The 62,412-nt window shown below is 41.8% G+C and overlaps 2 protein-coding genes and 1 non-coding gene across 4 annotated transcripts in view; all 3 read right to left on the bottom strand.

Annotated features, from left to right (window-relative positions):
* Nucleotides 1-2,979, bottom strand: part of 9130401M01Rik (RIKEN cDNA 9130401M01 gene) — a 12,025-nt gene extending 9,046 nt beyond the window's left edge. Inside the window, exons 1-2 of the mRNA NM_029418.4 lie at nt 2,769-2,979; nt 669-764 (exon numbers count right to left, since the gene is read on the bottom strand). Coding sequence (NP_083694.1) covers nt 669-764; nt 2,769-2,885 — 213 coding nt within the window. The 5' untranslated portion in view covers nt 2,886-2,979. The remainder of the gene's footprint in view (nt 1-668; nt 765-2,768) is intronic.
* Nucleotides 2,980-10,200: 7,221 nt separating this feature from the next.
* On the bottom strand, nt 10,201-10,336 carry Gm22299. The gene has a single exon (XR_003951677.1). It is a non-coding gene; the product is annotated as a small nucleolar RNA SNORA2/SNORA34 family (small nucleolar RNA).
* A 5,351-nt stretch (nt 10,337-15,687) lies between these two features.
* Nucleotides 15,688-45,193, bottom strand: Zhx1 (zinc fingers and homeoboxes 1). Of its 2 annotated transcripts, NM_001042438.2 has the most exons (5): nt 44,842-45,193; nt 38,004-38,114; nt 32,740-32,865; nt 20,909-23,767; nt 15,688-17,470 (listed from the first exon to the last, which is right to left on the bottom strand). In NM_001042438.2, exon 4 carries the CDS (start codon nt 23,531-23,533, stop codon nt 20,912-20,914), a length of 2,622 nt encoding a protein of 873 aa, NP_001035903.1. In that variant the 5' UTR covers nt 23,534-23,767; nt 32,740-32,865; nt 38,004-38,114; nt 44,842-45,193; the 3' UTR covers nt 15,688-17,470; nt 20,909-20,911. The 2 variants fall into 2 exon arrangements, with proteins under 2 accessions (NP_001035903.1, NP_033598.2); NM_009572.4 differs by lacking the exon at nt 32,740-32,865.
* Between the last annotated feature and the right edge of the window lie 17,219 nt (nt 45,194-62,412).

Genomic DNA, 62,412 nt, shown 5'->3' on the forward strand with positions numbered 1-62,412 from the left:
TATCACAGTATTAGAGAGAGAACATTCTAGAAGCAAAAAGAATAGGCTTTGAGTCCTGGTTTTACTGGGACTTTGAGGTGTGTGTGTGTGTGTGTGTGTGTGTGTGCTGGGAGCGAGAGCGAGAGAGAGAGAGAGACAGACAGACAGACAGACACCTGAATTTGCTACCTAGATTAATTAGGATGGTCTTGAACTCACAGATATCCACCTACCTCTGCCTCCACCTCCCAAGTGTTGGGATTAAAGGTATATGGCACCAGACCCAGCTATATACCTTATTAATATTTGCCCAAAGATGAAATGAGACTTGTATGTGAAACAATCTGGCATCTAACTGTTCATCCCTTCCTTCTCTTGCATGTTGTGGGGTATTTTGTTCCTGTGACACGTTGGAGATTCACAGGCGAGTGGATATAAATGGGAAAGCAGACCTACAGGGATCCTCAAAGTAGTCTTTGTCTGGAATTATGAAAAAACAAAACATAATATGGACCCTGTAGAAAAGGCGTAGACTGAAGAGTCTAAGATTATCTATAGGCCCCACCAAAGACTAAATCCATCCACAAAGCACACTGCTAACCTGGCACACACTGCTCTCTGCATGTGCTACTGATGATAAAACCAGAGCCCAGCTGAAATGCCAAAGTCCCACTCGTGTTGACCCCCACCTCGTATTCCTGTCGTCTGTAGGCCAGGTCCCCTCTGAATTTCTTGAGAGTGAGAACTTCAATATCGTCACTACATTCTGTCTCTTCATAAAACCACTAGGAACCAAGAAGATAAAGTTTACGATGGCGGCTGAAGTATGCTTTTCCACTTCACAGTCAAAAGCACTTTCCCATGACACAACCATCTAAACGTCAAGGCCACACTTCTTCAGGATGACACAAGGCAAAGCAATGGACAAGGGATGGCTATATTCTGCTTTTTAAAACAGCATCTCATCGTACGCCCTCCAAGTGCTGAGATTACAGACCCGGATGACCACATCAGACTAAATGATACGTTTACATGCGCAGTAAATGTGTGCATCCCCATGTGGTGTGCGGGCCAGAGATCAACATTAGTTGTCTCAATCAGTCTCAATCTTGTTACCTCAAGACAGGGTCTCTCACTGGACCAGTCAGCTAGATCGGCTGCCAGCAAGCCCCAAGGTACTCCTGTCTCCGCCTTCCTGTGCTGGTTGGCACGCCCAGTTTATGTGAGTGCTAGGAATCATGAATCCTCATGCTAGACGCCAAACACGTCACTCACTGAGCCACCAATGACAATCTTCATGATGGCCCAGATTTTAAAAAAAATATTTTTAATACATGTTATACGTATGTGGGCCCATCCACGCTACTGAGCACATACGGAAGTCAGAGCATAACTGCTGGTTGGTTCTCTCCTTCTACTCTTCCAGCTCTGGTGATAGAACACAGTTCATCAAACTCGGCTGCAGGTGACTTTACCTGCTGAGCCATCTCTCTGACAGCCCAATTTTTATTAAAATGATAAGACGGCCTGTGAGATGCCTCGGCGGGTAAAGGCACTTGTCACTAGGTCGGACAACCTGATTTGATCTATGGGCCCCATGTGGTGGAAGGAAAGAATCAACAACTGCAGTTTGTCCCCTGACCGCCACACAGTGCCATGGCTCTCTCACCCACACACAAATAAATGAACGTGGTTTTAAAAAATAAAAGTTGTAATGATCACATGTCTATACATGTCAATGACAGATTTAAAAAATAAATAAAAGCACACGGTTTCAACCACAGTGAAGTTATTGGAAATGACATCACCAAGTGCAGTCCAGTGACTCTTAAAGTGCTATCTGCTTTCTTTTAGAGCAATTGAGAGTGAATAGGGACTGACAAAATTGTGCACAAGACGTAGGAAACTGTGATTATGGCGATGGTCCTATTATAAAAATGCTACAAAGGCACACAGAGCACAGGAAATTTTAACTGGAGTCAGGTTTCTGTGCATCCCAGACAAAGATTTGGAGGATCTGAGGACACATCTGTAAGACGACCTCTTCTGATGTAAACCCACTGGACATAAGGTGAGATCCAGATGTAACTACCAAGAAAGAATTAAAAAAAAAGGATGAAAAGCATTCTGCATGCCCAATTTTCCAGCCCCAAAGAAGCATCTCCTATTCTCTTTTACAATAAAACCTGCTGAGGCTGAAGAAAGTCTCTAAATTCTGTTGACTCAGTACAGTTAACATTGTAATAGCTTGGTTGTATTCTGAGAAATACACTTCACTGAGTATCAAGGCTCATCATAAGCGTGCTAAATTAGTGCCTCTCCTTCTACTGGGCCATCACAGTAAGAAAAACTTTGTTCTATTCTTTAAACACTGGGTCACTCGAGACGAGGTATTTGAGCCACCGTTAGGTTCGGCACTCTGCAACCATTTAGTCACATAGCTAGCCATCCCAACTCAACAATAACATATCCAAGTCTCAATACATTACTAGGAAATGATGAAACATAATTAGCTTGGAACTATTTTATTCTTCTAGGCAGCCAGCAGGCCTGCAAGGATGCTACGGCGGAGCACCTGGGCGGGGCTGGAGGCAGGAAGGGGGCGTGTGATGCTAGCCCGGGCCCGCCTGCAGGACACGTGGGTTGAGGGTGGGGGACGGAGACAGACAACCCGAGGGTACAAGAGTGAAGTCGCCGTGCTTGGTTGCAGGGCGGGTGGACAGTGACGGTGGTGGGCCTCGCCGCAGGCCGGCTCCAGAGCGGAGCGGCAAGAGGGGCAGCCGTCTCACCTGCGGCTCGCAGAGCTTGGCGCGGTAGGGGGAGGGCGGCTCGGGCCGGCGCTCCGGCCTCTGCTCGAACACCGAGTCCTCAAATTCGCCGCCCAGCACCCAGCATCCGGTCTCCATCGCGCGGAAGTGCAACTGGACCTCGAAACGAGGCGACACCTAGAGCGACGCCCATCACCCAGCCTCCAAAGCGCGCGACAGCAGCCGCGCCAAGGCTGCCGAGGCAAGGTAGAGTGTAGAGCGGCACCGGCGCGCCGCCCACACGGAAGCGGTGGGTTGTCGGCCGGAGCGTTGCATTCTGGGAGTGGTAGTCTTTCAGCGGCTGGGGATTTCCGTGGTGGAGCAGAAATTCTTGCCTGACTCCAGGGCCTCCTAAACCACCCAACAAAGGTTTTGACCTCTTTGTGTCTAGAGCTGGATAGAGTGAGTTCCTCCTGAGTACCTCGAATAGTCGTGGTCTCTGGAGAGCCAGTTAACTTGGTAAGTATCAGCTTTAAACCACTGACAGTATTCTCCCCATTTTATTTTGCATTTTATTTCTAAAATTTCTTTCCCAATAACTGTGAGAAGAGCCCGGTTATTCTTATCTTGTAAAAGGAGATACTGGGCTTGAAGAAGTCAGGTAACTTGTTCAAAAGCCCAGGGTCTCTGAAGAAGAGACCAGAACTCTTCACGCATTTACTAAAAAAACTAGACATCACAATTTAAAGACTTGGATCAAGGCTAGCAGAATTTTGAGACTTTCAAGAAACGTTTTGACTCTAGAATGTAAAGGTCGTGGACAAAACACTGGCTTGTGTTATAGAGCACTAATGTGGAGCTAGTAATAAAGCTTTTCTATTTGCCCTCACACTTGCTCCTCTTCCACCAGTTGCTTCCAGGGTTTTTCCTTCAGCCCTATTTTCTACTCTACAGACTCGTACAGGGCAACCCAAACCACCTCCCCGGATTTCAAAATTCATCTGCCCTTGGCTCACCAAATGTGGAACTCAGTGCATATTCAATAGCCTCATTGGAAGAGTCCACGCAGGGAGCCTCCAGGCAGTAGCTACTGTGGGATCCATCCAGAGAAGTTCTTTTTTAATACCTGGGGTTTTTGTTTTGTTTTCTCATCAGAAATGCAATACTTCTTATTAAGAAAAATTCAGATATTATAGAGAATTATAAGAAAAGTTCCTAATATCACCAGGAAAAAAATAATGTCCTAAAAAGGGCTATACTTGCCCTAATCCCAGTATGCCCTGTCTATGCCCAGAACTGTGTCAGCACAGTACTGAAGGACTGCAAGAGCCACGTGTGTGTGGCTCTGTTGCCTTGGCTCGCTAGCTGTGTGACCCAGTCTATAAAATGGGTATTGATTAAAATAAGGCACACAAAGCTTTAGAGGTGAAAGGGGTGTCATGGGTGTATTCAAGATCTCTGCTCCAGGAGCGGAGGAAGAGCAGAGCAAAGGCGGGCAAGGAGGAGTTCTTCCAGCTTTTTCTTTATGAAAGATATTTGATCTCAGAATGTCTTCCCTCCTGCTCAGGCCTGCTAGCTCTAGCCTCCTGCCCAACAACTGAACCAGAGCGTGTGCTAAAATGGCAGCAGTTGTTTAAGGGCTGCACGTGGGGAAGTGATAGCTCTTTGCCCTTTGCACTCAAGATTCCTGGGCTCAGTAGTTTCCAACCTTTTGCTAAAAGAACCTCCTTGCTTACTCTACTCCCACAGTCATGGCAGATTTGTCTACAAAAAGAAAGCTATGTCTATTGACTAGTAATTGTTTACCTTTCATTTGAAAATGTGAACCCAAATTTTTTTTTAAGATTTATTTATTTATTTATTATATGTAAGTACACTGTAGCTGTCCTCAGACACCCCAGAAGAGAGAGTCAGATCTCGTTATGGATGGTTGTGAGCCACCATGTGGTTGCTGGGATTTGAACTCCTGGCCTTCAGAAGAGCAGTCGGGTGCTCTTACCCACCGAGCCATCTCTCCAGCCCCCCCAAATCTTATATAACAGCCAAGGCAGGCTTCTCCCAGCTTGAGTCTACCAGCATTGCCTCCTATGATAGAATCCCAGTTGAGAGTGAGAATGTAGCCATTAGGGCCCTGGGAAACCTTATGGATACTGTAATGGCTACTCCTGGTTGTCAGCTTGACTGTATCTGGAATGAACTACAATCCAGAATTGGTAGGCTCACCTGTGATTCTAATCTGGAATCTGGGAGATACAAGTTTCTGACCTGGATCTTGGCAGGGAGATCTTGAAGCATAGTGGCTATGAATCCCAGAAGTGGTGGCACACACCTTTAATCTGGGCTACACCTTCTGCTGGAGACATACATAAGGACAATGGAAGAAGGAAGATTCACTCTCTTCTTCACCTGCTTGCCTTGTGGGACTGAGCAACTGCTAGATCCTTGGACTTCCATTCACAGCTGCTGCTGACCATTGTTGGGAGTTGGACTACTGTAAGTCATCAACAAATCCTTACTATATAGAGACTACCCATGAGTTCTGTGCCTCTAGAGACCACTGACTAATAGATTCCAAACTGTAGTTAGAATTAGGACTTTTAAAAATCCCCTACTACAGTTGAAGAGCCAGGGCTTGGAATCGGAGTTGCAAAACATGGCCTCACAGCCGGGCATGGTGGTGCACGCCTTTAATCCCAGCACTCGGGAGGCAGAGGCAGGTGGATCTCTGAGTTCGAGGGCAGCCTGGTCTACAAAGTGAGTTCCAGGACAGCCAGGGCTATACAAAGAAACCCTGTCTCGAAAAACCAAAAAAACAAAAAAACAAAAAACAAAACAAAAAAAAAACATGGCCTCACCTAATAAGCCTCAAGACAGTAAACCAATGAAATGAGAGGGCTTTAGACACTGTAACAGTTAAATCTACCCTGTAAGCTTAGAAATTGCAGGTGTCCTAGGCAGTGGTGGCACATGTCATTAATCCCAGCACTGGGGAGGCAGAGGCGGGCAGATTTCTGAGTTCGAGGCCAGCCTGGTCTACAGAGTGAGTTCCAGGATAGGCAGGGCTATACAAAGAAACCCTGTCTCAAAAAAAAAGAAAAGAAAAGAGAAAAAGAAAAGAAATTGCAGGTGTTAGGTTAGTGTTTCTCTGTTTCTCAACCTGTCTGATGCTGCAGCCCTTTAATACAGTTCTTCATGTTGTGGTGACCCCCCCCCAGCCATAATATGATTTTGTTACTGTTATGAACTGTAACATAAATAGTTTTGGAGATACAGATTTGCCAAAGGGGTTGTTACAGATCGAGAACCACTGTGTTAGAGTAAAGGCGATTTTGGCAGCTATCAAACTGAGTGGTTGCGATTTTTAAAAATGTTTCTATAGTTCAATAGCTATAAAAATCTTATTTTTTATTGAGGTGCCTGTTTGAGTTGCCCATCACAAGGCAGTGGCCACCTTTTCAGGCAACACTCCTTGCTAATCTGTTCCCCCACTGTGGCATTCCCACACACTGTAGACAGTGGTAAGGAGGTTAGAGACTGTTTTTTCAGGCTTGTAAACCTATCTCCCAGATAGGCTTTGGCCAGAGTAGCATAATCAATGCCTGTTCAATGGATGGGTGATTGTAAAGAACGGCACCAAGGAAGGCAGGTAGGCAGAGTACTTCTCAACCGTGGTTCACATGTTGCTGTCCTGCTGGTGATCTGGGGAGGGTAGAGCCAATGTTTCCCTGTGGAAGTGTCTCCCCAGTCTAGACCATGAATCTACCCTTCCTTCCTGCAGCCAGGACCTTAGATGAAGCCTGCTCTCCAGCCAGCTGTTCTCAGCAAGCCTATCACAGTCTGCCCTCAGTCTCTCCCTCCTCTTGTAATCCTCCTTGTCCTGACCAAGTACCAACTCACCATTTCCTTTATCAGGAAGCGACTCCACTCCCAGTGTCTTTTATCTATCTGACTGGTTCCCAGAATCCTTTGCTGACCTCCTCTCCCCTTAACCTGGTTCCCATGGCTCTTGTCCACCATGTCCAGAGCACTTTGCATTTCCAGAGGCTGGGGATGAGGCTATTTCTTAGGGATGCCTAATACTCCTTTGTCAGTCACAGTAGACCATGGGCTCATTTAAACCTGGACTGGGTCACTCACCTCTATGTGAACAGTGTCTGGCACCCAGTCATCCCTTACTCCTGTTGAATGGATTAATCTAAACTAGGCTTGCCAGTCTGTATTCATGCATGTATTTTCTGAATCATTCTGTATGTCTGTCTGAGGGCCTATGTGCGTGTAGCTCCATGCTCATGTAGAGAGCATACTAACGTGGGGAAAACAGATGATAAACATGGACACCATCAGGTTACTTAGTTACATATTTGATACTGTGTTGCTGTCAAGGTTTGAAGGTAAGATGTATCCCACAGCCCATGCTGTAAATGCTCAGTCCTCAGCTTGTCTGAAAGGCTGCAGAGCCTTTAGGAAGTGGGGGCTGACTGGAGCAAGCAGTCCAACTGAGGCAGGTCTCTGAACAATGGATCTGGTTTTGGTCCCTGCCCAAGCTCTGCCTACTGATCTGTCAAGGTGTGTGTGAAAAGCACACTCCATCCCAAGCCTCAGATGCATCTGCTATAATGCTGCCCTTGCCACACAAACTGAAATCCTTCTGAGACCACGAACCCAAATAATCCGTTCCTCCCTTATTTCTGCCACAGTGACCAGAAAGTAACTAGCAAGCTGGAATGGACAACTGCTAGAGTTACTGATCTAAAAGTGCCCTCTGTGATGAACCAAGCAACTTTCCTCTGAGCTCTCTAGAGATGTGTAAATATTTTTCCACTTTTCAATCTTTTTTCTTTAGAATTAAAAAACATACATTTATCTATTTATTTGAGTGGGGAGCAAATTCCACACAGCACATATGGTAGTCAGAAGACAACTTCTGTGAGTTAGTTCCTTCTACTGCATGGCTTCCAGCAATCTTCCTTCTACTGCATGGCTTCCAGCAATCAGACTCAGGTCATCTGGCTTAGTTGCCAATGCCTTAATCCAATGAGCCATCTTGCTGGCCTATCTCTGTACTTCTTTTGCTAAAATCTGTCCCTTCTATTTCGAGCATGAGTGTTATCCCACTAATTCTCACGAATAATTTAGCAACATACAGTTCTCATACTCTGCAGGGTTTTTAAAGTTCATTGATTCAACTAAAATCTGTTTATTTACTGTAAGGAAAGTCCTGTTGTCAGAATGAAGCATACAGTGGTAAATTAGTTAAGATCCCAGAGAGATGGTTCTTGGAGAGGACCAGAGTTCAGTCCCAGTACCCACTTCAGGCAGCTCACAGCCACTTGTAACTCCAGCTCCACGGTGTCTGGTGCCCTTTTCTGGCCTCTTCTGTACCTGCACACAAAGTGTGTACACTGACAAACACAAAAATGAAAAGTATCTATATTTTTAAAAGATCCTTGCTATCATGAAAGTTCTATTTTAAGGAGAGACAAAGAATATCTAGTCCATGTTCTCAGTGTACCTCCTAGACTGAGAAAATGCAAAGAAGCCTTCAAATCCTTAGGTATGTTTCTTCTAACCTACCCCAGGAGGGCTGGAAGACTTATAAAAATATCAATTTACTTTGTATAACCTGGAAGTTTCACTAAAAGGCAGTGAGCATTGTTTGAAATCATTGCAGAATAAAACAAAAACAAACAAACAAGCCGATCTAAACCGGGCGTGGTGGGACACGCCTTTAATCCCAGCACTTGAGAGGCAGAGGCAGGCAGATTTCTGAGTTCGAGGCCAGCCTGGTCTACAAAGTGAGTTCCAAGACAGCCAGGGCTATACAGGGAAACCCTGTCTCAAAAAAACAAAAACAAAACAAACAAACAAAAAACCAATACAAAAAAAAACAAACCCAATCTACCAATTTTCAAAGTCTTGGGTCAAAACAAGTGAAAGACAAAGTCAAGATAAGAACAGATCACAAAGGCTTAAGAGAAAAGAATAAGAGAATTAGAAAGTTCTTGTGCTGTTGGGAGAATTACAGAAAGCTATGCATATTCTCAGAGCAAGACGTGTGTGCAGAAAAGACATAGGAAGATACTTGGCTGTTAGGCAGGATTGTTCCTGGTTTAGTCCAACCTAACTGTCAGAGTGCTTCCACATGCTCAAAGTCAGAAATATTTTTGGCCTTTTATTTTCCCCCTTCATTTCTTCTTTTTTTAACTTTAAAATAAAATTTATTTTAAATATTATTATATTTTAAAAATTGCCAAAAACGTCCCCTTTCTGTTTTTTTCTCCCCTTGTTTTTTTCTCACAAGAAAGCTGGTAGATCTGATAATAAACTGGGCGAAGTTGCAACTTACCACATCATCAAACAAAAAAAAGACTTGTTTTTATACATCAGCAATGGCCAATTCAAAGAGGAAAATAATTCCAGGGGCTGGAGAGATGACTTACCAATCAGAATCCTGTACTGCTCCTGAAGAAGATCCAAGTTTAGTTACCAGCACCCATACTGAGCAGGCACCAGACTACACACACACACACACACACACACACACACACACACACACACACACACAAGTAAAAATTAAAAAAGTGAAAGGCTTGCACACTGAAACATTCCTGAAAGAACTTAAGTAAGACCAAATATACAGAATGACAAATACCCTGTTTGTAGACAAGAAGCCAACATCATTAACATGTTACTGCTACCAAAGAAATCTACAGAATCAACATACTCTCTATCAAATGTTCAACCATCTGTTTTAAAATGGAAAAGCCAATCCTCAAATTCACATGGAATTGGAAAGGGTGCTAAACAGAACCACAACCAGCAAGAAAAAAATAAATAAATGTTTTTGTGGGGGGCAGCAGGGGTCATATACAGAGATCAAAGAACAACAACAAAGAGAGTTGGTTCTCTCTTTACAACATGTGAGTCTGGACTGGCAGTAAGTTCCTTTATCCACTGAACCATCTCACAAGTCCCCAAAGACAATCTTTAAAAACAGTTGTAAGACTCATAGTCTTGATATCAAAACTCATTACAAATCTACAAAACTCTAAGTTATACAGGGCTAGCTTAAGGACTGAAATATATACCAGTAGGATAGAATTAAGAGTACAGAAAATAAGCCTTCAAGAATATAACCAGGGCTGCTGAGATGGCTCAGCGGGTAAGAGCACTGACTGCTCTTCTGAAAGTCCTGAGTTCAAATCCAAGCAACCACATGGTGGCTCACAACTACCCATAATGAGATCTGACGCCCTCTTCTGGTGCGTCTGAAGACAGCTACAGTGTACTTATTTTTTTCTTTTTCCAGATGTTTCTTTCTAATGAATTGTCCATTACATTTTTTTTTTTTTTTGGTTTTTTGAGACAGGGTTTCTCTGTGTAGCCCAGGCTGTCCTGGAACTCACTTTGTAGACCAGGCTGGCCTCAAACTCAGAAATCCGCTTGCCTCTGCCTACCAAGTGCTAAGATTAAAGGTATGTGCCACCACACCCAATGACCATTACATTTTTAAATTTCTGAAATGGCCAACAGACCTAGAAAGACATTTATTTAGTTGCCTGCTTGAAACCAACAGCTTCAGCAAACTGCTGGCCTTGATTAAGGGTCAAAGTGTACTTACTTATAATAATAAATAAAATCTTTGGGCCAGAGCAAGCAGGGACTGAGCAAGTGGGGCCAACCAGAGCGAGAAGCAAGGCCGACCAGAGTGAGTGGGGTTGACCGGAGCGAGCAGAGGTCCTAAATTCAATTCCCAACAAGTAAATGAAGGCTCACAACTATCTGTACAGCTACAGTGTGTACTCATATACATAAAATAAATAAATGTTTTAAATATATCTCCAATTGCAGGGCAGTGGTGGTGCATGCCTTTAATCCCAGCATTTGGAAAGCAGAGGCAGGAGAATCTCTGTGAGTTCCAGGCTAGAATAGTCTATGGAGTAAATTCTAGGACAGTCAGGGCTACACCGAGAAACCCATCTCAAAAATAAATTTAATTTTTGACAAGAGTACAAAGTTTGTTCAATGGGGGAAAATAGTTGCTTTAATAAGTGGTTCTGAAACAACCAGATTATCATCTACAAAAGAAAAAAATTATAAATAGCCAGGAAAACTAGATATCCACATGTACAAGAATTCAATTAGATTCTTATCTGTCACCCTGCAGGCATGCACATGCACACACAAAGACAGACAGACACACACACACTCACAAATTCTGATGTATCAAGGGTCTTAATGTGGGGCAGGGGAGATGGCTCCATTGGTAGAATGCTTCCAAAGCATTAGTACCTAAGTTGACCTCTAGCACTAGGACCTACATGGTGGAAGGAGAGAATAGATGCAAGCAAGCTGTCCTTTGGCCTCATGTACTTGATAGCTTATGCATGTGTGCACTCACAAATTAAATATGTGGGAATTTTTTGAAAAAATTAAACATGGGAGAGTGAGTGATTGAGGAAGATGCCTTCACACACAAACACATACAACACATAAAAAATGCACACATACACACACAGAGAAGATATAGTAAAACTCTGAGACTGTAGAAATAACTTCAAGATGGATGAATAGACACAAACTTTCTGAAAAGAACTCCAATAGCAGCTGAGTGTGGCGGCACATGCCTGTAATCCCAGCACTCCGGACATAAGAGCCAGGTAGATCTCTGTGAGTTCAAGGCCAGCCTGGTCTACAAATCGAGTTCTAAGACCATCAGGGTTATAGAGAGAAAACCTGTCTCAAACAAACAACTCCAGTAGCTAAGACATAATTTCAAGAACTGACAGATGGGCTGCATGGAAAAAGCTCCTGTATAACACAAGCCATTAGCAGAATTCGAAACAGACCACAGAATGGGAGAGTCTTTACCAACCATACATCTGACAGAGTCAGTACCTAGAATCTATAGATTCTAAAAATGAAACATACAACATCCTTACTCATCCAATAAATATAAGCACTGAGATTCCATCTCATCTTTGCTGAAAAGGCTATTACCACTAAAACAAGTGTTTAGTTGAGTGGTTAGGAGCACTGGCTATCACAAAGAACCTGGGTTTGATTCCCAGCACCCATATGACAGCAGACAACTGTCTATAATTCCAGTTCCAGGATATTAGCCTCTAGGGACACCAGTGCATTTACACAGATACAGGTAAAACACACCCATACTTATTAACTTTGTTTTGTTTTTCATGACCGGGCTTCTCTGAAACTCACATTATAAGCCAGGCTGGCCTCCAACTCAGATCTGCCTGCCTCTGCCTCCTGAGTGCTAGGATTATATGTGTGTACCACCAAGCCCAGTTCACCCATACATTTAAAGGGGGGGGGGGAGAGCAATTGAGGAAGATGCCTGCAGTGTACACATACACAGATAATTTTTCAAAAGGAAAACAACACATGCTTGTGAGCATGCTGGGGGAACGGACCTTTGTGTCCTGCTGGTGGGAATATGAATCAGTGCAGGCGCTCTGGAAGTCATTAGGGAAATCCTGAACTGTACAGTCGGCTGGATGGTTAGTGGGTACAAGTGCTTACTGTACACAGGGGTGACAACCCAAATATGTTCCCTGGAGTCAACAAAAGTGGCAGGAAAGAACCAACTCCTATGAGTTGTCCTTTGACCTCCACATATAACATACCATGGCAAATGCATGCCTGCACTCATACATGCACAGCAAATGCACACACACACACACACACATACAGGAAAGGAGAGAGGGGTTGACTTAAAAAAAATATAGTAAGTACCATAAATCACTCCTAGATATAAACCTAGAGAAATCTAAGTCAACATACCACAGAACAATGCTTACTGATGCTCTGTTCACAAGAGCCAAGTCATCCAACCAGCCTAGATGGCCATCAACAGATGAACCATTAAAAATGTGGCAGAGGGCTGGTGAGATGGCTCAGTGGGTAAGAGCACCTGACTGCTCTTCCGAAGGTCCAGAGTTCAAATCCCAGCAACCACATGGTGGCTCACAACCATCCGTAACGAGATCTGACTCCCTCTTCTGGGGTGTCTGAAGACAGCTACAGTGTACTTACATATAATCAATAAATAAATCTTTTTAAAAAAATGTGGCAGAGATACACAGTTGAGTTTTATGGAGCGGTAGAAAAGAATGAAGTTCTGTCACTTTCAGGAAAATGAATGGAACATGTTAGGTAAAACAAGCTAGGTTCGAGCAAACATCACATTGTTCTTTCATAAGCAGAATCTAGTTTTAAATACAAATACATGTAGCATAAAGGTAGAGGGGGGATTACAAGTGGGAAGAAAAAGATCGACAGGCAAAGGAAAGGGAAAACAAGGTGTGAAATATAGGTTTAAATATATATGTGACATGAAAAGAAAAAAATGGGTCATCTGTGGGAAGAAGTCCAGCAATAGTGGAGAAGGCATAAGAGTGGAGGACATGAGCAAGGGATATGAGCAAGTGGAGATATGAGCAAGGGATAATGATATTAAACTATGAAAATATCATAATGGGGCTAGCAAGAGGGTTCGAGTAGAAAAGGCACTTGTGCTAAGCCTGATGACCAGACCTCAACCTTTGGGACCCACAGAATGGAAGAAGAGAACTGATTACCAAAAGGTGTCCTAGATACATGCACCAATGTGTGCACTAAATAAACAATTACGAAGAGATCTTCAGGCTGGTGAGATGGCTCAGCAGTTAAGAGCACAGCAACTGTTCTTCCAAAGGTCCTGAGTTCAATTCCTACCAATCACATGATGGCTCACAACCATCTGTACAGCTACAGTGTACTCGTATACATAAAATAAATAAGTAAATTCTCTCCATTTTTCATAAGCACACTGTGGTGGCACACTCCTTTAATCCCTGCAGTAGAGAGGTAGAGGCAGACAGATTTCTGAGCTGTCTTCTGAGTGAGGAGAACAGCTAGGACTACATAGAAAAACCCTGTCTCAAAAGGGAGGGGATAGGAGGGAGAGAGAAGACAGAAAAGACAGAAAAAGGAATCCTGAATAGAGGCTGGAGCACGTACTGCTCTCATAAAAACCTGAGCTCAGGTCCCAGGAGTCACAACTGCCTATAATTCCGGCTTCAGAAAATTGAATGTCTCTGAACCTCTAAGGCACCTGCATTCCTGTGTACACACCCATATAGAGACATATACACATATAATAAAAATCTAATAAAATAAATCCTGAAAATACTGAACATGGGATGATCCATGCCTTTAATTCAGAACTTGAGACTCAGGGGCAAAGAGGATGAAGAATTCAAGTCTTCCTTAGCTATGTGGTGCCTGCCTGGGTTACATAAGACACAGTTTCAGAAAATAAACCAGAAAAGCAAAATACAAGCCCCTGGCCCATCCATATTTTTATCAATTAATCCCTAAACTTGTTTTATGCATTTCTGTTTAAAGACACCTTAGTTAACATGCTCTAATGATTAATTAACACTGAATTAATGGCCAGCAGAGTGGTAGCTTTACTGGAATTAAGCTTAGCTAGCATGCATTTCTCCACATGGCTCAAGGCAGACTCATTGCATTTACTAGGCAGCAATCCAGCTTACATTTAAAATAAATAATGAAATCGTCAGGGGGGGAAAAAGTGCAAAAATACCAAACATAACAGTACACTACGAAAAGGCCGTTTCTGTGCATTAGGAGAGGTGAGAACCACCTAGGTGACCTCGGCTGGGAATGCGCTCAGACAGCACAGATGTTCTGCTATTCTGTGCATACAGAGGAATAGCCACAAATGTGCATCAAGTATTGAACAGGGGTTTGCAAATAAATTCTGATGAGTAGGAGCATTTGCTTATACAGAATCCACAAATAATGAGGACTGACTATACTTACAAACTGTGTCTCAGATAAGGCTGTAACACCATACTATACAAAGAACTCAACAACAAAGGAATAACCCGATTAAAAACCAGGCAAAGGACCTGAACAGACATTAACCAAAAAAGGTATACAAATGGTTATCACCACATGAAAAGATGATGTCATTATGAAAATGCCAATCAAAAACCACAATGATATACTTGACATCCAAGATGGCTATCATTTTGTTGACTACTTTATGTTGACTGTACAATACTCTTAATGACTGAAAGTAAAGGGTATGGGAAAAATGGGGGGGAAATAGAACCCTTTTACGTTGTTGGTGATAATGTAAGATGCATAAGATTCTATGGGAAGCATTTTGGCACTGTAAATGAGTTGGTGATTTCTCAGAAAGTTAAACTAATTACACCACTAGGCGTGGTGGCACACTCCTGCAATCCCAGCTCTCAGAATGAGGAAATAGGATTGTGGGTTCAAAGCAAGTCTGAGTAATGCAGTCTGGGATGAACTTAAAATTTTATCTTAAAAATATTAAACATAGAGCTCATCATATAAATAAGAGTACTACTCCAAGATGTATATCTAAAGAACTAAAAAAAGGGACTCAAAAAGAGACTTACAGGCCAGAGTTCAGGTTCACTACAGCATTAATCACACTTACCTGAAGGTGGAAACATCCCAAATGCCCATCAGCAGATGAGGGGATAGTCCAAAATCAGTACACAGTGCACTCTAATCCAGTCATCAGATGGGAACGTTATGATATGTTACAACATGGATGACTTTGAAAATGCTATGCCAGGTGAAATAAGCCACACACAGAAGGAAAGCCTGTGTGTTTCCACTCGCTTGAAATATCGAGAGTAGGCAAATTCATAGACCAGGAAGTAGACCAGAGGTTACTAGGAGCTAGGAATGTGGAGTTATTGCTTAATGGTTACAAATTTCTGTATGGGGTGATGAAAAAGTTTTGGAAATTACAGTGATGGTTGTGTAACACTGTGAATATAATTTAGTGCCATTAAACTGTATACTTAAAATTACAACAGCAACTTCTATCCATATTTTACCACTTTTTTTTAATAAAGCTGGCTCAATAGAAAAAAAATCACTCAAAAGAGCCCATTATTGCTAACTTTTATTTTGTATTCAAAGACATAGTCAACCAGGAAAGAAAAGCTCTTTTGCACTGTCGAATAAATGTATTTAAAAGCTAGCAAACATCAGAGCAGACTTTCATCCAGCCTACCAGTGAGATGGAAAAATCACAAAGTTATTTGCAGCTATACAAAGTTAGCATAGCACAAAGGAATCGTAATGTAAATATATTCAAATCCTTCATCTCCAATCCTTGACATCTCAAGGATTGAATCTTGAGAGCATTAAAATTACTGTCAAATAAAACTCAGACCACATTAGCAATGGTTTTAAAAAGGGAGCAATTTAATCATTATAATACAGAGTACTTTAAGAAGTTTTTAAATGTGTAAAAGAAAAACAGCTTAGTGCATTCAATTGTTACAGTCTTTACATCACTTCTTTTTTTAAAAAAAGTTAACAGTAGTATGAAAAAGCCACCCACAAAGCCAGCTGTCTGTGTGAAGAAATCAGCAAATTGCAGCATTTGGGAATTGCTAATAAAGCTATAGTTAAAAAATAAAAAGTTTATCAAAATGAAAGCAGCATGCATAGTCAAGGCTTTATCATAACATTTCTCATTAGCTGACAAACATTTAACCAAGAGCTTAGTATTTAGTATTCATTAAGTTAGACAAAACATGAACTGGCCAAACCCACTATGTGTGACCATCCAAAAAAAAATTTTTAAGTCCAAATCTAATAAAACTGACAATTTGTCCTGTGAGGAAAGCACAGATTGAAAAGTGGTCCTATGATCACAACAGAAAGGGTCCTTCCCAACACGACATCAGCACCAGGCTAGTGACAAGTCAGTAGGAACTCTGTCTTCTGCTGCGACATACTTACCGTTAAAAAGCCCCGATTCTTACACGAAAAGGTAATTTTTAACATGTTAGGTTCCGAATTCTTTTTCTCTGTTCACTGAAATTGTTACTACAAGGTAGAATTTCATGAAAAGTATTCCTGCAAACTCTGCCCTGAGCCTGTCTGGCGCCCGTGAGAAAGCGCACCACATGTATTTTACTGTGGACTGTTTTACACTTGGAACAGTATTAAGAGTCTCTCTGCTAAGTTCTTTCTCCCTTTGGGGTAGTATCTTCAGTTTAGTAAAAAGCAAGTCGGATCTGACAGAGGAGTCACACAGTGCTACAAATGGAGACAGTGTTCAGTGGAGGGTCTAGTCATGAAGGCCAGCAAGACCACAGGTCTTCCTGTCCTAACATAACAGGCACAGGCACACTGCAAACTGTGGAATTTTGGTGTAGGACCTGATAAATAAGACACAGAAGTAAAGTAGGGTTTGGTTCTCCTCTTTCATTTCTAACAACTTTTACTCTGTAAAATGTTTGGTCACTCAAAGCTGTAAGCTTAATCACGTCAAAGAATACAGGTAATACAGCCCATCTTACACAGCAGTAAGCTGGACTAGATGTGAGGACAAGCTCTAGTGGTCATTAACCCCTTAGAAAGTCAAAGATTCACAAGGTTTCCATCCTGTCAGAATAAAAATGGACTGTATTAAAATTTCATTTTTTACAGGTGTGTTTTAATTAGCGCTCTATATACATTGCGGAACTTCCCCCGACTGCAGCAGTTTGACTTTGGCACAACATCAAGTTCCATTTCTTTTGGACATTGGATTCTGTTTTGAGAGTATGTATGCCCCAAAGCATTTTCAGTGTCATCAGGATTAGTTGGGCCCATTCACAGTAATTCAGAGATCTTGAGTTGAAGAACTTATTCTCCTTCAGAATTTTAAGTAGCTATAAAAGAAAAACAAACAAAACCCTAAAATTTTAAAGACAACCACATTTTAATTTCTGCTTTTAGAATAAATAACCAGCTAGCATTAGTGCATTCTGCGTTCTCTTTAACATTGCAATCACTCACAGTGCAGTTTGTGTAAACCATGTGTGTGTTCCTCATGTGCCACATTTGCTTTTAGACATACGCCTTTCTGTAAGCATGTATAAAATTATTAGGAGGAAGATATTTCATTGTCGGTATTTGTAACATGAAGTCTAACAATTTATAGTATTTCTGCTTGTACACAAGGCTAACTTGTACAAAAGTTATATTTGTTTTGTGTTCTGCAGTATCTTTTTATCATATTCCTTTGTATATTCATCAAAGTTCATATTAAACAATGAGTTCTGGGTTGTAAAAGAGGAACTACTTTTATATCTGTCTTCTGTGGTTTTCTTTGCCTAGTTGCAATATTTTGGGACGGTTTGGTTTTTGTAAGCTAAATCATTTAAATAAAACTTTTAAGAGGAAACCTATACTGAATAGTTTTGTGAGAATTATCTTGTTAAATGAATTATAACATGCTAATTGATGTGGTTTATAATTTTACATTTCCAAGTATTTCTTAAATTGTATATATGAATGTCGGGCGTCGTGGTGCACGCCTTTAATCCCAGCACTTGGGAGGCAGAGGCAGTTGGATTTCTGAGTTCGAGGCCAGCCTGGTCTACAAAGTGAGTTCCAGGACAGCCAGGGCTACACAGAGAAACCCTGTCTCGAAAAACCAAAAAAAAAAAAAAATGTATATATGAACTATATGCTCTGCATAGATTCATGGGAGGGTGCACGTGTGCCAGCCATTGGTAGGTGTGTGTGGGGGGATGTGTTCTTCAGCTGATTTTTGCCTTAGTTTCAGAGACAAGCCAGCAAGTCTCTGATACAGCTACACTAGGTGGCCAGTGAGCTCCAGGTGTACATCTCTCCACCATCTATCTCTCCTCAGCGCTGGGGTTACTAGTACTGTGCCTGCAGAACAGGTGCTGGGGTCTGAACTCAGGCAAATGCTTTATCTACTGAACTGCTTTCCCAGCCCTGGCTTCTTTGTGTTTTAAAAGCAAAGGACACATATACTACATACAGCATAAAGTCTTAAAACCAGACTTAAGTGAATTTTATGACTATAATCAGTATCTGTAACTGTGTTATTATATAAGTGAAAGTCAGATCCAAGTAAACAGTGTGGAAAATTTCACCTATTTTTAGATGATTACCACTCCCCAGAAAATGACTGCAAAGGCTGCAACAATTCACTGCAGCAACAAATTTGTTGATGTAATCTTGGCGGAAGACATGTTCTTGTGTTTAGCAATTAAAAAAAAAAAAAGCCTGCTACAAATATTTTATGCATCTGGGTCAGAACAAAGCCTGTGGTGAAGTCTCTGACATGAGGAAGTGGAGGGCTAGATTTCAGGATAATGCTACAAAACTCTTGAGCTTCTTGTGACTTAAAATGATGACATGCTAGTCTCTGGCCTGCAATGAGACTTAGACTGTTGATGAAATAAGCAAAGCTTCATTCCATCTGATTTCTGTCTTAGGGATGTTAGTGATAAGAAACTGGGAAGGAACTGTTAATAAGCGAGACAAGTGTGTAGCATTTATTAAGGTCTCTATAAATAATTGCTAAAATAAACAAGCCAGGAAGATGCCTCCCGAGGATTAAGAAAATACTGTGTAGAATAAACGAGTACGCATGTAGGTTAGAGAGGAAAGAAGTCAAGGAAATAAGTACCTATGCTCACATACAAAATAATAATAAGAGTCTATGCCCCTCCCTCACTCAGTGATTTAAAACACAACAGCAATTGCTGACTAGATGCGATTTGAGCTACAGAGAGACAAACACAGGCATTTCATGACAACTAAACTGTTTTCAAAACAATGTGTTTTTATTCTGGAATATTCCCCAAACAAAGAACAGAAAAGAATAAAACCATGTTCCTGAATTCCAAAAGAATTAAGAATTGAAGTTCTGGGCTGAGAATGTAGCTTAGTGCTAGAATGCTTGCCTGGCATAAACAATCCCCTAGCTCACTCCCCAGTATTCAAACTCACATACAAAGAACTGAAGCCTAACTTTAGGTAACTACCTGCAACTATAGTAAATTTTTTATTTAATCTACAATCTATTAAGGATCATGCCAAAACTTTTAGTTAAACTGTATTCATTTGCACTATGAAGATTTTATATTGTTTTAAGAGAGGATCTTGCTATGTAGCCCAGGCTAGCCTCAAACTTGAACTCCTCCTGCCTCAGTTTCTTAATGTTAGGATTATGGGAATATGAAGCCACATCCGGCAGGAAATTTTTTTTAACCAAACAAAGTACTTACAATAAAGGAAGTTTATCTTATCCCAAAGAGCAAAAGATATTTTAGGTGACTGAGTTAATTTATATCAAATATGAAATCTCTTATCTGACTTTTGATTTAGGACAAAAAATTATATTGTAGTTACTCAAAAACAGATGCCACCTAAGCACTGGTGAGTTGATACAGGACCTAGACTAGGCCTTTGCCTTTTAACAGAAAATGATACTGAGCGTGCAATACATCTTAAACTCTATTAAAAGTCGGATAGCATTTTGAGAGCCAACAAGGAGAAACAAAGCACCTACTTTTATTTCAGTCTCCTCAAGCCCATGTGCCCTTGTGCTGTGCTCTCTCCCTTCAGTATACTTGCCCTTATTTTTAGCTTTTTTAAAAAAATTGTTTCCTTACATAGACAAAAATGAAGCATTAGTAGAGAGGAGGTTACAAGAAATACTTTTTAGTTACCTTTACTGTTTGTTTTCTGTTTCCCTTCTTCCTTTTCTTTGAAACAAACTAAAATGTTTTATATGGAAAATAAATAATTAAAGGGACATTAGAACAGTAAACCCTATACAATAATCAAGCTACACATAATAATAATACATGTCATGACTAGTGGCATGACTATACCTAACTAGTCCTCTTATTAGAAAAAAATAGTTTTTAAAAAACTTAGTGGAAGTAAAGATAAGGGCTAGGGAGATGGCTCAAGTCACCAAAGTGCTTGCATAAAAATATGCAAACCTGAGTTCAGATCCAAGGTCCCTCATAAGAGCCAGGCACAGCAGTGCACACCTCTATTCCTACTGAAGATGTAGCAAGAGGTGGATCCTTGGAGCTTTTGGAGGTCCCTGAACACCTAGTATTGCTAAATCAGTGAGCTTCAGATTCAGAAAGATGCTGTCCCAAAACTATGGCAGAGAGCAATAGAGGAAGACAGTATCAGCCTCTGGCCTACACATGCACACACATACATGCATGCACGCACGCACACACACACACACACACGTGAAGATGAGTGAACCAATAAGATAGCTTTTAAAACATGTATATGATGATAAACATGAAGGCTTAAACACTTACATTTCAGTCATCCGATTTAGAAAGCTTCCGCTTCACATGTCGTGGGGGTTCCCAAGTGTCACTATCATCTGTTTCTTCTTCATCTTCTTCCTGATCATCAACAACTTCATCTTCCTCCTCATTTTCCTCAAATAATTCTATACCTAACTCAGATCTTCTCTGTCTTTCTGCAAACCACTCTCTGACCTGCTCATAACCCATGTGTGATCTGTTGACAAGTTCATCAAGGTCTTGCTCATTAAGAAATTTGTGCTTCAGGTAATAATCCTTAAGTATTGCTGTTCCAGTTTTAAACTTTATAAGCGATGGTACCCTGTCCCAGGTGTTCATTCTTTTTCCACCTCTGGGCCGACCACGTGGTCTGCCCCTGCCCCTTCCTTTGGGTCTGCCTCTCCCTCTTCTCCTAAGGGAAGATAGACCATTCAAACTACTTGAATTGGAGCTTTGATAGTAGTAATACCATTTCAAGTTTCCATTCTTCCAAGCATAACGGGTATCCCCAAACCAACTAACTATATCTGTTCTGGCAAGGCCACTCTCTTCAGCCAGCTTGTCATACTCTTCTGCTGATGGCCACTGTGTTCGGACAAATGCACTTTTAAGCATGTGCAGCTGCTCTGGTGTTTTCTTACATATCTTGCCTGTCCCTCCTGACTTAGGTGCAACTGTTTCATCTCCAGGAGAACTTTCTCCAGGCTCTTCTTTGGAACTACCTACATTACTTTCATCTACTTCTATTTTCTCATCCTTTAAAGCTTTTGTTTTATTTTTCTCTGTAAACCAAGCATCAATTTCTCTTCTAGTAAGTTTGGTTTGCGCTCTTAACCTATTTACTTCTTCATCAGTAAGTACAGAACTGTTGAGAAAACTTGCCTGAAGGGCACGGAGTTGCTCTGCAGTTTTCTCTTTAAACTTCTGGGGAGCAAAGTCAGGAAAGGGATTCCAGGACTGTTTCTGCTGTGAAGCAGCTGCCGCTGGGGGTTCTGGGGTTTCATCACTGGAGTCTATGATGATAGTGGCAGAGGAGTCATTGTTGAGATGTAAGCACTGGTTACTCTTTGAATTTCTCTGGTTGTACCTTGTATCACTAAACCATTTTTTAATCTCGCCTTTGGTAAGGCCTGTTATTTTCATAAGCCTGATGATCTCTGAGTCATGGGGAAACTGATTTTTTAGGTAGCTAACTTTCAGTTCTGCCAGCTGCTCTTTAGTCTTTTTGGCCCGAATACCAAATGAATCTGGGTTCACTAGTGCAGCTTCAGGTCTGACACTTGGCGAGGATGGAACTGCTGCTGTGGCTGGTTTTGTGTCTGTAGCAGGCTGAGCAGCAGGCACTTGGCTCTTTTGTACATTTGTTTGATTTGGAACCCCTGCCACTGTCAGGGCAATGGGTGCTGTTACTGGCAAGGTGTTTGTTCCAGCTACTTGAGTAAGGACCAGACCTGGCTGACCAACAATTTGGCATGTCTGTAAGATAGATGGTAACCCGTTACTCCCTGTGGAAATGTGTGTAGGAATAACAGTTATGGTCTGAGGTACAGTATGTACTGTTCCATTGAATTGTTTTCTTCTCGCCTCCTCTACTTCTTCAGGAGTCCAACTAACACCATGCTTTAAACGTTGGGCTGAAAACCAGATCTTGATTTGTTCCTCTGTATATTTTGCTTGAGCAGAAAGAACTGTAATTTCTGACATTGTAGGATAAGGGAATTTGTTGTAGGTATTAAGTAGAAGAGGATTGTTATCCAATGCAGCATTGTAGGTAGGAATGCTATTAACGGGGATTAAGACTTTAGGGAGCAAGTTTGAGTTCTGTTGAGCAGACACCGCAGTTATCACCTGTGCTAACCCAGGAAGAACAGCTGTGGGAGTCACCACTGTGCTGGCAGGACTGGGATGCACTCTGTTGATGGTGGAAGTACTTGTATTGGATTCTAAAGCTGAAGAACTCACACTTTCTGCATTTTCTTCCTGGCTTGCTTTTACTCCATTCTCTTTCTCTTCAGAAGTGCCCTCAGCTGAGTTATGGTGGACTGTAATCCGTTTGTTCTCTACCTTATTTTTCATCATTTTCATGATGGGAGTTTTACTAATGGAGATTCCCGAAGAAGAAACATCTATGGATTCTCCTTGTTCTGTATTCTCCTCTTTAACAAAACTGCCATCAAAAGTTAGATCATTTATTGTCTGTTCAAAGATTGTCTGGTTATTCCGCTTCACCATAGTCAGCTTGAAATTTTCTTCTCCTGGGTGGTATTTCAGATTATGCTCAGAAAGTGCATCATACCTTTTGGTAAGAAAATTGCATTCAACACAAACATAGGAGGAATTCAGCACAACATTGGGATGTTCTGAATCTACATGGAAAGTAAACATATTTAGATCTGGAGTTTGAAAAGTACAATATTTACATTCATAGCCCCCTTCCACTTTCTTATTTTGCTGATTGTCAGAATCCACAGATCCGTGAACTTCTTCATCGCTGGAGACACTCTCTGCTTTAGCATTCTCTACAGGTGTAAGGATGGGAGGGCCTTCATCCAAATCCGATATCAGCTCAAGATCTGGATCCTGCTCACTGGCAAGGACCATGCAAGGTGTTGTTGATTTTCGTCTGCTTGCCATTTTGATTTTAGGGGCAGGGATGAGGGGGAATCTCAGTGGTGATTTAAAAGCACTGAGGCTTAAAACTGTTTGGAATCCTTCATTTGAAAACAGTGGCTTCTAGCTCTTCAAGTCCACTTTTGTGCTCAACAAGTCTCATTAGTAGCGTTTCCATGGTGCACTCAAGTAAAAAGCTTAGTTGGCAGATAAAACACTGCTGAACTGCTGAAATGTATGAAGCACAACTCCAATCACCTACATTGGAATAAATTTAAAATGCATGACTATGATTTTTAATCCATTTATGTTATTATAATTTACTTATGTTAAGCTGTAGCATAGGTCAGTTATACAGATATATACTCTGAATCAGGAACTCTAAGATTTTAAATAGATTTCTATCTCTAAGCCAACACATTGACGACCATATGATACTTAGGGTCAGCTCCACGTGTGTTGATTTAGATCTTTTAGTTAGCTAGATAGTAGAAAGGAGCCTGCTATGGCAAGCACACTCTTACCAGTCTAAAGTAACAACAACCTGTTAACAGTGACCAGTGACAAGTAAACAAAGTTCAACCCATCAACTAAGTCTTCTTCCTTCTCTGCTGTCTGGGCTCAAATGCTGAAAGAATAGAGTTGAAGCTCCGTAAGACATATGCAGTTCCCTTCACTCTCTGGCCCCAACCTCATTTTTCTACTTCATCTCTTGGTGTCTTCCTCCTCCTCCTTCCTATATCCTGTCATTCCAGGGATACTTGATACACTTATAAAGTTTATCTCAGGCTGCTCTTGATTCCAGGTCATTTGTACAGTTGATAAAATATCTTTCTGCATTATAAGTCACCTCTCCTACTTATTTTCTAATCTAGTGCCTACGGTATTGTAGCAGATCACTGCTAACAACATTTCTATTCCTGATCCCTACCTACACTTGCATACCTGTACTGTTGTCCTGTTTGCCCCCCAAACCCCTTCCAGTAACAACTTTATTATGATAAAGCAGTCTCCAAAACTCATGACAAAGCAAAGGACCTCAGTATCTTCAGTCTAACACTTTCCCAGCTGAGCTTCCTGGCTGACCTCTCGTTCATGTTTGATTGACAGTGCAAACAACAAGTCAGTACTGAAGCAGGTAGTATCTAACTGTCAATTAACCTGAATGGATAGGAATAGGGAAGTAGTTCCACTGAATCGAACTGGGTCAGAACAGATCACTACAGTCAACAATAGCTGCATTCACAATATTGATACTGAGACATCCACATATATACATATATATATATGTATATATACACATTAGAATTTAAAGAAGTGTGTGTGTGTGTGTGTGTGTGTGTGTGCACACACGTGCACCTACACCATATACATATATATATAGGGATAGGGATGTTAGTGTGTCATGAAAGTGTAAAGGAAACCATGAGTAGGAAGAAAGGATCTTAAGGGAAAGGGCAGTAGAATCTTTGTATGGGAAAGCATAAGGGAAGGGTATTTGGAGAGAGGAGTCCAACAGAAGGGGGAGATGGGGGAAGCACAGTGAGAGGGAGGGATGAATAAGAATAAAGTATAATGACATGTACTGTGAAAGTACCATCTTAAAATGTGGGGTTTTTAAAAGATTTATTTATTATATGTGAATACACTGTAGCTGTCTTCAGGCACCCCAGAAGAGGTAGTCAGATCTCATTACAGATGGTTATGAGCGACCATGTGGTTGATGGGATTTGAACTCAGGACCTTTGAAAGAGCAGTCAGTGCTCTTAATCGCTGAGCTATTTCTTCAGCCCCAAAATGAGTTTTTATTTGTAAGCGATTATAAAGAAATCTCTGAAATTCAAAACTATTTAGCTCTTGTAAACGAGTATCATCTTCTAATCAAATAGGAATCATTGGTATTTTCAAATTGCCAATCACACAGCTATTTGATAGCTGATTATCACTAAAAACAGGGATTCTCAGAGTTCAGGGTAGCAATGAGAGCTTGGATTCAATATCCAGCACATAAAAAAAGAGAAGCAATAGTAGAGAATCCCCCAACCAAGTAGAAGGGCAATGTATGGACAGAGAGGGTATTGCTGATGGGTGGGAAAATAAGCTATCTTATAACTTTATTCTCTTGCATCTAAAAAAGGCTGTCTTTAACCTGGACATACTAACAGCTAGAAATCAAAGACAGAGAGGTTTGTTTTCTGAAACTACCTGAAAGTAGTAGTTTTCAAAATTGATGTTTTAAGAAAGGGAGCCCTGAGCTGGACGGTGGTGGCGCGCACCTTTAATCCTAGCACTTGGGAGGCAGAGGCAGGCAGATTTCTGAGTTCAAGGCCAGCCTGGTCTACAGAGTGAGTTCCAGGACAGCCAGGGCTATACAGAGAAACCCTGTCTCAAAAAAACCAAAAAAATAAAAATAAATAAAAAAAGAAAGAAAGCCCTGAGCTGGAGAGATGGCTCAGTGGGTAAGAGCACTGACTGCTCCTCTAGAGGTCCTGGTTCAATTCCCAGAAACCACATGATGGCTCACAACCATCTGTAATGGACATTTGATGCCCTCTTCTGATGTGACTGAAGACAGCTACAGTGTACTCATATACATTAAATAAATAAATAAATTTTTTTTAAAGGAGGGGCCCTTTTCAAACAAAATTACTCTGAAAAGCCAAAATGTCAGTCAAATTATGTTTATGAGCGTATGCTACTAAAGATGATCATATTAAGAGAAAAAAAATCAACCTCAGAAAGACAATATTCCATGTTTTAGCTCTTTATGGCTCCTCAATTTTATACAGACACATAAAAGCATATGTTTATATAGAACATGGAATAGAAGCAAAGCTAATTGGGAGAATGAATGTGAAGAAGAGCAGGCAGCAAGGAGAAAGAACAGGAGGGGTGAATGTGCCCCAGTTATTTACTTTAAGAATATGGAAATGTTGGTGGCGCACGCCTTTAATCCCAGCACTTGGGAGGGAGGCAGAGGCAGGCAGATTTCTGAGTTCGAGGCCAGCCTGGTCTACAAAGTGAGTTCCAGGACAGCCAGGACTTCAGAGAAACCCTGTCTTGAAAAACCAAAAAAAAAAAAAAAAGAATATGGAAATGTGCCATCAATGGGAGGAGAGGCCCTTGGTCTTTCGAAGATCATATGCCCCAATACAGGGGACTGCCAGGGCCAGGAAGTGGGAGTGGGTGGGTTGGGGAGCAGGGCAGGGGGAGGGTATAGGGGACTTTGGGGATAACATTTGAAATGTAAATGAAGAAAATATCTAAAAAAAAAAAGAATATGGAAACGTCTTTATGAAGCGCACTGCCATGTACAATGAATATCTGAGAATGAACACATTTTTAAAGGAAGAACTAGAGAGTAGGTAGCTCACTGAAGGAGCTAGAGGCTCAACTACATCCTGACAAGAGTCCCTGGCCCCAGGACCCTGCCTCTACCTCTAGGGGTTCTAAGAGTGGCTTTTAAAAAAACTGTGTCTTGCAAACTTAAAATACTTTTAAAACAATGAATCAACTTCATCCAAACCATCTCACTATACCCCAGCTGTGCCGAATTATCTGAAACCAATCTAGAGTGAATTCAGTGTGACTTCCCATGATGACACAGAAAGGCTGCAAGTTTGAGGCCTGCCTGAGCAAGTCTCAGTATGGGGGAGGGAGGGAGTAGAACCCAGGAAATCTAGGGGTAGAGCAAGCAGCAGTCAGTCTAAGAGTCACAGAAGAGGAACTGAGTAGCCCAGGCCCCTTTACCTCTCTGCATCTTCAGAAAGATTAAACTCTTTGTGTCAAGTTTTTATTTTTTTAAATCACATATAGCATATAAAGAAAGACAGGACATCAAATTACTTTTATTTCTTTTCCTATCAGCTCACTAATTCAAATTGGTAAGTAAAAATTAAGGCAGATCTAACAAATTTGCCTTTACTTTTACACTTAGTGTGCATTTGTGGACATCAGAAGACAATCTACAGGAGTTGATTCTCTCCTTGCATGTGGGATACAGGGACCAAATTCAGATCATCGGGCTTGGCAGCAAGTGCCTTTATCCACTGACTCATATTGCCAGCCCTAGATCTAAACAAATTTTATAAGCTTAAATATTTTTATTATAGTCAGGAAACATGTATTTATGGTATATTATAATCTATCCCCAAGTTGTGCTTTTTCTCTCTGAAAATACTGGCCTTAAAGGCAAACTTAAATCTAATTAATGTTACTGAAAAGGGAGACTTTCTTTTTAAGGAGAAAAGTTGGAAAGCTGGCTGAGCCATTAAGACTGCTTGCTGCTCTTCTAGAGGACCTAAGTTTAGTTCCCAACACCCATGTCAAGTGGCTCACAGAAACCTGTAACTTCAACTCCGAGGGATAAACACCCTCTTCTGGCTTCCATAGGTACTCCCCCACCCCTAAAAGCATATACTAATATAGACACATCCACATAAGTAAAATTCTTTAAAAAATAAAGCATAAAAATTTAGCTCCGCATGCTGCCACAAACCTATAAACCCAGCACTAAAAAAGCTAAGGAAAGAGAATCAGCAGTTCCAGGCTTACATGGTCTACACAGTGAACACAAGGCCAGCCTGGGTTACACATGGAAAAACAAAAAGCAACCTACTTACCTCAAGGGGCTCAGACTGTTTAACATCTGCGGCCTCTAACTATGTAGACCTTTGAGACCCTTTCTTCTTCGAAAGCTGCTCACTACAGCCTGCCTTCACATTCTGTTTTGCTAACAAAGCTGGAGTCTGGATATTATTTAAATAGTTTGGGAAGCTTTCGGTGCAGCCTTGTTACAGGAAGTGTGCCCCTGTGGCTAGGCTCTGAGGATTCAAAACCATGCCTTGATGAGGACTGAGGATTGCCCTTAACCCATGGGTAAAGGACAGATGAAATATAAAATATAGTTAGGGATTGATTGGTTTAGTAAAGTGGTAGTTCTCCTCAAAGATCCAAACAGGGAACCCCATCAACCCTAAAAAAAAGAACTATAGGCAACTAAGGAATGCTGAGAGTGGAAGAAAGTTCTCTCCAGGGAAGAGCACACCAGTTAGTTCTCTAATACCAAATGGCATTATCCAGACTGAGAAGGTTATGTTTAGGAGTATGTGTATGTGTATATATATATACTTAAAAACATGTAGCAATAATTAAAAGAGGGATCATGAATTTGAAAGAGAGCAAGGAGAGGCATATGGGAAGATTAAGGGGAAGTAAAGAGAGGGAAAAATGGTGCAATTATATTATAATCTCAAAAATAAAGGGGGGGAAAAGGCCACACTACTCCCAGTTAGCACCCTGCCTCATGATTTTGGATCTGATGTATGCTCTCAGCCTCTGCTCCTGCACCATCCCTGCCCTCCCCTGCCACCCAACCCTGGTCATGATGGTCATGGACTCTCACCCTCCGGAATTGAATAAAGATTCAACCTAGCATGCTGGCACAAAGTAATAAGTTAAGTGCCTTCTTTTATAAGTTGCCTTGGTCTTAATGTTTTGTCACAACAATAGAAAAGTAAGAAAGACAGTTTTTAAGAAAATATGAAAGGGCTAGAGAGATGGCTCAGCAGTTAAGAACACTAACTGCTCTTCTAGAGGTCCTGAGTTCAAGTCTCAGCAATCACATGGTGGCTCACAATCATCTGTAATGGGATCTGATGCCCTCTTCTGGTGTCTGAAGACAGCTACAGTGTACACACATATATTTCTTTAGGAGAGGAGAGAAGGGGAGGGGGAGAAAAATCCCCAATTCCCACAAAGCCAAATGGCTGAGTTCTGTACATGCACTTAATCTGAAAAGAGATAAAAGAAAAAATGATGGAGATGGAAACAAGCACAAGAACTGAGTTCAATCTCCAATACCCAAAACAACAACAACAACATCAACAAAGCCAAACATGGTTGGGCACTTCTAACTCCACATGGGGTTGTGGGTGGTGGGGATCAGGGACAAACAGATCCCTGGAGTTCCCTAGCCTGCCTAGGGTACTTGGCAAGTTCCAGGCCACTGAGAGATCCTGCATCAAAAACCAAAGTGGACAGCACCTGAGAAATAACAGCTGATGTTATCCTCTGGTTTCCACCTACACACACACACACACAACAACAACAACAACAACAACAATAACAACAACAACAAAATCCTCAGGGCTCTTAAAGTTATAACTTTGTAAAAAACAAGAATTTTAGTACAACTGACCCATTTCATGGATGAAGAAAATCAGACACTAATTATTTCATAGAGGCTGTATGAGACAGCATAAAACGACAGGGTTTAGAGATGTTCTCTCAGTAAAATATTTGGAAAAGATACTCAACTTCATCCTAAGTTTTCTTACCTATAAAACTAAGATTCTTCAAAAATGTCATTCAACAACAACATACAGAATGTCAACCATGTGCCTTGCATTGTGTCATGCACAGGTGTCATGCAGAGGTGGCCGGGATAGATTGCCTATGCTTAGTCACTAGGCCAGCAGCAAGGGAAACTGGCAGTCAAACATTACTTGGAATCGTTCTGACCACTAACAAGAAAATTAGCAAGAACTATATAAAGCACAGCACAGGGGCCTTCATGAAAAGTAGCAGAGAAGACTCCCCTAGATAAGTAGGAATAACCTAACTCGAAGGCAAACAAGAGCTGTTTTCTTCACAGCTCATATGCACAAACTGTCTTCCACTCTCTCAAAAATTCTTTTGGGAGAATAAGAGATAGAATTTGCATATTATAATTGTTTTGAAAGTAACTTAATCAGCTGACAAGGCACAAATTGAATTAAAAATCAGAAATAAGAATCACTACTATGGAGCTAGGTGCATGCTTGTAAACCCAGCCCTTGAGAGGAGAATCAGGAGTTCAATACCATCCCCTGCTAACAGTTTGTGGCCAGCCTGGGTTACACATGACCCTATCTCGATTTTAAAAAGGAAAAAGAAAGAGAGAGAGAGGTAGAGAGATAGATATATAGATATACATACTGTGTGGCAAGATGGCTCAGTGATAAAGCATATACCACAGGAGCATGAAGACCAGAGTTCGATCCCCAGAAATTTCCAAAAGCTGTGTGGGCATGGTGGTCTACCTGAAATCCCAGACTTTTCATGCTACATATACACAAAATGGTATGGTCCCAATTAATCTCCCTTATCACTAAAGGCAATAACATGAACCCAGGAAAACTGCTGTAGAGAAGTCACTGTAGGTAACAAACATCTCCTCCTCTGTTTACAGTTAACTAAAAGTGACTCCAAAACCAATCTCAGGACCTTGTACATTTACTATAGAAAGAAGTTAGAGGTCAGCTGCACGAGGTCCTGCAACACTGGGTCCTAAAACACAGTAAAACATGTGTAAATACATCAAGCACCGTACTTTTGGAAAACTTTCAGTTCATGGGTCTGTAGAAAAAATATGTTTTTTGTTTTACTTTATTACATTTTTGTTTTGTTTTGTTTTTTTTTTTGAGACAGGGTTTCTCTGTGTAGCCCTGGCTGTCCTGGAACTCACTTTGTAGGCCAGGCTGGCCTCGAACTCAGAAATCCGCCTGCCTCTGCCTCCCGAGTGCTGGGATTAAAGGCGTGCGCCACCACGCCCGGCTTAAAGTTTTTATTGTATGAATGTTTTGCCTGCACATATGTCTGTCTGACATGTGTGCCTGGTCCCCATGGAAGTCAGAAGAAGGCATCAGATTCCCTGGAACAGGAGTCACAGGCAGCTGTGAGCTACTATATGGGTACTGGAAATTGAGCCCAGGTTCTCTCCAAGAGCAGCCAGTGCTCTTAACCTTTGGGCTATCTCTCTAGCCCCAGAAAAATATGTTTTTAAAAGCTGATTAAGTCAGTTGCAATAGTGCCATTAAAAATGATAACAAGAACATGGAAAGAATTTTATCCAATGGTATTTTTTAAAACCTGAAAAAAACTTGCATTATATTAATAATAATAAGTAAGAGAATATATACTATACTCTTAGAAAAAGACTAGATGAATATTTTTAAAATAGACTTTTCATGTTACAGGTGGAATATTTATGGTGTTTATATATTTTCTTCACTATTGTTTGATACTGTTTTATGTAAAATATGACAAATAACAATTTTAAAGACTTAAAATTGCAGACAAGTTTATTTTTATTTTAATGTTAGTTCTGACCTAGGACCAACTAAATAAGCTGAGTTTTCTGTTTGTTGACTCAGGGTCTTGTTATAAGAGCCCAGACTGGCCTCCAATGTCAAATCCTCCTGCCTTAACCCCCTGACCTTCCTTCACTCTGAATGTTGGGATTATAGGGCATGCCTAGCTGGAAACAAGTTTTCTTTTTAAGACAAAAAACAAAGTTACATAAAGTTTTTCAGGGTGGCATGAACCCATCCCTCAGCAGGTGTGTGCAGGTGTGTCTTAGGACACTGTTCTCAGCAGGAGTATGCAGGTGTGTCTTGGAACACTGTTCTCAGCAGGAGTATGCAGGTGTGTCTTGGGACACTGTTCTCAGCAGGTGTATGCAGGTGTGTCTTGGGACACTGTTCTCAGCAGGAGTATGCAGTGTGTCTTGGGACACTGTTCTCAGCAGGAGTATGCAGGTGTGTCTTGGGACACTGTTCTCAGCAGCTGTATGCAGGTGTGTCTTGGAACACTGTTCTCAGCAGGTGTATGCAGGTGTGTCTTGGGACACTGTTCTCAGCAGGTGTATGCAGGTGTGTCTTGGAACACTGTTCTCAGCAGGAGTATGCAGGTGTGTCTTGGGACACTGTTCTCAGCAGGAGTATGCAGGTGTGTCTTGGGACACTGTTCTGGATCTGGTTCTAAGAGACCTTAAATCACCCATATTCTCTAGGTAGCTCTGGCCAAGCCCGTTTCTATAGGCCCATCTACATCCTGGCATGACTTGTGTGCCTGGTGTCTGTGGAAGTCAGTACACACCTGCATACACCTGCTGAGAACAGTGTCCCAAGGCATCCGCTCCCCTGGAACAGGAGTCACAGCGGCTTCTTCTGAGGATAAGATGCTTTTCAACCAACTCATGATTTGGAACTCATTGAAAGAATTAAAAAAAATATTTCTCTACAGAAGGACTCAATGAAAGCAAAATTTGTTTGATCACAGCAAAAAAATGTTGGGAGTCCTTATACAAATTCTTCTTTTATGGTCAGAAAGAATGTGTTTGGCTTTCCACGACATCTCTAGGCTCTGACAAAGAACATATTAAAGGTCCAGCAATGTTTAAAACTTACTTTGTAAAAAGTCTTTAAGGAGCTAGGGAGGTAGCCCAGTTGGTAGAATGCTTGCCCTGCATGCATCAAAATCCTGAATTGTTTTCCCAGACAGGTATAGTGGGGTACACCTGTAATCCCAGCACTCTGGAAGTAGAAAGTGAGGATTGTAAATTCAAGGTCATCCCTGTTCATTGAAGGAACGCAAGATTCATGAAACTGTCTCAAAAGTGTTGGAGGAGGGGTCTGGAGAGATAGTTCAGCAGTTAAACAAGAACTGGTGCTCTTCCACATTCTAAAGGACCTGGTTCAATTCTAGCACCCACATTGTGGCTCACAACCACCTGTAACTCCAGTTCTAGGGTATGTGGCAGCTTCTGTGGACACCAGAGGTAAAGTATACATACATACACACACATACACACACACACACACACACACACACACACACACACACACACACACATACACAGAGAGGCAAAAACAATCATACACATAAAATTTAAAATCCTTAGGGGTGTGTGTGTGTGTGTGTGTGTGTGTGTGTGTATGTACACGCATTCACTCCTTTGAGGGCTCACTTCTAGAAGAACTACTGAAAACACTGTTCTCTGCTATACAGACTACTTGTAACAAGCCCACATGGACAAGTCACTTAGTCATCAGAGTATGAAGATCCTCTCCGACCTAAAGCACTCCACAAAACATAGCAGCAACATTCAATTAACATTTACTATTATCTAAAGTTCACTAGTAATAAATGAGCTTTATGTATGAATTGGGCATGTCTAATTTATAAACTAAGCATGAAACTAAGGAAGAAAAAACATTCCAAGGATTATTTTTGCAGTAAATTCAAGTGAAAACAACATAGTTCTTGCAAACAGATCAAAGACAATTTGTACTTAGAATCATGACTTCTGCTCTGTAAAAAAAAACTATCACAATGTAATACATTTTTAAAATATTAAAAAGTACTTTTTTCAGACAGGCAGTGGTGGCGCATGCCTTTAATCCCAGCACTTGGGAGGCAGAGGGAGGTGGGTTTCTGAGTTCGAGACCAGCCTGGTCTACAGAGTGAGTTCCAGGACAGCCAGGGCTACACAGAGAAACCCTGTCTCAAAAAAACAAAAACAAAAAACAAAAACAAAAACAAAAACAAAAAAAACAAACAAACAACAAAAAAACCCAACAACAAAACAAAAAAAAAATACTTTTTTCACAGAGAAAATTAGTTAGATTTGGGATGGAGAGATGGCTCAGCAGTTAAAAGCACTGATTGCTCTACTAAAGAACCAACATTTGATTCCCAAACCCACATGAGGACTCCCAAACATCTGTACTCCTGTTCCAGGGTCAAATGCCCTTTTCTGGCCTCCATATGCACCAGATGCACACATGGCACAAAACATACATAAAAGATAAACACCCATATTCATAAAATAAAACATTTTAAAATGTTTAAAGTTACTGGATTGTATGACTATTAATGAAAATGTCAAATGTTATTTAAAATGTTTATAAATTAGACAGAATTGTAGCTGTATTGAATCCCCAAGTCTTGTATTTCAAATTACATGATTAACAGATAATAGTACTATGGCCTATTTAGCCACAAAATATGTTATTTTGGTAAGATTGTATATGAATAAAATAAATATTTTACACCAAATATGGGTCAAATAAAAATTATGTTGTAAGATGTTATAGTTTGTTAGGTTCATGTTAGTTTCTATCTAGCATCAACTAAATAAAACTGTTCTTAAGAAGCAAAAATATATACACTAAGAATCCCTAGGAATCTTCACTCCTATAACTCCCTGGGAATTCTTGGGACCCTGCTCCATTTAGTCTCACATTCTCACCTCTCAATCAGAGCTCTATTCGGCTAGCTGGAAATGTTTAGTTTCTCATGATTACAAATCTAGTAAGATCACAAAATACTTATATACAAACACTGGGATCCAATTCAAACAAAAAGTACCCACTGTCCTTATACAAGAGAGACAGACAGACAGACATGCAAAAAGGTAAAATGGCATTCATATTCTAAAGGCATTTTCACATTTAAAAATGTAAACATTTGCATAGCCTAATTCTTAAAAATATTTAATTAGGAACTTGACAACCCAAATGTGTAGCCATGTAAATGCTTTTAAAATATTACTGGCACTTAGAATCATTACCTAAAAGATAAACCTCAGGAAAATGTCAAAACCAAAAGCAGTCCAGTATTAAAGTGACTACAAGCAGAAATGGATATGACAAAAGCTGAGATGTCTGAAAGCCGTGACCAAAGGTGAACTCATTACAGAGAATTCCTGCCAATGCTAATGAAGGCTGAAAGGTAAGGAGCTACCACTGCTACCTAGTTTTGTTCAAGTCAGAGAGTGGAACTTAATGACACTGAAGACTTAAAGAATCCAGGCAGGACAGGTTCGGCTGGAAAACTCGGGTCCCAGTATTTGAGGAGGAGAATGTCCCTAGGACATTACCAGCCCAGCTGGCATATATGTGCTGTGAGGTGGGGTATTACATTGAGTGGCATAAACTAGCTCTATCATGAAACTGACTTGTTGACAGTTAGTGAATGGGACCCAAAAGTGCTTGTCTGCTGCAGACAGTTTTTCCTAGTTTTTGCAAGAATGTGTGCTGTAGGCTGGGCGGTGGTGGCGCACGCCTTTAATCCCAGCACTTGGGAGGCAGAAGCAGGTGGATTTCTGAGTTCAAGACCAGCCTGGTCTACAAAGAAACCCTGTCTCAAAAAACAAAAAACAAACAAAAAAAAAAAGAATGTGTGCTGTGTCTTCCACATAAGAATGCTTTGTTCTAGGACTGTGCTAGCAGCCTTCAGATGAAGACGTAGAACTCTCAGCTCCTCCTCCACCATGCCAGCCTGGATGCCACCATTTCCAGCCTTGATAATGGACTGAACCTCTGAACATGATGAAGAGTAAGAGAGGGACCAAACGTGTCCGGGACAATTCCACTCATAAAAGTCAAAAGATGTTCAGAACCCCACTGATCAGAAGAAGAAAATATCTGGGGCGTGGGAACCTAAATTAGGGGGTTGGGGGATCCGGAATAGACTCAGGACAGATACAGAAGATGGGGTGGGTGGTGGATAGAAAGAAGGAAAAAACAAAAGTCTGGTCTGGCATGGTGGCTCAACCAGTAACTCCAGAGCTGTAATCCTAGGCTGAGGAAGAGTTCAAGTGCAGCCAGGGAGGGGATCTTGTCCCAACCACACCCCTTAAAAAAGTTCACAGGAATCAAATCTTAGGCAAAGAAAAAGCTGATTAAAGAAGCAATTCTGAAAAAAAAAAAAAAAAAGAATGCTTTGTTCTGAGTAAGGCTATCTTTCCTTAAGAAACTGGAAGATCATTCATCTGTCCATTATAGTTCCTATTTATAAAATGAGGCAACTTATTACCTATTTCAGTGAGGATATATTTATTTGATTTTTAAAAATATTTAAAATAACAATTGGACTAAATTATTTCAAGACTATAGTATATCATGTAATGTTTCCTGTAAACTCCAAAATTAGGTAAAATTTATCAAAATGTAAAGCACAGCCAATTATTCAAAAATTGGAATGTTTAATATAAGTAAAAGTATAACATACTAATTTTCATAATTATAATTCACTATTATCAGTAGCCTGTATATTTACAGTGTATTTTCAAGTATTTATGTCTTAAAGGTATTTTTTAATTACATTTCTTTATTTTCAGTGTGTGATCATGTGTGCCACAGCATATATCTGAATGTCGAAGGACAACTTGCAAGAGTTGGTCCTCTCCTTCTAGGGTGTGGGTCTCAGGGATGAAATTTAGGACATCGGGCTTTACAAAAGACTGAGCCATTTTACTGGCCCTAAATATTGTATTTTATTGATTTATTTTTAAGAACGATTTCACTTTGTAATTCTGGCAGGCCTGGAATTTGATGTGTAGAACAGGCTGGTCTTAACCTCAAAGACCCACCCATCTCTGCCTCCCAGGTTCTAGCATTAAAGGCATGTGTCACAGTAGCTGGTTGGAGTTTTAACATAAACAAAAGAGCAGTAAAATTTTAGATCAATTTCCCCACATTTAGGTCCTTCACTGACCATGTTCCTTGTCTTCAAGCCACATTATTAGAGCATCTGGTGCAGTGCCTGACATATGGCAGACTTTGGCAAATATTAGCTGAAAAACAAATTATAAACATCCTAAATAATGGCTGGAGAGATGGCTCAGTGGTTAAGAGCACTGACTGCTCTTCCAGAGGTCCTGAGTTCAATTCCCAGCAACCACATGGTGGCTCACAACCATCTGTAATGGAATCCAATGCTCTCTTCTGGTGTGTCTGAAGACAGCTACAGTGTACATTAAATAAATACTTACATAAATACATAAAAATAAATCTATTGTTACAAATATCCTAAATAAGATGTATTATGAGGGACTAGAGAGGTGGCTCAGCAGGTAAGAGTGCTTGCTGCTCTTGCAGAGGCCTCAGGCTTGGTTCTTAGCATCCATGTCAGGCAGTTCACAACTACCTGTAACTCTACTTCCAGGGGATCTGACACCCTCTCCTGGCCTGCACAGTTGCTTTTTACTATTAATTTTTATTTTTATTCATAGGTATGCATATGTGTGTCTCAATGTGAGTGTATTCCACATGTGGCAGGTTCCACATGGAAGCCAGAAGGTGGCATCTGATCTGGAGCAGGTGTTACAGGCAGGTGTAAGTCACTGGCTGGATGCTGGGAACTGAACTCAGGTCCTCTGAAGACCTCTAGAAAGAAGTGCTCCTTTTTTGGTGGGAGGAGTTTGAGACAGTCTCACTATGTAGTTCTGGCTGTCCTGGAATTCACTGTGTAGACCAGGCTAGCCTCCAACTCACAGAGATATACCTGCCTCTGCCTCTCAAGTGCTGAGATTTAAAGACTTGTGCTGTCATTCCAGATATAGTAAGTGCTCTTAACCACTAGTGAGCCATCTCTCTACCCCTTAGCTGCTGTTTTAAGGAAAACATTAAGAAAAGAAAAAGTAAAAAAGAGAGAATCACTGTCCTTTTTTTAAGACTGTGTGTGTGTGTGTGTGTGTGTGTGTGTGTGTGTGTGTGTATGCACATGCATGTATATAGGTGCTCACGGAAGCAAGAAGAGGGCACTATATCCCCTGGAATCTTGATTATAGGCAGATTTTAAAACATTAGTCAAATACAGTATTATGGACACTTAAGTGAGTACATCTGTATAGGGCTTTACCATCCCTGAATGAGGAAGCACATACCTGCCATAGCTTCTTCAGCATTCTGTTCCTTAAAGCAGAAGGTTATCCCTTCAAATGAGGTACTTGGCTCAGGCCATCATCACAAATTGTCCCAAAGTAGCTAGCAGTCTTCTACAAAGAAAAATATACTATTATTTTATTATTCTCGATATTACCTGGACTTACTAACTACCACAGTTTAGACCTTGGCTTTTAAAAAGTGTTTAATTCTGGGGGAAAATTTATTTCCTCATAGAAATTAATACACACACACACACATATACATATATTTAAATGCCAAACGCAATACTGATAAGAAACACAAAGGTGCTTTAAAAATCTACTTATACAGAACAATCCAGTAACATATTATTTTCAATAAAATGACAAAATCCTATTGTCACAAACTCTGTTACAGAAGCAGCAGATGGAAAAAGGACTTCTTTTGGCTCACAGTTTTATGGTGAGGAAGGCATGGCAGCATTCATGGCTACAGGCACCTGAAGAAATGTGCTCACATATCCATGGACCCAGCAAGCATCAGGAAGGTTTGGCTGGGTTACCTAGAACCCAGAGACCCACTTCCTCCAGCTGGGCCCTACCTGCTAAACGTTCCACATGTATTACAAACAATTAGAATTGCCCTTCATGGCACTGCATGTTTTTAATCCCAGCACTTGGGAAGCAGAGGCAGTCGGACCTCAATGAGTCCAAGAACAGCCAAGTCTACATAACAATTTCCAGCCTATCCAGAGTTACACAGTGAGAGACCCTATCATATACACGCAACATTTTTAACTCATCATTCTCAGAAAATTCAAACTAATGTCTAAAATGTTTGGTATATTTCCAAGAGTACCTAATACACTGGGAAGTTTTAATAAAAACTACAACTGCTTCTTTAACTAAAATAACAGCAGTACTTTTGAAAGATGAAATATTTCACTTATTTATTTATATCTACATTGGTGTTTTGCCTGTGTGTATGTCTGTGTGAGGGTGTCAGTTCTTGGAATTACAGACAGTCGTGAGCCGCCATGCAGGTGCTGGGAATTGAACCTGGGTCCTCTGGAAGAGCAGTCAGTGCTTCTAACCACTGACCATCTCCCTAGCCCTGAAAGTAGAAATATTTTTGTTGCTGTTCTTAAATCACAGATACTCTAAAGCACAGAGAAACAGAAAATCATCTTTTATTTTTCCCAAGTATCTTATGTTCTTATTCCTGGTAATAGTACATACAAGCTTATAAAGTCTTAAGAAATATTGTAAATATAGTAAAACATCCACTAGTAAAACATCCACTGAATAAAAGCTTAGGCCAAAACCTTCCACTAGTTTCATGAAAAGTAAAAGCACTTTACTGGCAGACACAGTGAAGCATTGCATGTCGGACTACACAATTTTGTTTTTTAGTATCTCCACATTCAACCACTCCTTAGCACCCATTACAGGATGTGAATAAGGAGAGAAAATAGGGAACAGCTGCCACAGAGAAAGGTTATTTTCAAAAGTGAATTATTAATACAGCAGGAAATTGGTAGTCAACTGCAATTCATTCTTAAATCACACAGAAAGGGTAAGATGTTTTACTGAACAAGACTCTCCTGAGATGAGCTGCCAAGACACGTGAAGGCACAGACCAAGAGAGGCACACCAGATGAGCTCTCTGATTCTTCTGAATGAAAACCGCATTTCTCTGATGCTATTCCAGTTTTGATATAGAGATTCCTTAAGGACATTTCTAATCCAGAGTATTTTTTTTTAATTTAGGGTGAGCGTATTTCAGAAATTAAAGAACTCAAGCATGTACATTATACAATAAAAAAGAACAAGCTGTCCTGGCAGTAATTATAAAGACCTAGAAGTCTGAGCTCTGCAACAAGCTGGACAAGCCCCAGCACTGCTGCTCACTACCTGCTTGGTTTTAAACAAGGTTTTAAACACAGGCTGAGTCTGTGTGCTCAGCCTCCTCATCAAAATAGGCTGGAGCAAGCAGCAGGACTTTGTTAATGGCGCTGTTCTGAGGACTGGAAGAAGAAGAAAATAGCTCTTAGGCTATTTTTTGGTACTTGGTAAGAACATAATGAATTTTGTTTGGGTTTTACTTATATTAGTGTCACATTATATAACAAAGGAAGTCTTTGCTTAAAATTTGATCAGTGCTAATAAACTATAAAATATTTCTAAGATCTGGTTGACAGTCAACCTGTACATTGCATTCCCTGTTTATAATGCTGATATATTAAGTTGACTTTAACAGTAGACAAATAATATAATTCAAGCCCTATACACAGACATACTCTGAGTTACCTTCAAAATGAATCATTACTATATGACACATTGTAAAGGGTATTTCACAAAATTAACAAATCTTTGACATAAATAATCTTACATTATAGAGGAAGAATTGGTCTTGTTAACCTTTACACTCCTATATGCCTCTACACAGTCCATACCCAGTTAAGTTTTAACAACCTTCTTTTTCACAAAACATGGGCTGTAGATGAAAGTAAACATTTAGGATAGGAGGGAGGCATAACTATAAGTAAATATCCGCAAATATCAAAGCATCCTATGTCCTTTCATGACAACCAAAAAGGAGAAATGCATATTGAGGAAGAGGAAAAGGGGGACTCAAATCATATAAAAAATATCCATCACCTATAATTAATGATAGCTATTATTTTAATATCTATTTATTTACTTGTGTATATATTTGGAAGGATGGCACATGCCATGGTGCAGAAGACAACTTTTAGAAGTCCATTTCCCTTCTTTAGACCAGAGTACTAAAGGGGTTCTGAGAATCAAATTAAGGTGATTAGCAGCAAGTATTCATCCACTGAGCCATCTTCTAGTGCCCTGACAGCTTTATTTTACATAATAAATATACATTTACATATATACATTTATAGCTACTATTACTGCTGTTTCAAAATAAGCTCTGATATGAATTTTTTAATTCTAAATTTAAAAACTGAAAATGAAAACCCAACAAAAATAATTTCTCAGGGCTATTGTTAATAGAGGACTCACATAGAATGCAAGGCCTTAGGGACTCAGTTCCCAGCACAACATAAACTGGCCCTCAGAGCACAATGGTAACCCTAGATTTTTTTCAGTAGGTTGGGTTAGGAAGAGCAGTTCAATTACCTCCTTGGCTACATAAGGAGCTTGAGTCAGCCTGGGCTACATGAGACCCTCTCCAAAACAAAACAAAACAAAACTATTCAAACTTAGCTATGTGTTTATAATTATAGTACTCAGGAGAAGGAGACAGAGGCGGGAGGATTGAAAGTTCCAGGCCAGTCTGAGCTATATAGCAAGGATAGGACTTAAAAACACACATAAACAAACATTTATTCAGCTGACCTCCTTGAACAAAAGTCATTCTGAAACTGCCAATATATATTTGTTTTCTAAAATGTATCATTGTACTTGTTTAGGCCAAAGGTACATATCAGTTAAACATCTGTGTGTATATGTGTGTCTCTTCATGGCACATACATTGAAGAACACAGATGATATAAAATGACAAGATTAGCCCTAGACTCATTCTGTTGAACCAGGCTGGCCTTGAACTCAGAGATTCACCTGCCACTGTCTCCCAAAAGCTGAGACTAAATACATGTGCCACCACTGCCAGGCTGAATATCTTTTAAGAACATGACCAAGATCTGGAGAGAGGCTCAGTCCTTAAAAGTATTGGCTGTCCTTCCAGAGGAGAGAGGACCTGGGTTCAATTCCCAGCACCAACATGAAGGCTCACATCTGCCTATACCTCCAGTTCCACGGGATCCAGCCACCTCCTCTGCCCTCTGAGGGCACTGCATATCACGGTGCACAGATATACATGTAGACAAAATGCCCAAACACAAGCAATATTATAACTTTTTAAAAAGAGTGCATGAAAGTAGGGTCTGGAGAGATGGCTCAGCAGTTAAGAGCACTGGCTATTCTTCCACAGGTCCTGAGTTCAATTCCCAGCCCCCACATGGTGGCTCATGGCCATCTATAAAGGAATCTGATGCCCTCTTCTGTCATGCAGGTGCACATGTAGTAGAGCACTTATAAATAAATAAACTTTTAAAAAAAGAGTGCATGACAGTAAAAGAGAAAATACCTCATCACATCACTTTTCCATATGAGTGTGAATTAAACAAAACAGGAACTCTTTGAAACAAGCCTCCATGTGTATGCTATCAACTACATTAGTAAGACAGCAAACCTCTGCTCCTTTTCAGCAAAACCAAGAATCCTGAAAGGTAAAACCACTGTGACATCTTTCGTGTCCTACCCTCAAGCCAAGCAAGTTCAGATGCTTGGAGACGAAGCTACCGATGAGCATCTTCTACACAGACACATTTATGTTTTCAGCCTTAGCATATTTTCAAACCATCTGGTATCTATGTATGCCTCTCTGGTTTGCCAGACTAATCTGTTCAGAAGTGAGTATAACACTAGAGCTATATGCACTGTGGGAAAAGCAAAGAACAGCACATAGTTAAAGTTGGTGTTCCAAATGCTGAGCTATAAGCTGGTTATACCTGACCTGTATGTTTAAAGCATCTCTACCAAAAACATTAAGCTCTTTTGAGAATGTACAAATGGCTCAGGACTGTCATAAGTTACGGAAGTCACTAGGACTCTTGGAGTTTATTTTTTCTCATTTTGTTTGTTTGTTTGTTTCGAGACAGGGTTTCTCTGTGTAGCCCTGGCTGTCCTGGAATTCACTTTTTTAGACCAGGTTGGCCTCGAACTCAGAAATCCGCCTGCCTCTGCCTCCCAAGTGCTAGGATTAAAGGCATGTGCCATCATGCCCGGCTTTTTTCTCATTTTAATCTAAGCAGTCAAATAAAACATATCAAGAGGTAGTTCTATAAAAAAAATCATTGATAAATAAAATACTATAAATTCTATATTAACAAAAATGCCTAAGGGTCAGTGAGGTGTTTGGTCAGTAAAAACATTTACCACCAAGCCTGACAACCTGAGTCTGCTACCCAGAACTCCTGAAAGTTGTCGTCTGACCTCCACATGCAGGCAGTGGGATGTGCACATAACTGCACTCAAACACAAATAAACAAAAATGTAAAAAATTAGTATCTAAGATTGAGATGGTGGTACACACTTGTAATCCCAGCACTGACAAGGAAGAGGCAGGAGGACTGCCATGGCATCAAGGCCAGACTAGGCTATGTTTTGAAACTTCAATTCAAAACAAAATCTAAGATTATGCATTTTACTTTGCCTAAAATTAGTCTGTATACTTTTAAAATGCTTGGAGGATGGAGAGAGAAACTAAGATAAAAAATATTCATGAATGTCCTTTTCCTTATATGCCCTGTTACCCAACTACTGTCCCTGGCAGCACTCAGCCTTTCTTTCCTTCGCTTAAAATCTGGAATCAGAATTGCTTCTTTAGAAATAATCTATGTGCCAGTAGCCTTGTTTGAACAAACTTCTATTAATCCCCACTGCCAGTTTGAAATAATGACTTTTTCAAGGCATTTTAAAAAGAAACAGGTAATTACTACTGCATACAAATTAAAGTGTTAGGACAAAGACTTCTGAAATACAATGACCAGCACCACAAATAGAAAGGTGTACTTGTGTACCCCACAATACACAGTCTTTTCCTGGGGAAGGAGTGGTCCTTCCGGATTTTCATTTGCCATAATATTAATCTCCGAGAGAATTGCTTCTTCGAATTGCATGGAATCCCACCCTAAAAATGTCACAACTTCTCAATCGGCCTTTCTCATAATTTCCTCCTAAATTTTATCTCTTCTTGGTTTGTTTTGGTCTTGTCTTTTAGAGAAGGGTTAGTGACAGAAAAGTACTGTGAGCATTCCTACTTTATCTATGCTTCTTCTCTACATTCAGTTTTCCAATTGCTTTGCCCAGAGTAAGCTAAGGATAGCAAACAGAATCTTATTCTTCCGTTTGGTTCGTTTCTTACTGGTACCTTTGGAGTACCGAAACAAAGAATTCTAAGTCCCTCTCTTGGAACTTCGGTGTAAATACACAAGAAATGAGTCAGGGCTCGGCTTTCCTGCCATCAGACCCCAGTCCTTTTTATTCCCTCCTAGCCAATTCCCTTTAAGCCCCAAGGCTTGGAGTTTCCTCTGGTCCATCGCTCTCCCAAGTCTGCACTCCCGCTCCACTACCTAAGCAGAGACAAGTGTGTTTCCACCCTCTTTAATGAACTTCTCCCCTAAAAGCCTGCTCTTCCTCAAAATATACTTCGCACTATACTTCTTGGGGATGCAACTCCTGAGTCTTCTCTGCTGAGGTTTCCCGTTGCTCCGACCCCAAAGCCAGTGCGCTACAGTCCAGCCGGAGATCCTTGGCTGACTCTTCAGAGGGGGGCTGCGCCGTGTCCCCACGAGGTGGCCTCACGCCTCCGGAGGCCCAACGCTGGAGATCTTCCCCAGGACCCGCACGGTAGTTAGGGTCCGCTGTCCCAGAGACGTCCTTCCCCCCAGGGAGACCGGCTCCCCATCCCCTCTGCGCCCCCAAGTTACTCAGTGCTCTCCCAACCAAGGCGCTGGGGCTTTCCCTCCAAACCCTCCACCCAGAGCTCCGTCCTCGCTCTGACAACCCCCGAGAGAATCCGGGAGCTGCGACTCCGTCCGCCCCGCCGCGGGGCAGGCCCAGTTCCCCCCGGGTCCGATCTTGCGTGCCCCAGCACCGTGGGCTGGGTCCCGAAGAGGGGGGGGGTGTCTGTGTCCCGCTGCTGCCCCGTCCCGTGTCGCGCCAGCGCCCGCGCCTCTCGGCTTCCCTACCCGCCGCGAGTTCCTGCTCGGGTTCCACCCGCAACCGCGAGGCCCAGTCCCCAGCCCGCTCGCGCAGCTACCTGCAGGGGCCGCCTCGCCTCAGCGCCTCGCCGCCGCCATCTTGCATTTCAGAGCGACTGCACTTTTCAGGGAGTCAACTCTGACCCGTGAACCCTAACCCCGGAACCACTCGGAGGGCCCTCGCGCGAGGGGGCCCCCCACGGAGCTCTGCAGCCCGGCAGAAGCGCCGAGAGGCCAGGCCAGGGTGCGAGAGAGACTCCGCTCCCTGAACCCACAAGGGCCGCGAGGAGGAGCCAGCCGAGGCGGGGACGAGCCGGGCACCCCACTCGAGGACTCCGCCGCTCCTCTGGGATGCGACCCAGGCCGCTCCTCTAGAACCGGGCGCTGCGGGAGGTGTGCGCCGCCCCGCCCTCTGTCAGGGAGAGTCACGCCCCCTGTCAGGAGGGGGCCACGCCTCTGTCACTAGAAGCCACGCCCCGTCGCGAGAAGCTCCTCCTCCAGGGCCTGCGAGGCTCCGCCCCGTTCAAGCGATTGCTCGGCCAGCGGTCGTCAGAAGTCGGACCCCGCCTCCCGCGACCTCGGTCGCTTTCTTCCCTTGAAACTGCCTAGGTCCTCCGAAACCAACCCCATCTCTCCCGGAGCCGGCGTCCTAAGGCCCCGCCCCTCCCTAAGCCACGCCCACTGTCACTCTCGGCTCCTCCTTGGCAGCGCCCTCTGGATGCCAGCCGCGCCCCCACCCGCTGTCAACAGTCCCGCGCTCCTGTCAGCCGCTGCTCCGCCTCTTCCTAGCCCGAGTCCAGCAGGAGCCCCGTAGTTCCAGCTTTGGACGGGAAAAGTTAAGTGTGGCCCCACTTGGAGCCTCCCGCCTCTGCTTCCTGCTGCCGTCCCTCTTTCCCCGGAGAGCCACTGACTGAAGCCGAGCTCTCCGCAGTGGGCACCAGCCCCGCAGCGCGGCCAGCCGAGGACCTCAGCGTCTTCCCCACCTCTGCCCTTCAGCCCTCTCGTCATTGTTCCATTGAATATAACAAACGAGGGCGAAAGGAAACCACTCCGAGTGTTCGCTCCTGTACTCGCCGCTCCGGACGGACGTAAGAGAACTCTTTGGCGCCTGGATGTTTAGTCCCCACCCCCATTCCAGTCATGGACCCTTTTGTGTTTTGATAGCAGAGCTCCACCAAGCCACACCAGCCCGAAAATTTGCACTCTGCATTTACATGAAGGGAAGACCTGGCTGCTGATATCAACGTGCACAATATTTAGTTGCATCCTAAAATTCTAAAACTTGTGTATGCTGAGGCTTAATGGTCTCACCAGCAGAGGAACCCAACCCTGTCCCACTCTCGGCCCATTCTTAAAACAAAAATTAATAGCGCTCAAGCCCCTTGAAACTAAATTCAGAATGCAAACTACTTATACAAAGAATTTAAGAAATCAGTGTAGTTTTTAATAGAAAGTGGTTTAATGGAAAGTATTTATAATACAGTACTAACATCAGTAAAATAAAACAATGCATTCTCCACAATGTATTTAATACACAATGTGTTTAAATACACAATGTATTTATGTATCCCTCATAAGAAAAATACAAGACAAAAAGTTACACACACACACACCAGTTTATGCTCACCCCAAAGACAGTTCCAGGTCCACTGAGAATCCCAGTTTAGGATTTAACTCTGAACAAAGAAAATATTTTAAATTCAGATATTCAACCTTTTGTTCATGCATTCAACCATTTGCTTTTTGAGGACCACATGTGCCGGACACTAAAGGAGATGTAAAACTGAGTAAGGCCATCCTGTTGTCCGTTGGTATCTAAAAGGGATTGTTCTGGAACCCTCCATGATACCCAAATAGAGTGTTGTTCAAGTCCCTTAAATAAACTGGTATGGAATTTGCATATAATCTGTGCACATGCCCCGATGGAATTTACCTCATCTCTATTAGGATGATGTAGACACCAGGCAAAGAGCTGCTGTACTGTAACTGTTTAACATACCGAGACAAGAAAAAAAGTTGACTCGTTCAGCAGAGATGCATGATTTTTTTTTTCCTGAACATTTTGATCCACAGTTGGTTGAATCATAGATGTGGAAGCCATGGATCCGGAAGGCTCTGTTCTGTCTTCCAGGATCTTACAGACTAGATGCTAGGCAAAAACACATGCTCATAGAATACATCAAAGTGAAAATTGAGGAGAATCTGAAGTGGCTGAGGCATATGGACTTCGCTTTCTAGCTCTCTCTCTCTCTCTCTCTCTCTGTTTCCCTTTTCTTATTCCTCCTTTTTAGCACTAGTTTATAGTCTTATCCCTCTCTCTCTAAAGCAGCCAGCCTGTTTCACTCCCCAAAGCCTCCCAATTTAAGGTCACTCCCACAGGGCATTTCTGTCCAGGAAAACAATTTCAATAGCACAGTGCTGGGAACAGTATCCCTGGCTGAAGTGCTGCCAATTATCTGGCATCCTTGCACAAAGCAAGACTGTTACCAGCACTTGAGAGAGAGAGAGAGAGAGAGAGAGAGAGAGAGAGAGAGAGAGAGAGAGAACGTTGCAGACTTAAGCAATATGCATATATGTTTCCCATAGCAGATTGTGCCAGCCCACATAAATCTGTTTAGAGACCACGCTTACAGGGTAACTTGTTTCTATTAAAATAAACTCATTTATAAAAATTGTAAATATGACTGATTTTAACAGCTGCGCAGCTCCAGAAGTGAGTTTTAACCGCGGATTGGCACAGTGAGAAGCCTAGAGTTTTTATGCACAAACTTGGCGGCTTGTCATCCCCAGACGAGCATGACAAGACTTCAGCCCTGTTAGAGATGAGAAGTCGTTCAGTAGGGTTCTAAAAAGCACAGCGCTTTTGCTCTTCAGAGCCCACCCCACCTTTGGAACACTGAAGAGAGTGTTGGGAGAAAATGAAGCCCTTGGAATAAAAAGTGGTAAACGCCAGCCTGGTCTGAGGAACAGACTTCCAGCAGCTCTGTTTGTAGGCACGTCCCTCTGTTGTTCTTTTTCTTCTTTCTACCCTTGGGGGGGGGCAGTTTTTAAAACATGATACCATAAAACAGACCAAAAATACATCAAACTAAGACACTTTAAACATTTGACTATAGTTAGGGGAGCTTGAGAAATATGCCCTAATGGAAAGGTCCCACAATTCTCTGATGGCTAGTTCAGAGGGTGAACAACAACAACAAAAGATGATCATTCTAAATGTTGTTCCCCCAAACAAGCTTTCAAAGTCAGCTTTAGGACAAGTCCTTTCCTGTTCCTCTAACTGCACGTTCCATGTAAATAATAAACGTATGGTAATGGCTGGAGAAATGAGTACTGTGCTCCTCCTGACAGTTATAAAAATCCTCCCCCTGCCCCACTCCTTTCTCTAGCACAGAAGTATAGCTGGGAACCCAGGACAAGAAAATCTAACTTCTGCATATGGAGTTGAAGAGTAACATATTGTTAGGCTTTATAACTGAATCATGGTGCCACCTAGGTTGGTCTACCTATTAGGGTATAAATTTATTTCTACAAAAAAAAAAAAAAGTCTACACTAAACAGTCTGGAAAACACAAAACAGCAGTGTGTGTGTGTGTGTGTGTGTGTGTGTGTGTGTGTGTGTGTGTGTGTTTATCTCACTATGTAGCACAGCTGTCCTTGAACTCACTTTGTAAACTAGGCTGGCCTTGAGCTCACAGAGATGCAGCTGCTTCTGTCTCCTGAGTGCTGGAATTAAATGTGTATGCTACTACCCCTTGTTTCAAAAAGAATGACTTTTTAAAAAACATTATAGGCCTGGAGAGATGGCTCAGCAGTTAAGAGCACTGTCTGCTCTTCCAGAAGATCCTGAGTTCAATTCCCAGCAACCACATGGTGGCTCACAACCATCTGTAATAGAATCTGATGCCCCCTTCTGGCGTGTCTGAAGACAGCTGCAGTATACTCATATACATAAAATAAATAAGTCTTTAAAAATAAAAGGGCATTATAATAATACACATGAGAGCAAGAAAAAGAAGAAAGAAACTGCACTCCACATCACTTAATATGGTATTAAATCTCCTTTCTTAGCCAACTAATAATTTTTAATTTATTTATTCACTTAATTTACAACCCAATATTAGCCCTTCTTCTCCCCTCACACAAGTCCTCCCCCTATCCTACATTCCTCTCTGGGTGTCACCCCCTCATTCCCACTCTCTCACTCCCCAACCCCTGGTGCATCCTCTTCCACTGAGGCTAGACAAGGTGGACCATTTAGGGGAATGGGATCCACAGGCAGGCAGGCAGGCAGGCAACAGGTTGTGAGCCACCATGTAGTTGCCGGGAATTGAACTCAGGACCTTCGGAAGAACAGTCAGTGCTCTTAACCACTGAGCCATCTCTCCAGCCCCTGGGTCAAAGGTTTTATGTTGGATTGCTGTCCTTATTCTTTCACTGGGAGTCCCAGGATCCCAGGATCCCTATCTCTTACTTCTAGGAGTTTCAGCTAGAGTCATCTCCATAGACCTTTTGGGGGCCTCTCCCTATCACAGGTCTCTGGCACAATCCTGAACCATAAAAGAACCTCTGGAGGCCAACTGCTAATTTAAGGTCAAGAACTAAGCTTTCTTCCTGCCTTCCTGCAGTATATTCTTTTTAATCAAAAATTTTAGAGCTAGGCCATGGTAGCCCATGCCTGTGATTCCAGCCTGGTCTCCAGAGTAAGGACCAGCCTGCACTCTGTCTTTAAAAGAAAATATTTAAAGGTTAGGACACAGATAGCAGACAATTAGGAAAGCAATATGTAAGCTAGGAAATACAACGTTTCACTGTCTCACAGTCTTAGCAGAAGATGCTAATTAGCAGTCATTAAACTTTAGCATGCATGAATATTACTAGAGTACTTTACTTAAAAATAGGTGGTCAGGTCCATCCCACTCCTGGTAGGAAATGCAAATTTAGTGGCTATCAGATGCAGTTGTGAATCTGCTTTGGACATGCAGCTGTGGCAACTTTTACATAATTGAACTTAAGGCTTTGTGTTAACAAATATTGGCCTAGGGGCTAAAGAGATAAGATAGCATAGTGATTAAGAGCACTGAAGAATGAAGGCTCTGAGCTTCATTCTCAGCACCCATGTGGTGGCTCAAAACCATCTGTGACTCCAGATCCTGGGGATCCGATGCCTTCTTCTGGCCTCCACGGGCACCAGGCAGACCCATGACATTACAGATATCATGCAGGCAAAAACACTCATACACATAAAGTAACAACAGCAATAATAATATTAAAGAAAGATCGATCTAAATGCCCATGATTAATTGAACAGTTACTGTGTTCTTGTAGAACTATCTGAAGAATACACAATACAAAAAGGCACTGTCTCTGAGTAGAAAAATCCATTCCTAAAACTGTCAAGAGACATGGGGGTCAACATGGGAAAGGAAATTCAGCTTGTTGCTAAAACCTTTCAGCTATATAGGCTTGCATCTCCCATGAAATCTCACAGCTTGATAAACTCTGGATGTTTTTGATGTGTTTTCTCACTATAAGCTCCCGATGTCTATGAGGTAGATGGTGCTATTTGCAGTCAGCATATGTAGAAGCTGATGTTTGGAGATATTAACATGCTGAAAGTAAACAAGCTTAGATTTAAACCCATCCTGACCAGTCCTACAACCTATTGCTGTCTACACTGTTCCTAAGAAGGCAGAGGCTGCATTTCTCAAGTATAGTATGCACAGGATCTAAAGAAATTCATGGGTATTAAAGTCAAAATGGTTACTGTACAAGTCCCCATACACTCTGCCACTTGCTAACTACATCCAAGAGTTGTTGCATACCGAACTCACCAAATCAAACAGCTGAAAAGACCAAGCACGGGGTGAGGGAGATGGCTTAGGGGTGGAGTGCTTGTCTAGAATGCAGAAGACCCGCAGTTTGGTTCTAGCACTACACAGAAAATACAAAAAGTTCCTTAACTCAGTAGACTGAAGGACAACTGTGTGGCTCTGCTTACTTGGACTGGCGTTTGAGTGATCTCTGTTGGACTTGCTCGTGTGTCTGTAGTTAGCAGGTAGGTTGTCTGAGGGGCTGTTTGGTCCAAGAGAACATTTGATGATTTGAAGCTACATCTAGAATAACCCCAGAAGTTATACCAGTAATTGTCACAGGTATATGTCTAGCTACATATCTCATCGTCTAGTAGTATAGCCCAGTCTCATTCCCATGTAGCCATAGGGGCCCAAATAAGCAAGAAGCAGGGCTCAGAGTCTCTTGAATGTCACTTATGCCATATTCTACTGGCTCTCACCTGTCACAGAGCAGCCTAGATTTCAGCTCTTACTGGGAACAGCTGCATAGCCACAGTGCCAGAATGAGGCCCTACTTCTCTCCGTCATACCAGCAGACTGACCACACTCCAGCTCCAAGTCAGACATCTTCACTTGCCTATGTTTATTTGCATGCATGAGTAAGATTAAGATAATGGTACAACTGATCTATTGATCCTGTCTTGAAGGGTTGGTGGTTTGTGCAAGGGGTCTGGCTCATCCTAACTTCTCAGAAAGCATCAGTTATGCTGATGCCAATGCCCTCTGAGGCCTTTCCACTTGACAGTCTTGGGGATCTGCTAGGACAAGAGAAATATATGTCTAGTATATACGTTTTCCCTTGGGAAAGGATGCTGACCCTGATGCCCTTGCTCTTGATTTCCTTCCCGTCGATGGTCCTGTAGGTTTGAGAAAAGAACATCCAAGTGAGCTAGCTCAATTCCGGGGCCAAAGCTCTGTGCATGCCCACTCTAATCGCACCTCTCCTAAGCCCTTTTAAGACTCCTCTCCAAGCCTGGCAAAGTGGCACACACCTTCAATGCCAGCACTTGGGAGGCACAGACCAGTGGGCCACTGAGTTCAAGGCTAGCCTGGTCTACAAAGCAAGTTCCAGGACAGCCAGGGCTACACAGAGAAGCCCTGTCTCAAACAAACAAACAAACAAATTCCTCCAGACGGCTGTGCTATCTTCCCAGCCGTTCTTGCTGAAATTCTTGCTGAGCAAGCATGAAAGAACTCAAATAAAAGCATAGTGTGGTGTCACACACACCTGTAACTCTAGCACTTGGTGGGGTAGAGGGCAGAGGACATAGACTGACTCTGTGGCCAGCAAGTCTAGCCAATCAGACAGCTCTGGTCTCAGTGACTCTGTCTCACAAAACAACGTGGAGTACAATGGAAGACACTCATTCTTGACCTCTGACCTCCACATGCATGTGTAAAACAAAACCCCTCTAGTAGATCAGTGGTTCTCAACCTGTGAGTTGTGACCCCTTTGGGGATGGAGGGAGTCAAAAGATCCTTTCACAGTGGTTTCATATCAGATATTTACATTGTGATTCATAGCAGCAGCAGCAAAATATAGCTACAAAGTAGCAACAAAATAATTTTATGGTTGGGAGTTGCCACAACCTGAGGAACTGTTTAAAGAGTTGCACCATCAGGAAGGCTGAGAACCATTGGTTTAGAACGTGGCTCAGTGTTGTGACTTGTTTATCATGTTTCCTTTCCCTAAAAAAGCTTGCTCCCTCGTTGGTGGCACTATTGAGAGGCAATTAGATCAAGGCAGCATTAAATTCATTGATGAATTAATCTGTTGAGAAATGCATAGCCGAATGGGCTATGAAAAGGAGGAGTCCAGTCACTAGGACAAGTCTTCAAAGGACATATCTGACTGCTGTCTCCCTGGCTTCCTAGCTGCCATGAAGTAAACAGCCTCATCTGCTATATTCTTTCTTTTACTCTGTCCACCATAATACACTCATTTGATTGATGCCTTACAGCAGACCCAAACACATTAGAGATGCTGAGCATGGACTGAGCCAAAATAAATCTTTCTTCTTTTACATTGTCTCAGGTATTTGGTCACAGCAGCTAAAAAAAAAAAAAAAAAGTGACTAACACAGTCAAAATTCCTAAGAAGCAAAATAGAATTTGGAGTTGGGACATGTACTACTTATCAACAATAAACAGAGAGCCACACTAAATAGCATGTTTCCCAATTTCAGATTCTAATGAGAGAACCTGTATGTTCTAGTCCATCTTTAAGGTCATTAGAAAAAAAAATCCAATGTTATTTAGAGTTCCTCCAATTTATTACCTAGGAATTTCATGATTTTATGTTTTAAATTTGTACCTATAATCTATTTTGAGTTGAATTTTGTTTATTTGGTTGATTGATTGATTTTGTTTATTGTTTTTTGACACAGAGTTTCACTGTGTAGCCCTGGCTATCCTGGAACTCATTATATAGACCAGGCTGGCCTTGGAACGCATGTAGATCTATCTGCCTCTGCCTCCCAAGTGCTGAGACTAAAGATGTGTGCCACCACCACCCAGCTTGACACATCAATTATTGACAATTTTTAAGAACAAAGTTCACATATACCAATAATTGCTACATGTGAAGTTCTCTGTCCTAGTAAATAAACATGATGTGAATACATTACCTCTGTTTGTTACGACAGTTCCAACTGCACTTCTGTAACAAGCCTTGAACCCACAAGCCTAGCTAATCATCTATTTCTCACCCATCAAAGACTCTTAGAGCAGCAGGAGACTCCAGTTCTGCCCCCTTCCAAGTATAGCTCAGGCATCCAGGCTGTTGCCTTTTTGCCCATATACAGAAAAGGCAGTGTGGTGACGTGAATAAAAAATGTCTCCCTTAATCTCTGGCGTTGAATACGTAGTCTCTATTTGATTGGCATTGTTTGGGTGGGTTTAGGAGGTGTAGCCTTGCTGGAAGAAGTATGTCAAAGCCTTGCCTACCACCAGTTTGAGCTCTCTGCTTGGTATTTTTGGTTCAAGATGTGAACCCTGAACTGTTTCAGCTGCCATTAACGCTGCTTGCTGCCAGCATCCCTATCATGATGGAATCCTAATCAATCTGGAACCAAAAGCCAAATAAAGGCTTCCTCCTGTAAGTTGCCTTGGATATCATAGCAACAGAACAGTAATAACACAGGTGGGGACCAGGTGAGCATCTGAAGACTAAATGTCTCTATCTGCTATCTGGCCAATAGGGCATCACTTTTGGATACTGTGTCCAACAAGAATCAAACTTGTGTTTCCTTTCCAACCACAATGGAGTTAACAATCTTTGCCAGTCTTGAAATACAAGACAAAGGCAACTGAGAGGCTAGTGAGGTACAAGACAATCAATCAGGTACTTAGATGTTTTGTTTAAACTTCCGTCTGGATACAATTTGATTTACAATATTACAATATTACAAATCCCATGGCATGGCTGGTTTTTGTTCTCAACTTGACTACCTACATCTGAATTTAACTAAAATCCAAAGGTTGAGGAGGGCATATCTGTGAGGGACTTTTGCTTAACTTGAAAAGGAACACACCTTCAGTCTGGAAATGGAGACAAGAAGACACACCTCCAACCTGGGGCACACCTTCTGCCTGAAGCCTATATAAGGACATGAAAGAAGGAATCTTTGTTCTTTGCCTGCTTGCCCATCCCTTGTTAGCACATCCATCCCTTCACTGGCATTTGAGCCTGCTTTGGTATTCCAGCATCTACTGAAGACTAACTGAGACATCTAATCTTGTAGACTGAGTAACTACTGGGTTCTTAGAGTTTCTGTTCACAGCCAGCCATTGTTGGACTAACTGTATTAAATCTTGCTTTAATAAATTCCATACACAGCTGGGCGGGGTGGCACACGCCTTTAATCCCAGCACTCAGGAGGCAGAGGCAGGCAGATTTCTGAGTTCGAGGCCAGCCTGGTCTACAGAGTGAGTTCCAGGACAGCCAGAGCTATACAGAGAAACCTTGTCTAGAAAAACCAAAAATAAGTAAATAATTCCATGCACATATACACAATTATGCACACAAACTTAAAAAAAAAAACAAAAACCCTATGTTTATATATTTCACACATACCAAATGACTAAACTCCTTTTGGGGGGTGGGGGTGAGACAGGGTCACCCTAGGCATCTGAGATTGATCCGGAACTCACCATTCTCCAGTCTTAGCTTCCTGGATGCTGGGATTACTTACGTTCACTACCACACCAGGCTTTAATAACCCTCTTGAAAGTTTCTTACCCAAAGATAGCTGAAGAGAGCAGCATGAAATACAAGAAATACATGACTTTTCAGCTTAGCTATACAAGAATTATTTTCTGATTGTTTTGTCATCTTTTAGAAAATTCAAACTTTATAACGGCTAAATATCACTGAAAGTGACTTAATTTTTTTATATATTTTTATTAACAAAAGCAGAAAATCGTTGCATAAACTTTAAAACACAGAAAAGAGGGTTTGTTTGTGTCTCGCCCTTCCCAGCCACCACCACTTGAGTATGTTTTCAGATTGGCTATTTTTAAATGAAAGACACTGTGAGCTTGTGTCTCTTTCTTCTCCGCAAGGCTATTTGGACCAAGAATGTAAGGAAAGTGTCTTTTTTGGATAGAATGGCATTTTAGTGATTATATTTCATACCACAGCTGTGAGGTGAAGGTTCAGAAGAAACCAGAGAATTCACAGAAGTGTGGTAATTTACATGTTTCCTAGTGAGGTGGAAAGATTGGAAAATTTTAAAGAAGAAACAGAAAAGACATAAATGCTTTGATACTAAATACAAAGCATGTAAACTGAGTGGAATAATTAATTGTAGAACATAAGATTGAGGGCAACTTAGTTCTCTTCCTAAAGAATTAAAACACTGGTTTTGTTTTAGGTTTTTTTCAGGACTCTGATTTTCCTAACTACTCACCCCACTAAATAGCAATAATTAGAATTCATCACACGTAATCAGTTTCCAAATTATTTCATGAATACATTATCTATTGCAACGGTCTCCTTTTTTCTCCCCCTAGTCTCACAATGGGCTTTTAAACCCATGCTTGTAACTCACAATGTCTGCGTGTCCAGGGTATCCATATTCCGCTGGCTTTGATCCGTGAAGCATTTGAGTCCTATCTCTTTTAAATCATTTTGATCTGGCATATGCTCTAAAGATAGAAGTCTTCCAAGGGCCCTCTCGCTGCATGTTAAATGCCGTCTGATTCCCAGCCAGAGCTCTGATGCTGGCAAAGTCGTCCTCAAACATAAGCAGTTTCATTTCCAACCTTTGCATGCTAAAAATGACATATGTTAAACACGTTTCTTCTTCTTCTTTTTTTTTTTTTTAAGATTTATTAATTGATTATATGTAAGTACACTGTAGCTGTCTTCAGACACTCCAGAAGAGGGAGTCAGATCTCGTTACAAATGGTTGTTGTGAGCCACCATGTGGTTGCTGGGATTTGAACTCCGGACCTTCAGAAGAGCAGTCAGGTGCTCTTACCCACTGAGCCATTTCACCAGCCCCTCTTCTTCCTCTTTTTTTTTTTTTAAAGCAGGCTAAAAACTGTATGATTACAAAATAAGAAAAATTACAATGGGAAGAAACTTGAATATAAAATTATGTTGCCACAATGAAATATTGAAATCAATGCCGGTTTGTGAAGTTCAACAGCTAAGTTCTGGTTTGAGGCTCGAGGTTCTGGATTCTCTGGGAGATAGGATCTAGCTTGAGGTAGTCACTAGAAGTAGATTCTTGAGACACAGTATCCCTGGCAGCTTCCTGGATCCTTCTCGCCTCTTGCTCTTCGCTGTCATAGGACTAGCTGTCCCCTACCACTCTGATGCTCTGCTCAGAGGCTGAGAACTAAGCAAGCGTGTACCAACTCCTTTGCAAAGGTGGGTCAAGACAGATCTTCCCTAAGCTGTTTCTGGGAGTTATTTGGTTACAAAAGTAGCTAATACATCAAAACTTTAAAGTATATAAACAACAACAACAACATTGTAGCTCTTATTGGGTATTTAGTAGTTTCCTACTTTTATTTTACAAATGGAGTGGCTAGGTCAGCCTCTCCCTAAGACAGCCCTTAGGTAAAGGATCAGGAAAGCCCACCGTTTCTTTGGTGGGTGACACCATTAGGTCCTTCTAAGGGACAGGTGGCACAGAAGTGGGGTCCAACAAGGGTAGCAGTTTCCAGTAGGGTTTGAACTCGAACAGAGAAGACGCCTCGGAGCCATCCAAGGAGAAAAAGGTTGCTGTCTGCCAACGTCTCCTACTACCTGTCAAGTATTTAGAGTAGCGCAGGCTCCTGCTGTTGTTTCCAGCCCACCTCAGATGCCAGGCTCCCAATGCTTGAGGAGACCCCAAATGGCCTATTCTGGAATGCTACAGGCCAAACGGAGATTAGGCGGCATCTACAATATCTATTTTTTAAAAATGTGATTAAGAATGTGGGTTTGAATAATAATAGTAATAATAAAGAATGTGGTTTTGGGGGGCTGGCAAGACTGCTCAGTGGTTAAGAGCACTGCCTGCTCTTCCAGAGGACCTGGATTCAATTCCCAGCACCTGCATGGCAGCTCACAATTGTTTCTAATTCTAATTCCAGGGGACCAGACACCCTCACACAGGCATACGTGCAGGCAAAACACAAATGCACATAAAAATTAAAAATAGGTTTTGTGCCGGGCATGGTGGCGCACACCTTTAATCCCAGCACTTGGGAGGCAGAGGCAGGTGAGTTTCTGAGTTCGAGGCCAGCCTGGTCTACAGAGTGAGTTCCAGGACAGCCAGGGCTATACAGAGAAACCCTGTCTCGAAAAATCCAAAAAAATTTTAAAAAGGTTTTGTTTGTTTGTTTTGAAGTGGTTTTTGGTAGGCAGTGGTGCACATTTTTAATCCTAGTACTCAAAAGGCAAAGGCAGTCAGATATCTGTGAGTTCGAGGCCAGCGTGGTCTACAAAGTGGGTTCTAGGACAGCCAGGGTTATGTAAAGAAAAGCTGTCACAAACACCCTCTACCCCCACACACACCCAAATATGGGGTTTGCTGAGGATGGTATGGCTGTGTTCAAATCCCAGGATGGCTGCAAAGTAAAATAAATATTTCTCATCAGGGCTGGCTATGACTCAGCACCTAAGAGCACTGGCTACTTTTTTTTTTTTTAATAAGACCTGGGTTCCATCTCTAACACCCACAGGGCGACTCTCAGCCATTTATAATTCAAGTTCCAGGGCATCTAACACCCTTTTTTGGACTCTAGGGGAGGGGGAGGGCACTGAACAGAGTATACAGATACATGTGCAGGCAAAAAAGCCATGCACAGAAAATAATTTTTAAAAAATATGGGTTTCAATTCATACATGCCTAGGTTTGATTCCCTCTTCTTCCTCTCCTATGTGAAGAAGCCTAGGTGACTTAAGCTAAGCCGCAATTTCCTTATTTACAAAATGTAGAGTAGAACCTGTCTTGGAAGGCCTTTCTTGAGAATTGATATACATACGAGCGTAGAGTACACGTGAGGGAAAACTTCGATGTGTGCGCTAGAGAATGGAGGCAAATGCACATTGAAGATTGTGCTGATAAGCTGTGGCTTTGTTATCTCTAACAGAAAACCCCTGGGTTGGCTTCACACTTTCTGAGTTTCACGAAGAACAGACTAAGTTATATGACACTGGCATCCAGACACAGGCTAAGTGGACATGGGCATTAGGGCCCATTGATATCAACTATTTTAAGAATTGCCAACCCTTCCCCCCCAAAACAACCAACCAACCAACCAATGGCGGTGACTAACACTTTGATCCCAACACTCAGGAGGCAGAAGTAGGCGAATCTCTATGAGTTCCAGGCCAGCTTGGTCTACACAGTGAGTTCCAGGACTGCCACAGCTAAAACAGAGAAACCCTGTCTTGCAAAAACAACAAAAAGAATTGTGGATAACTTGGAGGAGTACTGGTTCTCTTCTGCTACCGTTCGGCTTTTTCCAACTATCTTTTCAAAATATGAGTCTTTCTGCTAAGGTTAGCATAAGAGAATTTCTGTTAACTTGCAACCTAAGACTCACAAACCAAATAAAACCCATCTGTTTGTAACCCAGCAAATTAGCTGTTGGCTTCCCTCATCACTGTTTATGCACATATAGACTTTCTCTGTAATTTTGTTCTTGCTCTCAGAGCTAAAGGAAGTGAGCACCTACAACCTTCCAGTCCTTTCTGCAGTCATTTTGCAGACTGACTGTATAAAGCTTACACAATACAGTTAATTGGATGGGTTTCAAACTATGAAAACAAATATAAGCAAAGCTAGCCCGTGATTGGTCCTTTCATAGCCTTAGGATAATACATTTAGTGGAAGTGGTTTCTGAAAGTGTAGTAAAAATGATCTGGTATGTTTTTGAAGGGCTACTACTACCTAAATCCTACTCTGCTTTTTATATTCAAAATTTTCAAAAAACAAAAACAAAAAAAACAAAAGCCGGGCGGTGGTGGCACACGCCTTTAATCCCACACTTGAGAGGCAGAGGTAGGCGGATTTCTGAGTTCCAGGCCAGCCTGGTCTACAAAGTGAGTTCCAGCACAGCCAGGGCTATACAGAGAAACCCTGTCTCGAAAAACAAAAAACAAAAAAATTCAAAAATTTTATTGTCTGCACATCAGTGCTTTGTCTGCATGTATGAATACGCACTACATGCATACCTGGTACCCTTGGAGGTCAGAAGAGGGTGACAGGTCCCCTGGAACTGGAATTACAGATGGTTGTGAGCCACAAGTGGGTACTGAAACCTGAACCCAGATCCTGTGGAAAAGCATCAAGTGCTCTTAACCGCTGAGCCATCTCTTCAGCCCCTCCTACTCGGCTTTTTATGTTTTACATCTGTGTGTGTATGTGTGGTGTGTATGGTTGGTGTATACGTGTCTGTGTAATTGTGTGGTTTGTGTGTATTTGTGTGTAGTGAGTGTGTATGTTTGTGTGTGTTGTATTTGTATGTATGTGGTCTGTGTATATTTATGTGTGTGTCTGTGTGGTATGTATGTGTGTACATGTGTCTCTGTATATACATGTGTACATCTGTATGATTATGTGTATAGTGTGTTCGAGTATGTGTGTGTGTGTGTGTGTGTGCACGCATGTTAAGGTGCACATGTGGAGGTAAGAAGCTAACTTTCAGGAGTCAGAATCAGTTCTCTCCTTTCACTGGGCGTGTTCAGGAGTTTAACCTCAGGTCGTCAGGCTCAGCTCACCAAGCCTGACTGCAAGTGCCCTTGACTGGCTCCCTCCTCTGACCTGTTTTGAATCAATATCTTGTGTCACTCAGGCTCATGATGCTCTTGTCTCTGACTCCTACGTGCTGGCATTGCCAGTGAGTATGGCTACTTAGCTCTACTTCTCTGAGGTTTGGACTTCCCTCACCAGAGCCCTCCAGGTGTCCCCATTCTGGACCAATCGCCTACTTTCCTGCTCCTCACTAGTAACCCACTCTCCTCATCTGATACCTCTATTATTGTCAACTAAGGATTTATTGTGGTGAATGATGGATCTATAATCCAAACCCAAGACAAAACAACCTAAACCGATGACCTTAAAAGACCTAGGGGGGCTGGTGAGATGGCTCAACAGATAAGAGCACCCGACTGTTCTTCTGAAGGTCCTGAGTTCAATTCCCAGCAACCACATGGTGGCTCACAACCATCCCTAACAAGATCTGGCGCCCTCTTCTGGAGTGTCTGAAGACAGCTACAGTGTACTTACATATAATAAATAAATAAATCTTTAAAAAAAAAAAAAAAAAAAAAAAAAAAAAAAGACCTAGGACCTGCTGGGTGGTGGTGGCGCACGCCTTTAATCCCAGCACTTGGGAGGCAGAGGCAAGCGGATTTCTGAGTTCGAGGCCAGCTTGGTCTACAGAGTGAGTTCTAGTACAGCCAGGCAATACAGAGAAACCCTGTCTCGAAAAAAAACAAAAAACAAAAAACAAAAAAACAAAAACAAAACAAACAAAAAAAGAACTAGGACCTGAGCCAGCTAGTGGCTGCTCCATACACCTGAAGTTTCAACATGAGGCGCAGATGGGAGGATTGGAGTGAACTGCAATAAATGTAGTATCAATAGAGAGAACTCCATGGGCTGGGTGAGCAAGAGGCACGGACGGAGGGTAGGGGAGAAAGGAGAAATGTCTCAGTAGCTAAGAGCCCGTGCTGCTCTTGCAGAGGACCCAGGCTCAGTTCCTGGCACCCACGCTCACAGCTGTCAGTTCATCCAGCTACAGGGGATCCAACCACCTCTGCTGGCCTTCAAGGGCATAGTATGCAATTGCTGTACAAGACACGTGCAGGCAAAACATCTATACACACGAAATAAAAAACAATAACATTTAAGAGAGGAAGAGAAGAAAAATGAAGAGGAGGAAAAAGAGAATGAGAAAGAATGAGGGGGAGGGGAAGGAGGAGGAGCAGCAGCAGAGCAGGTTACACACAGGATATCACCAACCCCTTTGGTAATATCAGCTTGCAGCAGGGAATTTGAAACCCATTCCGCCCCCATTTCAATAATGATACTTTTCTTCCTAAAAGTCAACAACAAAATCAAAATCATCTTCTGGGGGACTGGGGACCAGGCAGCTCAGAGCACCTGCTGCTCACTCTATAATGAGGTTTAGAGTTTAGATCCCAGCACCCACACTGGTTAGCTCATAAACACCTCCAAGGGTGTGCTCTCTGGGGACACTCAAATATCTCCCCTCTCTCTGTATATATATAAAATCTCCTCTCATACACATACTAAAACAAACTTCTAACTTTTAAAAAAAGATGTTCTCCTTTCTCTTGGTTTGTAATTTGTAGCACTCCTATCCCAAAGTGGGCTATTCTCCTTAAGATAAACCAATTAAAAACACATTTAATCTCCTTTCTCATCTTTTTTATTTTGTTATTCTTTGCCGCTGCCCCCTCCCCCTCCCCCTCCCCCCTCTTGCTCCAGCCCATAGGTTCTTTGTTTCTCATTACAGATGGTTGTGAGCCACCATATGGTTGCTGAGATTTGAACTCATGACCTCCAGAAGAACAGTCAGTGCTCTTAACTGCTGAGCCATCTCACCAGCCCTCCTTCCTCATCTTACAGTCAGTCTCTGGACACTTCCCATCCCGAGATCCACATTAAGATGGGTTTAAATGATTCTCCCTTCGTTATCATCACTTCCAATCAAAACTCCTCCAGCATTCTGCTAATATGATTTGGTTTTAGCACAGGCCTCCTCCAGTCAACAATATTGATTGAATTAACCAACAATTATTGTGTGCTTTTTTTCATAGCCTTCAGTGACTGTGTTCTTTTGGAGGAAACATTTAGGACTGTTATAATGCTCCCGGATAAGGGCAAGGTACAGCTAGAAAGTAAATAGAAACTGCAGCTTCTGAGCATATGACAGATACAAAGTTATTGATGACTGGGCCTGTGGAAATGCGCCCATGGAGAAGATACTTCCTACCATTCTACTCTGACAAGGCTTCAAGGTAGAGGATCTGTGCATCCACCAAGTCTATTTATTACAGATGGAATTACTATTCCTGGGTGAGCTACTGAGATATAGCAAGAGGACACAGAGAGAGGTTAGGGTGTTTGCAGTTTCAGTAATGACTTCCTGCCCTCCCTCTTCTAGGACTAGGTGTAGTGGCTAGAAACCCCACACAGTGCTCACCACTGGTACTGACTGCTCCATGGCAACACAGATACAGTAATTAACATCACATAACAACACAGATACAGTAATTAACATCAGACATGGTAACACAGATAC

Source organism: Mus musculus, chromosome 15 (assembly GCF_000001635.26).
Source record: "Mus musculus strain C57BL/6J chromosome 15, GRCm38.p6 C57BL/6J".
NCBI classification, from domain to species: domain Eukaryota; kingdom Metazoa; phylum Chordata; class Mammalia; order Rodentia; family Muridae; genus Mus; species Mus musculus.

Coding starts and splice junctions, on each gene's coding strand:
- Zhx1 (NM_009572.4), bottom strand. CDS start 23,533: ATGGCAAGCAGACGAAAATCAACAACACCTTGCATGGTCCTTGCCAGT.